The sequence below is a fragment of the Chenopodium quinoa genome, unplaced genomic scaffold (assembly GCF_001683475.1).
Source record: "Chenopodium quinoa cultivar QQ74 unplaced genomic scaffold, ASM168347v1, whole genome shotgun sequence".
In the NCBI taxonomy this organism is placed as follows: domain Eukaryota; kingdom Viridiplantae; phylum Streptophyta; class Magnoliopsida; order Caryophyllales; family Amaranthaceae; genus Chenopodium; species Chenopodium quinoa.
The window spans coordinates 3,292,562-3,364,650 of NW_018743197.1; the positions used below are offsets into that span (position 1 = coordinate 3,292,562).

Consider the following 72,089-nt stretch of genomic DNA (forward strand, 5'->3'; position numbering starts at 1 on the left):
TCTTGACTACTTCCTGCATGTTGGGATTTAATCTTCGTTGGGGTTGAATGCAGGGCTTGTAATTTTGCTCTAGATGAATCCTGTGCATGCAAAAATCAGGGCTAATACCCTTGAGATCATCAATACTGTACCCTATAGCCTTCTTATGGGTTTTGAGGACCCCTAGAAGTTGGGAAGATTGTAAGTCAGTGAGTGCAGTACTGATGATCACGGGGTGTAGTTCCTGTTCATCGAGAAAAACATATTTTAAATGAGAAGGGAGAGGTTTAAGCTCAGGTTTCTTGACCTCTGCAGGTTTTGATTCCTGAACTAAATTTACTACCTTCATTGTCTCCTTGGGGCTTAACTCTTCTAAGGAAAGAGCCTTTTCAATATCCTGTACCTCATTACCCCAAACGCTTGCATTGTCGCTAGATAAATTCCCGCAGAGAACTTCCTCTAAGGGGTCCTTCGCAAGAACCTGTGGCAAGCTATCATCACAAATATCGTCCATTATATCAATTGTATCAATGTAGCAACAATTTTCCTCTAACATAGGCCCTTTCAAAACCTTCCCTAAATTAAAGGTAACATTATCGTCACCTACAGAAAGGGTTAGTTTACCATTTTTCACATCAATAATCGCTCCTGCAGTGTGGAGGAAAGGCCTACCTAATATAATGGGTATTTGTGTGTCCTCTGCCATATCTAAAACAACAAAATCAACAGGTATGAAAAATTTACCAACTCTGACAGGTACGTCCTCTAAAATACCTAAGGGGTATATTACCGAACGATCTGCCATTTGCAAAGTTATATTAGTAATTTTTAATTCTCCCATATTTAATTTAGCGCAGATAGATGATGGCATGACACTGACACTAGCACCCAAATCACACAGAGCTTTATCAATAAAAACATTCCCAATGTGACAAGGGATAGAAAAACTACCGGAATCCTTTAATTTAGGAGGGGATTTATTTTGCATTTAAGCGCTACACTCCTCTGTGAAAGCTACAGTTTCTACTTCATTAAAGGCCCTTTTCCTAGTCAGAATGTCTTTCATAAATTTAGCATAAGCAGGTACTTGAGTGATTAAATCAGTGAAAGGAACTGTTACCTGCAGGTTTTTCACAACCTCTAAAAACTTACCGAATTGTTTATCAAGCTTACTCTTCAGTTGTCTATTAGGGAATGGAAGCTTGATAACTAGGCTCTACACATCTCCTCCCTTATCCTGCGATTTACCCTGCACAGAAACATTAGTAGGGTTAGTATCTATTTGTAGCCCTGTAGGGCTAGCAGGATTACCGTTTGGTATAGAGGAATCTGGATCAGGAACTGGTCTATCTTCCTTTGGCATAGGAGGTCCATCATAATGTGAACCACTCCTTAGAGTGATTGCATTAGCATGATCTGTAGGATGGATAGGTTGTGATGGTAGAGCTCCCTGCTGACGGGATTGTAGGGTAGATGAAAGTTGTGCAATTTGATTGTCCATGATTTTATTATGGGCTAGGATAGAATCAATTTGCGCATCCCTACTCTCCATATGCTTTTGCATGTTGGCAAGCATTGCTCTAATTTCTGTCATGGCAGGGTCGGAAGATGATGAGGGTGATGCTTGGCTTTTCTGGCCAGAATTAGGATGATAATATTTTTGTTGTGGTGGTGTTTGCTGTTGTGGTTGTTGTGGAGGTGGAGGATTTTGTACATTGGTACTCCGGTATGAAAGATAAGGATGATTTTTATAACCGGCATTGTAGAAATTAGAATAGGGGTTATTTTTCCAATAGGTTTGAAAGGCATTAACTTGTTCCATAGAGCTCCTACAATCTTGCTCCCAATGACCTACAATTCCACAATTTTCACAAAAAGCTTCATGGTTAGCAACAGCAGAAACATTAGCTACAGAGTTAGGAGCAACAATAAGATTATCTAATTTTTGACAAATAGATGTTAATTGAGCTTGCAAAAAGGATACGGAATCGACATTATGTTTTCCTTTATTTGCACACCCCCTCGGATTCCCATATTGGGAATTGTGTATTGCCATGTCTTCGATAACCTGTCCTGCATCATCCACATTTAAATTCATAAACCTCCCACTAGCTGCCGAATCTAGTACTGATCTAGAGGAATTTCCAAGTCCATTATAAAATGCTTGGATCAATTGCCACTGTGCTAGATTGTGATGGGGGAACTCTCTCTGTAGATCCTTGAACCTCTCCCAAGCCTCATATAGTGTTTCGTCGGCCTCTTGAGCGAAGTTCTGAATAGCACTCCTTAGCACCGCTGTTCTCTCTGTAGGATAATATTTATTATAGAAATTCAAAGAAAGAGTTTCCCAGTTAGTAATACCAAGTGCAGTTCTATTCAAACCATTAAACCATAATTTTTCTTTGCCACATAATGAAAAGGGAAAAAGAATCTCCCTGATTTGGTCTTGCGTGACCCCGGCTTGTCTAATGGTGTTGCAATATTGGCAGAAATCTGCGATGTGAATATTGGGATCTTCACCCTTAGCTCCGCTGAACTGCTTCCTCTCTATCATAGTGATAAATTGGGGCTTGATCTCAAATTGAACTCCATCTAGAGCCGGAGTGGGAGTAAGGTGCGGGAAATCTGTGAGCTTCGGTTGCGAATAATCACTGAGTTTCTTCTGGGCCGTCATCTCTGATTCTGAATCTGAAGGAATATCTGTGTCACTAGAATCAGGGGGAGGATCTCTTCGATCGTTGTCCTCCTCAGAACCCGCCAGAATTTGTCTATAGAGTCTCCTTTGCCTATGAAAAGAACGCTCGATCTCAGGATCAAAAGGGATGTCACCTAATCTGGAACACCTGGGCATAAACAAAGAACTAAAGACAAATATGAGATTTGCCTCAAAGAACTAATGTTCTCTGAGGCAAAAAGGGGGGATAATCTAGACTACAAAAACATAATCAAAAAATAAAAATAAAACTGTTTCCCCGGCAACGGCGCCAAATTTTGACAGGGTAAAGTCGTATCCCCTAATCAAAAATAATTACCTAAATCACTAACTACAGTAGATAGGGAAGTAGGGTCGAACTCCACAGGGAAACAAGTCTTTTTAATTCTAATTAATTATTATAATCTAAATTATCTAAGTAACCAATATTTTTAGGTATGAATTCTATACCACGAAGAATAAGTTTAGGGAGAAAAGAATCAATAATAAGGAAACCTAGGGTCACAGGTTCACCAATAATTAATATTCCGAGATAGAACGAAGTAATTAATAATTAACAATGCACAGATAACATGATTAACAGGCTCTCGCAATTTATTAATCAACATAGATCTAACAGACTCTCGCAATTTACTAGACCTAAGTTCCTATTAAAATTAGCCTTTAATATTAAATCAACATCTGCTCGATTCATCAATTCAATATTGCTAAACATTCACAATCAAATTACATCTGCTCGATTCATAATCTAATTGCAAAGAATTAAAACAATTCAATAGGAAATTATCATGCAATATCAATAATCAACAATAACAACTATCCCTTCGTATTAATTATGGATCCCCATAAACCCTAGAATGGAACTACTCACTAATCATCATAACTAAGCTAATCAAGTAAATAATTAAAAGCATAATCAAGAAAACAATTAAAATAGCTGAAATTAAAAAGGGAAGAAATTGTACCAAAAATAAATCTGGAATTAAAGGAAGTATTAAGAACAAAAGTTTAGAGAGAATTTAAGAGAGAGAAAAATACTAAGTAGAGAGAGAAAGTCTAAGAAAAAAAAGTAACTATTAATTCCGTACAAATCGTATTTAAACCTCTCCTAAAAGCAAGAATTAGAACTAAACTAACCAGCTTCTAAGAAAACACACGCCCGATCGGGCCAAGGGCTGCCCGATCGGGCCCGCCTTTTTACAACGCCCACTGCTGGCATGCCGCGCCCGATCGAGCCTACGCTCACCCGATCGGGCGCGCTTCTTCCTTAAGGGTGCCTTTGCGCGCAACCGCCCGATCGGGCCCGGTCTTCTTCTTCGAGGCTTGGACTTCGATTGGGCTAGATTTCTCGGCCAATCCGGATTTCCTCTCGGGTCTCGAATACTTGGTCCAAATGCCTCGTGATCCCAATTACCGAGCCCTTAATCACCGGCTCTCACCGATCCTGGGCTCCAAAAGTGGTCGTGTCCTTCTAGCTTCCGTAGTCGATCCATAAAGCCCGGGAAAATGCTCCAAGAGTGCAATTTCCTGTAAAATACAACTAAAACTACAAAAACACTAGAACACACAAATTAGTAATAAAAGTGGCCCGAAAGAGCCAAAAACACTACTAATAACGACCAAGGGACAGGGATAAAACACTATATAAAATAGACATATCAGGAGACCTTCAATTCCCATGAACCACCAACTCCCCAATCAGAAAATCACCTCCTCTCTCCCTCAAAAACCCTTCCCCCCCCACCCGCACCGCCGGCGTTCAAACTGTCATCCCCGCACCGGCGAATCCAAACCGTCCCTAGCCCTGCCATCTCCACCCTCCGAAACACCACATCGAACCCCAAAATTAAAAGCCCCAAATCGATTTTTAGGGTTTTGATTTTGGGGTTTAAGGGTTTCAGGGTGATATTTTTGGCTATGGTGGGCTTCCGACGTGGGGGTGGGAACCTGGGCTTCCGACGAAGGGCTTCCGGCTAAGGTGGAAGGACGGGGAGAGGTTTTAAGATTTCGGGGTGGCTGTTGGGCTAAGGTGGCTGACTATTGGAGGGTTAGAGGTGGTGGTTTGGGCGATGTTGGGATGGGGGGAAAGAGAGAAGGTAGGGTCGTCAGTCACCGGCAGCTGGATAGGGTCGCCGGCACTGGGGGTTGGGTAGGGGCGCCGGCCGCAGGCACCGGGGGAGAGGGAGCTGGCAGTGGGTGGGAGGAAGGGGTGGTTGATTTTTTATTTTTTAAAAATTTTAGTATAATTATTAAATTATTAAAAAAATAATTAAAAACCTAACTATAGTTAAATGTTATTGTTAAAAAAATAAATAAAAAAACCTAACTACAGTTAAATTTTTAATAAAATATAATAATTAATGACACCATTGATAATTATAAAAAGTTTATGAGTACCAAAGATAATTTTATAAAACTTTGTTCACCACTTAGAATTTTATAAAAGTGAAGTTTACCAAAGAGAATTTCCCAAATTTATTATATAAACCATTTTGATTTAGAATTTTTGTTAATAAAATTTGATAGAATCTAAACTATTTGGAAATAAGTTCATTTATGGCAACTTATATTTAATGAATTTTGCTAATATATTACTAACAATTTTTTGAAATGATAGATTCAAATATAACCTATATATATATAATTTTATTATAACTATAATACGGAGTATCTTTTTTCATAGTATATATAATTAATTTTGGAATAATAATATTTGTCATCAACTTTGCCACTATATGTAATATTTTTCTTAATTAAACTACACTTATTCACGTTCAACAATATGTTGATAATTACTCTATTTCATTATCTTCGTATTTTTAGTTTATTTTAGGGTTACTTCTGGGCTAATGCATAATAGGTATTATCCGGAGTCAAAAAATGATTATTTTTTTTTGAATAAATAGACATGATAAGTACAATGTACTAGGGTTGTACTTGACTGAACCTATTCTAAAATTTATATGAACATACTAATTAATGTTCAACATTTTTTTTAAAAAAAAAAATACTATCCCTGCTTCGTATTACTTGCAACAAAGAGGTATAATATATGGGATATAAAAATATTTTTTAGTTGCAACTAATAAAAAAGGGAGTTAGTAATAGTTTTTAAAAGTCAAACTTAAATTTTTGTGTACAGTAAAACCTATATAAAACCTTTATAATAGGAAAAAATATTTTATTATGGTGTTTATCATTATTTTATTTGACTCTTTTACTAGACTAAAACCTACAATTAGGAAAAAATAAAAGTAAATTAGAAATAAGAATAACGTAAAATTTTATTTTATAATTGACGAGAATATAAAATATTATTTGCATTGTCATTTCTTAATCCCTTGGTCATTATGTGAGTCTATATTTGTGTGTATGTTCATTGTCATTTTCGAGGTAATGCAAAACGGGTATTATGCGGGGTTTAAAAATAGAAATTTAATTGAAAAAAACATGATGAGTAGTATGTACTAGGGTTGGCTAGGTATTTGAGTGAACATATTCTAAAATTTATATGAATCATACTAATGTTCAACATATTTGGTTTTTAATATTACCCATGTTTCTTTTGCTTGCAAGTTGTAACAAGGGTGCATTATTTATGGGATATAAAAAATTTCTTATTAGTTGCAACTAATAAAAAAAATAGAGTTAGTTTCAAACTTAAATTTTTTGTTGTAAGGAAAACCTACATAAAGTCTTTATTCATAGAAAAAAAAATATTTTATCATGAATTTTATTATTAGTTTGCATTTTTCACTGGATTGAAACCCACAATTTAGAAAAATTAAAAATAAATTAGAAATGAGAATAACTTAAAAATTTATTTTATTTTTTAAGGGATCGTAAAGTATTACTACAATGATGAATGTTTGTTTGTATATACAATATTTACATTGTCATTTCCTAATTTATCCATTGATCATTATTGCGAGTCTTTATTTGTGTGTATATACAACGATGAATGTTTAATTTGTTAATTTTAGTGATTCCGTTATTAATCATTAAGTTAAATTATAAATTAATATGTTGATTTGTAAACCGTGCATCGCACGGGAACTATGCTAGTTTTGTTATTAAAAAGAGATATATGGCATCCAAGTAAGTGATTTAATTATTTAATTGATATTATGATATAGAAATCATGTTTAGATTGTTATTTTGATTCCTAGTATCATGTTAGGATGCTTTTCGTAGTATCATGTTTAGGGTGACAACAATAAGTTCCTTATATCAATTATGATTTATGTGATGCTTCCTATTTTCTTTCTTAATAGCATGTTAGTATCATGTTAGGGCTAAATCTTTGATTTTTATTGTTTAGTGACATGTTAGGGTTTGTTATTAATCTTGTTAATATCATGCCTAGGATCTTGCTATTATATATTATGCTTTAACATGATTATTTTGATTATGATTATCATGATTATTATTTTGTTGCTTGTTTATATTTATTGTTATTGCTTGATCACGCCTTTTATGCATGTTTAAAGGGAATTGGTACTTGTAATCACACTTAATAAGATAATTAATAATCTTGTTTAGGGTTAATTTGATTATAACTCAAGTGATCACCAATAATAGATTTATTTGTGCATTAAAATTCAACAAACATAGATTAAACGGGTTTAGGGTAAACCTATTGATTGCATGTTAGTCAGAAAGCGCACATGAATACGAGAAAAATAAAGTAGAGGCTTATTTTATAGGGCAAGTTCTTTCTCTTTTAGATTGGATTCGTACCTTCATCCCCGAACTTCCAATCATGGTTCCAGACCTATTGGAGTCAATGATCTCCTGGATCGTTAAGGGGTGTAACCTTCACCCTGTGAACGGTTTACAAGTTCCTAAAACTTGTTGGCGACTCTTTTGCTCTAGCTTTCTTCCCTTTGGACGCCACCATGCTTAAGTGTATGATCACAATGGGGTTCAAGTTTGGGGTAATGCTTGAAATATTCCCTACACTTCCCATACTGCCTAAAGTATTTATCAGCCTCAACCTAGCTTGAGAATACCATACCTGCTTTCGGACTGTTCACAACCTCCTCCTGCTTCCTTTCTTCCATTATCAACACTCCAACCTTTCCTTACAGGTGTACCAAAGACGTCCAAACAATTCTGAAACCTGTCATTCCTATGTATCACATGATGGCCGTATGTATATTCCACATGGAAGTAGGTGCTCCTTCGTACATAACTTCTTCAGTCCTTCCCTTACCTCCACTTCACATTCAACCTATACGATCCATAACTTACAAGCTACAATTTAAGAATAGAAAAGAAAATATAAATATTAACTATCAAAAAGCAAATGGTCATTGTAAAAAATGACACTTGTCATACTAAATTATTAAAACAATATCTAATGCAAGAAAATGAGGGCCTCTAGAGTTTAGGCAAGACAACCCAGATTACGTTTAAAATGTGCAATCAAATCTAGAGTTTAGGCAAGACAAGCTAGATTACATGTATACTATGCATTTGAATATAGAGTTTAAGCAAGACAACCAGATTTTGTAACACATTCCAACATATTATAATCAATTTGCAAGTCTCAACATCAACAACTAATTAGAGATTTAGAACCATTACAGGTGCATTTTCCATTCACTATGTGAACATTTATACAATTTATTAACCAAATCAAATTACCCCACCAACATATAACCAAGATCTTTATTATTTAACCAATTATAATTCAGCATTATTCTCCAAATTATAATGACATGTAACTACACCAACTAGGCCACTACATGACCTTATGTTGGGAACAAATCAAGTGGTCATTGACCATCTGCTGCAATGTTGCATCGTATTCTAGTAGTCATATTCTTCATATTCAAGTATCATACTAGACTATAGCATTGTATGTTATTGTAGACACCCATTTTTGTCTCCACGAAACCAAACCCAGTGATGAGTACCTTTCACGTCGAATCATAATCGAATGAAGTGAAAGTGTGGAAAGTCTAGTGTTACGGTTAGTTTTTATTTCTTCTCTTTCTCTCTGTTTTTGAAAACCTATTTTATAAAAACAGCCAATCCAGTTTAGTTTAGTCCATGGCAAGGGTCCAATAATGGTGTAGTTGGGTCGATTCGAAAAGAGCATTCCAACGATATATTATAAGCCCAATTCCGATGAATAATGAGGAAGTTATGACCAAATTACTAAACTGGGCCCGGTTTGATTCTTATATGCGGCCCAATGATCTAGAGGAGGGCCTATTATTGATTTATCATTCCTAATGCAATTAGGATTGATTATAGTCTTCTAGAATCTTCTAGAAGGTTCTTTTGAATCCTAATTTAATTAGCATTGATAAATTGACTTTTAAGAGTTTTAATTAGAATAAAAGAAGTATTTTAAGGAAATTACAGTTTTACCCTCTCGTACGCTTAAATTTTATCAAAATATAAAAACGCGTGGAAAGATTGATTGCAGCGCCGTACGACACGTTTGTTGCCTGGCGACAAACCTGGCGTTTGGCGACACGTCTGGCGTCTGGCGACAGGCGCGTGTTGGCGACAGCGTCGTGTTTAATTCTTTTCGAAACACTGATTCGTTTTTTATTATATCCGGCTGATTTTTTTAAAAAATAGCCTCCTAAAACCTCCGTTTTCAATCATTAATTCTTCTCATCAATTCTCCATCTAATTTTCACCAACTCTCATCAAGAAATTCTTGATACTCTCTCTCTCTCTCTTTTCTAAACTAGCCTTTTCTCAAACAAAATTCCGCATTCACAAGATCTAGACACATGTAGCATAATTCGAAGTTGCCTTCGCCCTAGACGTGAAAGGTTTGATTTCTGAGGGTTTGGTCCCAAATCTCTATTTCAATTATTTAATTTAATTGTTTGATTTAATATTTTCCTTGAAGTTACTAACATGTGTATTTTGTTATTAGAAAGAGATATGAGGCATCCAAGTAAGTGCTTTAATTGTTTACATTGTTATCATGATATAGAAATCATGTCTAGGTTGTTATTTTGATTCCTAGTATCATGTTAGGATGCTGGTCAACGACTTAAGCTATATCATGAAGGGGCTACGATTGGTGCGGTTGAACTACTTCACCTAATCGGTTCCGGTTCATCTTGAGATACAATGTGGTAAGAGGGTCGTGCGAGACCTAGATAAACCAGCGCTTTGCGGGAGGCAACCCGTATTTCTTGCTTTCTAGACTAGTTTTTCCTTTCCTTTATTTTTATTTTTGGGAAATTCTCTTTGGTAGACCTGTATTATTCAAAATTCTCAGTGGTAAAATTAAAAAAACGTAAATATCCTTGGTAGACTATGTTTTAAAAAGTTAAGTCAATGGTAACCTTAATCCATGTAATAAGCCATTTTAAGCTTAACTGTGGTTAACTAAGCATCTAATGACTAACTTAACCCTAATGGCAGACCTGATTTCCCTCCAAATCGATTTCCCCCTTTTTATATGAATGAAAATCGATTTCCCCCTTTTTGTAAGAACCCTAGAAATCGATTTCCCCAAATTCTGTCTAAGAGGCAATGAAGAACAGTCATTCTTCTTCTTCCTTGAAGCCAATCACCATGGACGATAGGATTTCTTGGGTTAAGCATATGCGCTGCGACTGTTCTCCCCCTCAAGTGGCTGCTGTGAAGATTTCAGGAACCGCAAAGAACCCTAGAAGACTTTTTTTCAAGTGCAGAGGGTGCGATTATTTTGCGTGGTTGAAGGAGGAGGATATAATAAGGGTTGGTGATGAATTGGAAGTTGAACAAGGTGGTGTTGCTGGTGTTACTTCAAAGCTGGATGATTTGATGAATTTCATCAAACTAATCGTGAAGATTGCTTTGATAATGTGTTTTATTATGTTATTTGTTGTTTGTAAGTGATGACTTTGGTGTATTAGTATGAAGTAGAATTTTGATGTTGGATGTTATGTATTAGGTATGGAACTGATGTAATTTGGTTTGTTAAATGCATGATGATGAATGAAATTGGTACTACTTTTGTCAATTTTTGCAAGCATTTTTTACACATTTTTTACACAATTTTTGCAAGCATTTTTGACACATGAAACTGGTACTGCATTAAGAGTCAATAATGCTGATATTACATCAACCCATAATCTAAATGTCTTGTCCAAAAAAAAACAGAATTTGACATCATGAACAGTTCATCTTCAAGTTTGACACATACAGTCAACTAAGAAGCAAAAAAAAAAAGCACTTTTCTGCATCTATCTACTCCTAAGACAAACATCATGCAGGCTGTGAAGCTGAGACCCCTCCTTTAGCTCTCTTAGACCTAGGTGAGACTCTTAATGGCTGTGATGCTGAGATAGGACCCTTTGCTCTCTGTTTCCTTGGTGAAACTCTCAATGGTTCTGATGCCACTGTTGTTGGTTCAGGTTGGCTCATAGATGCCCCTTTTCCCTTCCTTGTTGTTTGTTTTTTGTTGGTCTGACTTGCAGAGCTTTCACCTAGGGCCACCTTTTGTTTACCAGTCAAGCCACCTTGGCAAGTTTGTGCATTATGGCCAAACTGTTGGCATTTGCTGCACTTGACAGTTCTGGACCTCTTCCCTTTGGCTTGCTCGCCCTCTTCCCTCCTCCTATTCCTTGCAGGTCTCCCTATTCCTCTTTTCATAGTTGGTGGGCCAATCTCTGGATAAGGACTGTTAGGCCACTGATCCACATCTGGTATGGCCTTGATAGAGTTGGCATAAGCCAATTTATACCTTGTGACAGAATACCACTCACTTATGTAGAACCTAGGGTCTTCATTTGAGTGCAAAATGGCTCTCATGGCATGTTTACAAGGCAATCTAATAAGTTTCCAAGCATTACATACACATGTCTTCTCTCTTAGGTTCACTGGAAGCATAGATCTTCCATCAAGTATTTCAAATTCACCATCTCCAAACTTCAAACTCTTGCATGTCCTTAATTCATGGCTAATAACATGCATCCTTTTCATGATATTAGGACACACATCATCCCTCCAGTTCTCACATGCCTCCCTTCTGGTGGCCATTCTCACCTTTGTCACTCTTCTAATACCTGAAACAGCAACAAGGATGAATAGATAAGCAATTACTGATATTGAATTCACTAAACATCAAATAAGTAAGGTAAGGTGAGAATACCTTCTAACAGAGTCAGGACTGGTCTGCATCTATCAATGCCTAGGGTAGAATTAAAGCTTTCTACAAAGTTTGACTTATTTGTATCACACTTGACTTCTGGATTGAAAGCATGCTTTGACCATCTTGATTGTGGTCCAAGCTCTGCCAGCCAAACAAGTGCTAATGGATTTGCCTTCTGCAATGCTTTCATTGCCTTCTTAAAGGTGAATGGATTGAATGCTCCAGCAGCCTTCCAAAATAATTGGAACATCAGCAAACCAGGAAATTTCTTCTTGAAGTTCTTGACCAAGTGCTTGCAGCAGTATCTTCTGCCTACTTTGGGCCATATGTCACTAATGGCAGGATCAATACCCTTTAAAGACAAACAAAGTAATTAGTGTTCACATTATATACCAAGTATAGAGAAATTAAAGCCAAACTAGGGGATTAGGATGAATACCTTTTGTCTGTCACTAATTATGCACCAATTATCACCTCTGCCACTTGGTTCTAGAGCACTCTTCAAGTGATATAGAAAGAACTTCCAGCTGTCAGCATCTTCAGCTCCCACTATTGCCCATGCTACAGGAAATAACTCATTATTTCCATCAATGGCAATTGCAGACAATAACACCCCACCATAATTGCCCTTGAGATGAGCTCCATCCACTCCAATTAAGCTTCTGCAGCCAGCATTTAACCCATCTATTGAAGCCTTAAAGGCAATGAATATACTACTGAACACCATTGGTCTATCAGGACCTACACTCTTTCATGCACAGTTTGCTAAAGAACCTTGATTAAGCTTCTTGATTACATCACAGTACATAGGCGGTGCCTTGTAAGAGACATCATGCCCACCATGAATTTCAAGTAAGGCCTTTGTCCTTACCCTATACAGTGTGCTTTGTGCCATTGTCACTCCATACCTTTTCCACAGCAACTCATTCAAAGCCTTGGCAGGAACATCATTGTTTGCCCTTATATCTTCAAGTAAAACTCTCATAGCCCACTTGTTATTCACCATACTGTTCCTTGTCTCCAGTCCTGCACATGTATGTTCTGGGTTTTGTATACTCTTGATTGCCCAAGTGCACCCATCTGGAAGGACAGAAGCAGCTAATCTCCGGCCACAGTTCACATCAGAGCATCTACAACAATATCTCTTGTTGCTAGCCCACTCAAAAACAACTGCAAATCCACACTGGATGCAGTAATCCCTCACAACATCCCTTAGGTGTTGCTTGTCCATGAACAACTGCCATTCCTTGAGAACTATTTTCCCAAATCCCTCATCCTTATACACCTCTCCATTATTATATAGCTTTGTTAAATAGTTGTCCTGTTCATTCTCACACTCAAATTCTTCATCCTCAAAGGGATCATAACTATCTTCAATCATTGGCCCATATTCATCCCTAGGCAAGTCATCTTCATCGTCTAGGCTCACATTCTCTGAGTCATCACTCATGTCTTCACCAAAATCCCCTCTACTAGGATTGTACCCATCATCTTCACTGTCACCCTCCTCACCAACTAAAGCCAGACTAGCAGTATCATTTTCTTCACCTAAGCTAACAGTAACCTCCCTACTCCTATTATGATCCCCATTTTGTTGTTCACTATCCCCCCCACTTGTACTTATGCTAATCACAATCCCTTTTCTCTTAGCAGTTGTTCTAGGCACTCTCTTTTGAAAAAAGGCAGACACTCTAGATGAATTTGATGATTGATTCTCACCTAAGTTACCCCTAGGTCCAAACTCACCAATGTTTTGCAAAGGAGCTATCAGGGACTGTGTAGATGGTTGGGCTTGGGTATTTTGTGTGATGATATCATGAGGCAGTTGGTATTGATTTTCATTTGGTTCATCAGTTTGGTCATTTTGTTGGGGTTGAATTTCTTGCTCAGTTGGCCATGGTGTAGGGGAAATATTGAACCAATCCTCCATGGCATTACCTTTCCCTCTCCCTCTCCCTCTGCCTCTCCCTCTACTCCTCCCTTTGCCTCTCCCTCTCTCAGATGCTCTCCTTCTCACTCTGTCATTCCCTTTCCCCCTCCCTCTCCCCTTAGGTATAGGGTTTGCTTCCAATTCAGCTTCTAACTCAGGCCAAGTTTGATCTGGGTCATAATTTAAAGTCACAGGTTCACTCACAGGTTCACTCACCTTCTTTGACTGTCCTAGACTCTTTACATGTCTATCAAAGTCAGCCTTGCTTACTACTACAGCTTCCACATTCTCAGGTTGCTTATTCTTACTAGGTTTGAGTTTTTTCCTAGGATCAGCTACTACTTTAGCTACTGGATCAACTACTAGGTTATCTTTAGGTTCAACTACTGGATTAGCAACAGGTTCACTCACTTTTTGCTTTCCACTCATTAAAGCTCTTGCAGCTGCAACAACTTTACTGTCTTTAGCACCACACCCAACCCATATGTATATCTCAGTTTTTTCAGGTAAATTACTAAACATCTTCATCAAATCAGCATCACTAAGTAGAGATACATGCTTCATTTTGAACACATACTGAAAGGTGGGGTGGTCTGGTGTTTCTATATTTTTCTCCTTAGCAATTTCCTAGTACTCTACAATGAGGTCTATCAAATTAACCTTATCAACATCATCAACCACAACAGACACATCAATACCTCTGTACTGAAATTGTAGTACAATTTTATCAACCATTCTGCATCATCAAACCAAACAACATCCAAAAAACAATTGTATAAGAATCTGACCAAAATCACATACCAATACAACATATTACCACATAATTTAACCCTAAACAAACAAAAAAGTTCACTTTAACCCTAGGCAAACAAATTAAACCAATACCATCAACCACATTTCATATATATAACCCCATTAACCAAAAAAACAGAGCATGAATAAACCTTATATGCAAAAAAAAAAACACATACCTTGCTTCAATTAAGGATAAATGGTGAGATTCTCTGAAAAAATTCGAACTTTGATGTAGATCGTCTTGCACAAACCAAATTCCACTCCACGTAATTCACGAACAAAAACCCTCAAACCTTCCTCAATTTCCCATCAAAATGTGTTTAATCCCAACTACTAATTACATAAAATACCCAGAACAATTGTTTTATAAAGCCCAAACTTTTAAAGCTCAAAAAATTGAGACTCAACCTTCGATTTTCTTCAGAACGTTCATCAATGTCGCGCAAGTAATGAAGAATGAAGGCTGATCGTTTGAAGTCAAGGAAACAAAATGATTTGACATTTGTGGTTGGGGGTAATTAAATGGGGGTATTTTAGGAACTTCCAGGTTTTTTTTTATTATAATGATTAACCATGGTTAACCAATGGCTTATTACATGGATTAAGGTTACCATTGACTTAACTTTTTAAAACATAGTCTACCAAGAATTTTTACTTTTTTTTAATTTTACCACTGAGAATTTTAAATAATATAGGTCTACCAAAGAGAATTTCCCTTTATTTTTTTAGAGAGGTGAGGAGAGTGCAATTTTACCTTTCCAAAGTGTTTTTGTACAGGTATTGAATCAACAAGTAAAGAGATTTAAAGAGAAAAAAGTAGAAAAATTATGTACTCTAAGCTGGGCAAGGGCCCGATCGGGCGAAGCTTGCCCGATCAGGCGCATAAGTAAAGGCCAAAATTGAGTAAAAATTCGCCCGATCGGGCGCGCAAGTGAAGAAATTTCGGAGTTTTCGCCTGATCGGGCGCATTTTTTGAGAAATCGAGTTAAGGAAAAAGATATGTCGGGCGAACCTTGCCCGGATCGGGCGAATTGGATGGCGAAAGTTACTTCAAGTTCGCGCCCAATCGGGCGCGCAATTGCAACTTCCAGAATCACGTAATTCGCCCGATCGGGCGCGCCTAATTTAGGCCGTCCTACTTAACTTTTTTTCTCCTCCCTTACCTTCTTTTCCTCCTTTTTTTATCTTCTTCATTCACTCTTTCTCTCTCTAAACTCCATTTTCATACCTTCAAACTCACTTTCTCTTCAAGATCCCCTCAAATTCTCCCATTAAAACCCATAAATTTTCACATAATCTTCATCTTCTCACCTTCCTCTACATTCTCCATACAATTTTTCCCACTTTCTCTCAATATTTGTGAAAACCCTAAGAGAGAGAAAGCTTCAAATTCATCAAATTCCTACTCCAATGGCTTCCAAGAGATCTAGGCAACAAAGGGGTGAAAGTTCGAGGCAACAACAACAACCAATGGTTGACCCAGAACTCCAAATTTCGGGGTGGATCGAGGTGGTGATCACCTCAACCGAATAACGGGCTAGGATGCTTAACCTCATTCAGAGGCAGGTAATTTCTACTCGCTTTGTACATCATCCTACATTTGTCTAGATTGGGAATTGATAAACCGGTAGAAAAATTGTTCAAAGGTATTGGAATGAGTGGCTTTTTTCAAATGCATTATGACACTTATGAGTATTTGACTTTGAAATTCATTTCTAGTTTTAATGTGATTAAATCTAATGCTTTGATTACTCATGTTTTATTCCGATCGCTTAACAATGATGTGCGAATGACTTTGAAAGAATTTGGTAAATTGTTTGAGCTAAAATCAGATAAATCCATTGAACCTTGCCAAGACCATATTACCGTGGTCTATAAATAAGTCACAGGGGAGGGTTTAACTAACCTCCAACATGCCAAGGGAACTTGGATTCAACATCCCGTGCCAAAATTTTGGCAACAGTTTGTTGGCCTCACCATCTTTGGGAGGCATGAACCGGCTAATGTTAGGAGGGATGAGCTAAAATTTGTTGGCCTCCTAATATGATTCCTAGCACCAAAAAATTGAACATATCGCATAGGATAGCCCAACACTTCAAAAGGGCGGATAATGCGGCCGAGGGGGGTAGGTCTAGGGCACCTATCTATTTTGGTGGGTTGGTTACCCACATTGCAGTCAAACATCTAGGTTTCACCCCGACCGGCCATAGGAAAGTAGAGGGTTCTACCCTTATGGATCTTGCTTACCTAGGAGGCCTTAACTGGATCCTACCCATGGGTGGTGAGACATGGTGGACAATCCACCGAGAGTCGGATAGGAGAGACCAAGCCTTTAAGCTACCTAACCCCACCTTGACTAAATTTGAGAAGGTTAAGCCTTCCTACACATTCGACTTAGATGGTCAAGTGGAGGCTCAAGCGGCTCACCATACACCACCCCACCCACAACCTCAATTCCAACCATCACCCCAACCTTACACACATGACATCATACCTCTTCCGTTGATTATAACATTGACCCTCATGCCCCATATGACTTTTTGGCTTTTAGGAGCCAACTTGATAGGATTGAGAGGGGACAGGGAAGAGTAGAGGGTTTGGTGCATAATCTGGACACTAGAGTAGGTTTTCTAGATAGAAGGGTTGGGTATGTGGAGAGAAACCTAGGGAGGGGTTTATACCCCATGTACAATGACTATGCATGCCGAGGGGCTATCCCCCCCCCAGAGGCTCTTGTTCCCGACTGGTTTCAATACCCCCAAGGAGGGTATTCGACCCCCGGTGCCTATGGTAGTTATGTGGACTATTCTTCGGTCCATGGTTATAGGGCCGATGCTCCTTTTGGTGGGATTGGGGGGAATGTGGATCCTAACTACTTTGCAGGGGGTTCGGGTTATGGTGGCGTTGGTACGAGCCATGGAGGTGTTGGCTCTAGCCATGGAGGTGGCTACTCGAGGATGGACGAGGATGATGATGAGGAGTAGCTACTCCTAGCTACACCCCCAAGTCGATGAGGGCATTGCTTGATTTGGCTTGGGGGGAGATGATCTTGTACATATGATAACTCTCTCACTCTTTTCTTTATTTATTGCTTTCTAGTATAGATTTAATTGCTTTCTAGTGTAGTTTTTATTGCTTTCCTATATGAAAAATACAAAAAAAATTGAAAAATAAAAAAAATCCAAAAATACGTTCCAATGAACTGTAAATCATGTTTCCTTGTGCCCCATACTTGAAAAATATTGTTTTGATTCTTGGTATATGATAATGAGCATTGTGAATTTTTTGATCATGATTTGAAGTTTGATTGTTCGGATGCCTAAACATGCGTCAATATTGCCAACTATTTGTGAATATAGTGCTTGACTAGTTGATTTGATTAGGAATTGTGTGATAGTTCCTGGTATGTCAAGGAATTTGAGTATTGGTTTGCAACTATGAGTAATGTTTGTATGGCTCAATATTATGCACATTGAGGAGGACGAAGACATTTATTCTTTTAGGTAGCCTTCAGACGATATTAGATACATTTGTTCCCTTCTTACTACCCATGTTGTTGTTTGTGCCCTTTTATTGATTATTTAGCCACATTACAAGCCTATATGAGCCCCATTGGTTACTAGTCCCAAGCTTAGCTTGGGGGAGCTATTAGTTGGTGAGGTGAGGGAGTTGTGGTGTGCATATTATTTGCACAATGTGGGAATAAAAGAAGAGTGTTTGTTCTTTTGATTTTGTGGTTGGAAAAATTGTTGATGGTTTGTTGTTCAAGAATGAAAAAAATTTCCAATGTGAGATAAAAAGAAAAAAAAGAGCAAAAGGAAAAAAAATTATTTCAAATATTCAAATGTTCTATGTGAAAGTTGCTCAAGAAAAAAAAAAAGAGAAAATAATTCATGAAATAAAAAAAAAAGAAGTTCAAGTTTGATAAAAAAGAAAAAAAGAATGAGTTCAAAGTTTGTTTTATTTCACTCAAATTCTTTATTATCATATTTTTGTGAGTAAATGTGTAAGTGTTGGGATTGTTGTTATGTATGGGATTGTTTGGTGAACTTTTGTGGAGTTCAGTTATGATTGGAGATGATTTGGTCATTGTTTATTTTGACCTAGGGTTTTGTTAGTATATGGCTCCCTTAAGCATGGCTTTTCTCCCACATTTTCCTAAATGTTTCCTACCCTTTACCCTATCCTTACATTACAAGCTTTAAAGACCTTCCGACCGTTGTGCATAGAGTTGTAAGAATGTGAAAGTGTTGTTTATCAATGCAAATTATGATTTGACATATTTCGAGTCGACTAGTAGATTGAGTGTATATCTTTTTAAACACACGAGAGTGTGAGTTGGGAGGGCATTGTTCACATTAAAGGGGTTGAGATGGAGAGCGATCGAGTACATCTTTTACTCGCCACATAAATGAGAGTTGAGTGTGTGAGCACTAGTCTTGAATTCTATATGCTCATGTGGTTTGCTCAACTAGACAATTGTTGGTCGGGGAGGAAGATTGATTAGATGAATGAGATTGATTGACATTGAAGCATGTTTATTAGATTTTCCTTGAATCGTTTGTGCTTGATTTTGATTACTTGGGGTGAGGCATGTTTTATATGTTCATTGATGAGCTCTTTGCTTAGGGACAAGCAAAGGTTTGGCTTGGGGGAGTTTGATGTGTCTAATTTATATAGTATTTTATCCCCGTCCCTTATTCATAATTAGTAGTGTTTTTGGCTCTTTAGAGCCACTTTTATTACTAATTGGTGTTTTCTAGTGTTTTCGTAGTTTTGGTTAAGTTTTGTAGGAAATTGCACTTTAGGAGCATTTTCCCGGGTTTTAATGTAGCAACTATGGACATTGGAGGAGCACGACCGTTTTTGAAGCCCAAGACCGGTTAGAGTCATCAAGCCGGTGATAAAGGACTCGACTTGTGGAATACGAGCGTTGGACCGAGTATTCAAGATCCTAGGTGAATATCCGGATTGGGCTAAGAAGAAAGCTCAATCGAAGTTCCAAGCCTCAAGAAAAAGCCGGGCCCGATCGGGTGAGCATTGGCTCGATCGGGCGCGGCTGTTCAGAAGGGTGTGTGAAGAAAAAGGCGGGCTTGATCGGGCGGCCCTTCGCCCGATCGAGCGCGTGTTTTTGGGGAGACTTCTTCGGCAATTTCTTAGTTTCTAATTAGGAGTAATTTGAGATTGTTGTTTTAAGTACGATATTAATGCTTTTGCTTAGTACCTCTTTTCTTAGACTTTCTCTCTACTTAGATTATTTTCTCTTTCTAGATTTCTTTCAACTTTACTATTGTTCTTGACTCCACTTTGTAGTTCCGTCGATTTTGGTAACGATTTCTTCTTTATTAATTTCAGCAATTTTATTCTTTCATTCCTTTGTGACTTGCTTACTTTAGTTTAGAATTAATAATGTCTGAGTAATTTCCCTTCTAGGGTTTGTGGGGATCCAATAAATGAAGGGGTAATTTATGATTATTGATTGTCAATGCTTAATTAATTTCCTATCGATTGATTTAATGCTATGCAATTAGATTAGGCCTGGTTTAATTGTATGAGTTTAGCAATATTGATTCGAGATTCGAGAGATGAGAATTGATGTTTAAACTTAGTTTCAGTAGGCAGACTAATTTATAAATGGTTAAGTCGAGATTCAAGAGATGAGATTTAATACCGGTAAATTAACTTTGTGATTGTAATACGTAGCAAAAACCCTTTATGATCTGATTAATTGATGCATTGATGATTGACTGTTATGTTTTACCTTGCAATATTGTTTATTGGTGGACCTATGCCCTAGGCTTTTATTTCATTTATTTCCCTCCTACTTTTATTCTTTCTCACTTTTACTCTTAGTAGTTTAGTTCCCTTTTATAATAACAATTTGGTTACTTGATAATTTAGATTATTTTGATTAATTAGGAATAAATTAACTCATTTCCCGTGGTTCGACCCTTTTTCCAAATCTACATAATTAGTGGATTTAGATATTATTTTTAATTGGATGATTACGACTTTAACCTGTCACAGAGATGAGCAGAGCCGAGCAGAGCAGAGCAGAGTAGAGCCGAGCCGAGCCGAGCAGAGCAGATTTCAACATTACTACTACTGCTACTGCTACTGCTACTGCTGCTGCTGCTGCTGCTGCTGCTGCTGCTGCTGCTGCTGCTGCTGCTGCTGCTGCTGCTACTGCTACTGCTACTACTGCTACTACTGCTACTACTACTACTACTACTACTACTACTACTACTACTACTACTACTACTACTACTACTGCTGCTACTACTACTACTACTACTGCTGCTGCTGCTGCTGCTGCTACTACTACTACTACTACTGCTGCTGCTGCTGCTGCTGCTGCTGCTGCTGCTGCTGCTGCTGCTGCTGCTGCTGCTGCTGCTGCTCCTGCTCCTGCTCCTGCTCCTACTGCTCCTACTGCTCCTACTGCTGCTACTACTACTGCTGCTGCTGCTGCTCCTGCTGCTGCTACTCCTACTGCTGCTGCTGCTCCTACTACTACTACTACTGCTGCTGCTGCTACTCCTACTACTACTACTACTGCTCCTACTCCTACTGCTACTACTCCTGCTGCTCCTGCTGCTCCTGCTGCTCCTGCTGCTCCTGCTGCTCCTGCTGCTCCTGCTGCTTCCTACTACTACTACTACTACTACTAACTACTACTACTACTACTACTACTACTACTACTACTACTACTACTTACTACTACTACTACTACTACTACTACTACTACTACTACTACTACTACTACTACTACTACTACTACTACTACTACTACTACTACTACTACTACTACTACTACTACTACTACTACTACTACTACTACTACTACTACTACTACTACTACTACTACTACTACTACTACTACTACTACTACTACTACTACTACTACTACTACTACTACTTACTACTACTACTACTACTTACTACTACTACTACTACTACTACTACTACTACTACTACTACTACTACTACTACTACTACTACTACTACTACTACTACTACTACTACTACTACTACTACTACTACTACTACTTACTACTACTACTACTACTACTACTACTACTACTACTACTACTACTACTACTAACTACTACTACTACTACTACTACTACTACTACTACTACTACTACTACTACTACTACTACTACTACTACTACTACTACTACTACTACTACTACTACTACTACTACTACTACTACTACTACTACTACTACTACTACTACTACTACTACTACTACTACTACTACTACTACTACTTACTACTACTACTACTACTACTACTACTATACTATCATTATTTGTTATTATTATTATTATTATTATTATTACTATAACTATTACTATTACTATTACTATTATTAAGTGCATATACCATTGATTTAGGTGAGTGAAAACATAAATATATGTATACCATATTTAACATATGTTAATAGTAGAAACATATGTCAATGAATTTGTGATTATAATATCAAATGTTTATAAAAGAAATTGTTATTAATTGTTATTATTATTATTTATTTTTTTTTGAAATAATTGTTATAATTATTAGAAATTATTAAATAATAATATTATTAAATATTAATTCTTAATAGTTTGAATTATTAAATATTAATATGATAACTATTATTATTAATTATTATTATGATTAATAAATATTAAAATTATTTTTAATATTTATAATTATTATAATTATTTTTAATATTAATAATTATTATAATTATTCAAAATAATAAATTATTTATCATCAATACAATATTAATTATTATTATTGAACATAAATTATTATTATTGTTATTATTAATTATTATTTGAAAAAAGAGCAGAGCAATGAGTGCAGAGCGGAGTAGAGCATATTTGATTTGAGCAGAGCAGATTTGATTTGAGCAGAGCAGAACAGGGCTCATCAGAGCGGAGCAAAGCAAAGCTGAGCAGAGCAGCTCTAAAGAACGGGGCATTAAAAGGCCATGTTTGGTAATTGGCTTTTTAATGGCTTTTTGGTTAGCTTTTGGCTTTTGGCTTTTTAAGGTGGTCAAATAGCCAAAAAATGTGTTTGGTAATTGGCTTTTTAGTCAGCGAAAAAGCTGGTTTTTAAGCCAAAATGAAAAAGCTGCTTTGAGTAGCTTTTTTGTTGACTTTTGGCATGTTGGCCCACAAATTATCTAATAAACAGCCAACAACCACCAATTAATTTACCAAACACTTTTGTAAACAGCCAACTTAGACAACCAATTTCAAAAGCCATTATAAACAGCCAAATATTCCAGCTGGTCAAACAAGCCAAGTGAACCAGCCAACAGCCAACCGCCAACAACCATTTGCCAAACAAGGCCTTTCAAAAAACCATAAAAACATACAAATTATAATCTAGTGAGAGAGGGTAACTGATCGTTACTTTTCGTATTAAAATTCATTTCGATCAAGTTGTGATTGAGAAAAACAGACCCCAAAAAATTTATTTTTTAAAAAAGGCAATCATAACAACAACGAAAACCAAAGTTCATATTTTGCAAGGCGCTCTTGAGTTCGAGATCGGCGCTTAGCAACCCTTCTCTCGTTCTCTCTCTCTCCTTTCCTGCAATTCTCTGATTCTTTTCTATGTTGTTTCCCTCAATTTCTTCCCCAAAATCATAGTTGATTGTATTCGATTTTACTGCCAATTCCAGGTAATCTGATTTCGCAGGTTTGATACGTATCTGTTGCTCTTTTTGGCTTTAATTTTAGTTAGGAGAAGGAGTTTCATTGATTTTAGGGTTCCATTACAATGGTATGAATTCATTTCTTATTTTTACTTGTTATTTGGGAATTTAATTAGGGTTTTTAGTTGTTTTAGATCTGAATTTGGGAACCGCGTTTTTAAAGGCGAATTCAAGATGTTTTGGCGTATGGCGGGTTTGTCCACTGCATCTCCGGTGAGTTATTGAGATCCAATTTTTAAATTTTGTATTTTTTAATATTTTTTTGTACTTGATTCTTGTGAATTGCTAGTAGCTAATAAACTTGTTGAATCTGTTAATCAGACGACCTATTGTATTTCTGATCACCTTATTCTTGTGGTTGAATTTCTAATGTGAATTACTTTTGCTTGCCGAAGCAACGTGTCGCTATCCCGAAATAATTTTATTGTGTGTGGTTATGTGGTATAATTTTGCTAAAATTTGTCAGAAGTTTGGTACTCGACTACTCGATTTGTATTTATCAATTGCTCGCAGTACTCAGTTGAATAGTAGGCTTGTAGCCAGTAGCCCTGCCCAGCTGGCTCTTTTTCATTTTGTTGACTTAGGAAATATGTTTTCGGTTCTCCCAATTTTTATGAGAATGCATTAGTAATTTAAGATCGTTCTGCTATGGTTTCCTTTCAATCAAAAGCTTAACATATTTCCATTGTAATCAGCCTGCTCCACAATGCAGTTTATATCTGCATAATGTGATCGGTTAATCAGGACCGATGTGCTATGGAACAATCAAATAAGGAATATGTAGGTAGTATATTTATAAAGTATGGTTAACCTCTAATTCTTATTATCTTCATGCACTTCAGAAACCTCTTATTATATCTTTTCTACAGAAAATTTAATTTATATCTCAGTTGAGTTGGATGGAGAGTGCAGTTAATGATTTACCTACTTTTTACCTTGGGATCTTGTGACTCATGGCAAGAGATTATCTTCTGCTGTCCTAAAACTGCTTTGCAAACTTCAACCCTAGCTGCTACACAGTTCTGAGGCGCTACCTTTTCTTTTCTTCTCTTATTTACTTTGAAAAAAAATTATTTCAATGCTGAACTTTCCTTTTGTTCGTTGTTGCTATTGTGTTTTGAATGCCTAAATTATGGCTTATATTTTTTTGTAGAAACTATACTGTAGTAGTGACACTAAAGATTACCTTAGGAATACGTAGGTAGTATATTTGTAAAGTATGGTTACCAAGGGTACCTATGAAACTCCTATTTATAGAGCAATAGAGGGTTTAGGCATGGTGTGACCCCAAAATAACTCAGAGTGTTGTATATGTAAGTACTTCTTTGCGCCAAATTATTCAGTTTTATGAATTCTCCTAGTGATTTAGTCTGCAATCAGGTGAGGATTTGGCTTCCTATGTTAGTCTGTACATCCAATATATTGCATGTGCGGAAAACCTTTTTTTCAAGGAAGTTTGTCTAGAAGTTGGGAGTGTAAATTTAACTGTTTATGTGTGAACTCAAATTTGATATTTGAAAGCAATAGGAAGCAATTTAGACTGATGCTATTATCACAGTTGTATTAGCGTGTCAAGAGGAATGTTCTTTAGGTGCAAGCATTTATTTGTAGAGCCTTCTTAAGATTTTGATAGTTTTTTTTTTTTTTTTTGAAATTATAACCTTTTGCAGTCTGCAATTGATTATGTTGATTGAAAAAGACAAACTGGAAATTTTTTGCGCTTTTTTTTTTATTTTATTTTTTTTATATATTATAAAAACTAAAATAATTCCTTTCGTTTTCATATATCAAGATTTTACGCCCCACCCTTGTGATTATCTTCCTTGAAAGGGGGAAGGACAAGTTGTGTGTGAGTTCTTTTGTGCATTTTATTATATATCTTATACTAGGCTTTCTGCTTTCTTTTCGGTTTCATCAGCATAGAAATGTAATTGGTTGAGCTAAAAGGAAGAGCTTTTTATCATGCATGTGGTTCCAGGTGGAGACCATTTTGGACAAGGATAACTTTACACTGGATGAGCTTCTTGATGAGGATGAAATAATACAAGAATGCAAAGCTCTGAATGCTCGGCTTATTAATTTGTAAAGCTTCTACTCCTTTTAGGTTTTCCTAGTGCTCATGGCTTGGTTGCTTTAATTTTCATGTTCTGTCAGCCATCTCCTCTTTGATGTTTAATAAATTACCTTTTATTTGCTATATTAGCATTGTCGTATTTCTATATGCTTGACAGCAATGGTTTATTTATGGTTCTCGTGTGCTTATGTTGCCTAGACTCGTAGATTCCCCAGGCTTACCCATGTGAACTTAAAATTAGAGTCCTGGCCTATCCGAGTTTGATCCTCTAAATTTCCAGTTGGATATGGCAGTCAGAGAGGCAAAGGAAGAGGCTGGAGGAGAATGGGGTAGAAAGGCATGAAATCTCTGTAGCCAGCTCCTGGGATCAATCTCCAGACTCCAGTGAATTTTGGCAGTTAGAGTCTAATTTTTGTTGCTGGGAATGACATTGGGATAGCCTGTGTACTAGCTGGCTGTGTACTCTCTCTACTGCTGGTCTGTTGGTGTTTGATTTCAGTATCACTGAGATGGAGGAAAGACATAATATGTCTGTAGCCAACTTGTGAAGTAAATCTCCAGTGAACTTTTTGCTGTTAGAGTCTGATTTCTGATGCTGGTAGTCACATTTGGAAAGCATGTGATGCCAATGTTGCTAGCAGGCTGTGTAACTTTGCTAGTGTTGGTTTAAACTTTGCAGAGGTGGAGGAAAGTAAATTGAAGCTGCAACCATTGATTTCATACCTTTTCGAGTGTTTTGAGTTGTGTTTGTTAATTGAGGGTCAAAGAGAGAGACATAGGAGATGCTAAAGGTTTAAGGGAGAATAAATATATTTAGGTTATAAGCAAGTATTTTTTTTTTTCCATTTTCATTGAACACATTTGTATTTGGTTAACAAAAGGTTTGGAAGTGCACTTCGAAATTGAAAGAATAAAGGGCTTCATTGTAGTACTTTTCTTATATTTATTGGTATGAGAAAGGTTGAATAGAGTAAATACTATGAGGCGACTTGTTCTCTTTGCCTAAAATGAGGTGATCTGGTTTGATTCTAGTAAGATTTGTTTTGCTGACTCTGCCTGATCTGAAATGTCCTGGCTGATTTGATGGTTTAACTTGACTGAACTTTGACTGCATATTTACACTACTCTATAAGATAAAAAATCTTATCAAATTGGATCTTGTTAGATTGGTCTTATCGTGTACTTTACAACATGTAATCTCCATAAATTTATTTAACACGCAATTAAAGATTTTAGTAATAAGTAAACGAGAATTAAAAGTTCTATTTCTGGTATGACTTGAATTTTTCTTTATCTGATGTGATCTGATTTGATTTTGTCCAGAATAAGTAAAAAGTATCGAGAAAAAGTCCTTAATATATGATGTGTTTTATTTTTAGCTTTATTACATAACCGAAAGAAATTCAATATCACCTCATTTTATCATTAAAGTTAGTGTGATTCCTAACCTTATAAAAAGTTTAAGAAAGCTCTTGTGAATAGTGCATGGACATTATATCCCTTAAATTGTTCTTTTACATATTTGACCCCATTTGATTTCAAAAACCTTTAAATTGTCTCTTGAATTTTCTAGATTGATTTAAAAAGTTATGTTTATTTCATTATTTAAATGCGTCTATTATTCTCTCTATTACTTTTTGTTTTAATTTTCCTATTTAGAATTTATTAGACATTTATATTTGTACATCGAACTTAATATTTTTTCACGATCACTAAACCAAAGTAGCTTAACTAAAGTTTAGAACATTGCACAAATACACTATATCCAACACATTTATCTTCTATATGCAAATAATTTTAATACAATATTACACAAACATGCATAGGAAATAAAGAACATTGGTAATAATTCTTTTCAAAGGGCTAGCTTGAAATCCCTAGTTTGATAAATTTGGAAGTTCTTGAAATTAATGTTGTGTCCTTGCAACAACTTCAAATATGTATAAACCTAGTCAAGATGGGTCTTGGGAAGTTTAGATGTATGCAGCCTTATTCCTTAGTAGTCTTAGTAGTGTTCCCTGTGCCCCTGTCCAAATTAGGACGTCGTTGCCGGACAGATTATTTGGCCATGGTCTATGTTACCGGGACATGGCATTTTTGCCGTTATACCCGATACGACCTGACACGGATCTGGGTATGAAATCCGGTCCGGACACGCCACTTGGCTCTCGGGTACGGCAAGGTTGTCTTGTAAAGGTTTTCCAGGGAGGAAGTCAAGAAGATACAGCAGCCATTGAAGAAGGGAAGCTTATAGAGAGAGAAGTAGAAAACACTGGTTGAAGCCCTTGGAAGACGATGAAGGATTTTCTTTTTATTTTCTTACCTTTATTTGAAAAACCTCTTGGTTTCCCAAGAGTATACAAATTATTTTTTATATATATATAAAAAAAAACTTTGTGGTTTCTCAAGAGTGTACTGTACATTTAATTTTTTAAAAAAACTTTGTGGTTTCCCAAGGTAACTTTTTTTGTACTGTACAGAGATAGTAAAAATGTTTATTTATTTATTTATTTATTTATTTATTTATTTATTTATTTATTTATTTATGTTTTAAGGATAAAAAGGCTTTGTGTACTCATTCCTATTTGTTTTACTCCATAATTATTAACAAGCTTCCCCAAGATTTTAAACTTAGTTAAACAATAAGGTGTATGCTGTATGTATTAGTTTATGTAATCAATTTTAATGATTATGTTTAACTTTGTTATACTAATTATCCGACTTTTTTTTTTCTTAAAATAATTATTGCCGTATTCGTACCTGAGTCCAAAGTTAAGATGGTGTCTCCGTGTCCTAAATTTTTGAAAATGACGTATCGGACACTCATATACCCGTACCCGTGTCAATGTAACATAGGCCATGGCACGGTAAATGCTTTGGTATGCCTCTACTTAGCACCTGTGCTTGGATCTGTTGCTTTGTGCTGTGTTTCCCACAGTTTCTAGCGCCTGTTTCCATTTTATTTTAGTGTTCCCTGGTAGGATATCTTGCTGAAATAATTTTGTTTATCCCTTAACCTGGTATATGTTAGTCAGCTGGGTCATTCTGTTTTTCACTTATTGGATCGTCCTCTTTGCTTATTAATTTTTCCGTATGAGTTTAGTGATTAGGGGATTTTGCTCCCACCAATCGGAATGCGCCACGTGGGCCAATCAGGTCCTGCCAAGTGCCAAGTGTCCCCAGTTGGACCTCTCAGGGCTTGCCACGTGGCACACGCTTATTCGTCTACCCTGGACTTATTATGTCATGACACGTGGCATACTCCATGCCTAATGGAGAAGCCGGTCACCTAGGCCCAACTTCCGAGGGAAGCCCAATCAGCCCAAGGTTAACCTAAACCTAGATTGGCACGTTTCCCGAGGTTATAAATACCTCCCTTAAACCTCATTAAGAGAGGGGACGCGAACAACGCAGATTACACACATTAAACACTCTCACCTAGAGAGACCCAATCACTTTAATTTTCGCATTAATTACTCCTTAATCAAGTACTAACTTGACCGTCGGAGGCGGATCTCCAACCATCCGGAGCATCCGTTTGTTTTGCAGGTACAGGCGTCCGGTTCCAGTCTCGCAATTGTAACTCTCCCGCAGGACATCAGAAAACCCCGAAACATTTTGGCGCCGTCTGTGGGGAGAGTACTTCTGAGATGGCACCCACGTTTGTACCGGCTCCTGAAGAGAGACGTCCCCTAGACGATCCTCTAGTTCAGTCGGACCGCGATACTGAGAATGAATTTGAAGTTGAAGCTCACACAGTTTCAGACGGGACCCTAAGGGCCCGACGTACCCGTCATACCGAAAGGAGGGAACGGGAACATCTTCAAACTGGAAGCGAGCCAGCAGGAGCACCGCCTGTTCGGCAGCAGCCGATTGATGGGTCTGCTCCCATCACAAGGGACGAACTCATGACCTTCATGAGGGACTTCAAGGGAGAAATTCAAGAGTTGATCAACAAGAAGCCGCCTGGACAAGGAGCAGTCGGCTAAGAAACCCTCCACTTCACGGAAGAGGAAGCCAGTTCAAGGGCGAGAGGCGACCCCTCATCCTAAATCTAGGAAGTGGGAGCCACCTGCCCTTGATTTCACAAAATACCGTTTTCCTACTCCAGGAAATAGGAAACCTGTTCGTCATATTCAGGCAGACGGGTCGAGGAAAACATACACAGACGCTCGGCTATTGCTAGAGCAGAAGAAGAGTGACCGATTGTCAGAGTCGGCCTCTACTTCATACTTCTAAGACAGTCTGCGAAATACCTCGATGAGGCATACTCAGTCGTATCATGAGAGTCAGTCAGGCGGCACCTCCCGTCAGTCCGGCGTTCATAGCGACCAGGCGGTATCAAACTTACCGTTTGTACCGCAACAACAGTATTTTTTACAGCCACCTCCGTTTGGTGGACATGCAGCAAAAAATGTCCAACCTATGGACTGGCAGCTACGGTTGCTTAGACTTGGTGAACAGCCGTCGTTCTTCTCCAAGGAAATTACTGAAGCCGCTCAGCCGGCCAAAGTGAAAAATGTATTAGTAGGCGCCTATGACGGCACTACTAACCCAGAAGACCATCTGATGGCATTCACCAACCTGATGTACCTTCAAGGGTTGGATGATCCCACTTGGTGCAAGTGTTTCCCAGCGACTCTCAAAGGAATCGCACAACAATGGTTCGGCAACCTGCCGACTGGTTGTGTAAATAACTTCAAAATGCTTGCTTACTTATTCACCTCCAACTTCGCCATGAACATCCCTGCGAAGAAGACGACCCTTGATTTAGGAACAATTCAGCAGGGCGAGAAGGAGGGGCTTCGTTCTTACATCAGGCGGTTTAACCTGATGAGAATACAGATTCAAGGGTTACCGGATGAAGTAGCCTATACTGACTTTTTCAGAGGTCTCAAAGACGGGTCGACCTTCAAATTTGATTTGGTCCGAAAGAGGGTGGCGACTCTTCAAGAGGCCTTGATTGAAGCGGAAGCCTATATACAGGCGACTGATCTTTGTAGTACGGTAAAACAGTCAGACGGGAGAAGGTCCGACAAAAGAGAAGGACGACAAAAACAGTTGTCAAACAAAGATGAGAAGAGAAAAGAGGTCTGGGCGGCTGATTCCTCTAAACAGCCGGCCCAGAAGAAGAAAAAAGAATTCAAACCATACTCCCCAAAGTATGCGTTTAACAAGGATAGCCAATTTATCCTAAAGGAAATCAAGGGACGGATCTCAATTGAGAAGCCTGTCCCCATGAAGGGTTCTGCAAACAACCGGAACCAAGAAAAGTTCTGTGAGTATCATGAAGATGTTGGTCATCACACGAATGAATGCATCAGTCTCATGCGGTATCTGGACCGCCTGGCTGAGCAAGGTGATCTTGACACTTATGTCAAGAAATCTACGGGGAACACTTCCTCGAAAAAGCAGTCGGCCAAAAAGAATCAACAGGCCGACAGCTCCGATACAGATGATGCAGTCGTCTACACCATTGCAGGCGGCTTCTCAGGAGGCGGCCCCACTATTAGGGGCAACAAAGACAATATCAGACAGTTAGATGTAAATTCCGTTCCCCAAGAACGGCCCTCCAAATATTCATTTCCTGAGATTGTCATCACTGAAGAAGATCTAGGAGGGGTAAGAGGGCCGCATGACGACCCTATCGTTATTGAATGTAAAGTGGCCAACCAGAGAGTTGGCCGAATCCTCATAGATACCGGAAGCTCCTCAGATCTCATCAGTAGCAAATGTCTGTCGAAACTAAAATATCAGACTGATTGCATACATCCGGCATCCCACCCTTTAGTAGGGTTTGGAGGAGGAGTCGTCCACCCAGTGGGGCGAGTGGATTTACCCATCCGCCTGGGCGAAAAAGGGGAAGGACGACACATGGTAGTCCGGTTTCTGGTAGTAAAAGAACTCTCGGCCTACAACATGATTCTGGGACGACCAACCCTGAATAATTCCAAGGCTGTTATAATCCCATCTCTTATGTTTCTCAAGTTTGAGAGGGATAATGGAACAGTCGGGTCCCTAAGGGGAGATCAGAGGATGGCCCGAGAGTGCTATCTCTCGGATGTCAAACCCACTGTTATGGCCACTGGGTCGAGTGGTGGAAAAATAGACCCTGACAATGTCAAGGAGAGTGCGCCTGTTCAAGAAGCAGGCGGCAAAAAGAGAAAGGCATCCCAGACTCGGGCCGCAAGAAAAGACCGAAAATAGCAATCATTGGCAGAGGAGCGGTCGGATGAATTCCGCCCTCAGCATACGGACCTGATCTTAGACGACTCGCGTCTTGACCGAACAGTCAAAGTTGGGACGACTGCTCTGAGAGTCCTGGGTGACGACTTTCACACACTATTGAAAGAATACAAGGACATCTTTGCATTCGAAGTCCATGAAATGCCAGACATTAGTCCTGATCTGGCGGTACATAAACTGGCCGTGGATCCGAAAAAGAAGCCGGTACGGCAGAAGAAGCGGAACCATGGCGAAGAAAGAAGTCAGGCGGCAGCCGCCGAAGTTAAAAAATTTACTTGATGCAGGGTTCATTCGGCAATGTTACTTCCCAGACTGGGTTGCAAATGTGGTGCTTGTTAAAAAGCCGAATGGCACCTAGCGAATCTGTGTAGACTACACAGACTTAAACAAGGCGTGCCCCAAAGACAGTTACCCTCTGCCTAAAATTGATAACCTGGTCGACTCAACAGCCGGCCATGCTTTGATGAGCTTTATGGACGCCTACTCTGGTTTCCATCAAATTCCTTTATGGAAGAAAGATCAGGAGAAGACGGCCTTCCTGCCGTTTGGTCTTAAGAATGACCCGGCCACTTTCCAGCGAATGATAAACACTGTGTTCTTTGATCAGATTGGGAGAAATGTCGAGGCATATATTGATGATATGATTGTCAAGTCTAAACTTCAGAAAGATCATCTGTCGGACCTCCGAGAAACTTTCGCCACACTCAGGCAGCACCATGTCATGCTCAATCCCAGGAAATGTTTCTTTGGAGTTGAGTCTGGGAAATTTCTCGGATTCCTTATCAATCAGAGAGGAATAAAGGCGAACCCTGAGAAGGTGCAGGCGGTCATCGACATGTAGTCGCCTCGTACCATCTGAGAGGTTCAGAAGTTAACAGGTTGTCTAGCGGCCTTGGGAAGATTTCTAAGCCGATCAAGCGACAAATGCCTATACTTTTTCCAGGCAATTAAGAAAAAGGCAAGGTTTGAATGGGGGCCGGATGCTGAGGCGGCCTTCCAGAAATTGAAAGTTCACTTGCATTCCTTGCCGAGGCTGGTCAGCCCTTTGCCCAAAGAAGTACTCTACATGTACCTGGCCGTCTCTGATCATGCGTTATGCGCTGTTCTCCTTGCTGAAAGAGACGGCTGTCAGCTCCCGGTCTACTTTGTCAGTCACGTACTGAAAAATGCCGAGTTGAGGTATCCCTTAGTGGAGAAATTTGGTCTTGCACTCTTCATGGCTGTTAAAAAATTGAAGCCCTACTTTTTGGCACATGCAGTCGTCGTGTATACAGACTAACCTATCAAGCGGCCACTGACCATCATGGAGTCGTCAGGCCGAATGATCAAATGGGCCATAGAAATACAGAGCCTCGAAGTTACCTTCGAGCCTAGAAAAGCAGTGAAGGGGCAAGCCTTTGCTGACTTTATTGTTGAGATGACTCGTCCTCCTGACTCTCAAGTTCCAGACCAAGTCTGGAAGGTATATGTGGATGGAAGCTCTACTTCAAATGATTGTGGAGCAGGCGTCATATGTCAGTCGCCAGAGGGCGACAAGTACGAGTATGCTCTACGCTTCAGTTTTCAGGCCTCAAACAATGAGGCAGAATATGAAGCTTTACTAGCCGGAATCCGCATGTGCAAGGCGGCAGGGGCAAGAAAAATAGACGCCTGTTCCGATTCATAATTGATAGTGAGTCAGTACAATGGCGAATACGAAGCAACCCATCCGGCCATGATCAAGTATTTACAGGCGGTCCGACAAGCAGTCGGCTCCCTTGAGGATTTCCATCTGACCCGAGTGCCGAGATCAGAAAACAACCAAGCGGATGCACTTTCAAAATTAGCATCATCCGCCTCCTGTGATACTCCTCGAACTGTTTTTTGGGAAGTAATGGAGAAGAGAAGCATCGAGGAAGACCCTATTGGAATCCTAGACAGAAGCTCAACCTTGGATGGATCCAATCAGGGCATATCTGACAAACGGTACCCTGCCGGATGATCATCAACAGGCGGCAGCACTGAAAAAACGAGCAACCAGTTTTGAAATAATAAAGGGAGAACTTCACAAAAGGGGGTACCTTCAACCCTTCTTAAAGTGTGTTACTCCAGAAAAGGGACGAGAGATACTAGACGATCTTCACTCTGGTTACTGTGCTTCCCATATAGGCGGTAAGACGCTTGCTCAACGGGCAAGGCGGCAGGGCTACTTTTGGCCTACTTTAGAAGCAGATGCAATGGAGATAGTGATAAAATGTGACAAGTGCCAAAGGTTTGGCAAGCTAATTCACCGTCCGGCTACTGACCTCACTACCATTCATAGCCCACTACCGTTTGCTAAGTGGGGCATGGATATTCTGGGTCCATATACGCCTGCTACAGGCGGAAGGAGGTACATACTTGTTGCCGTCGACTACTTCACTAAATGGGTAGAGGCGGAGGCTGTAAAGGGAATCAAGACGAAGGATGTAATTTCATTCATTTGGAAAAATGTCATCACTCGGTTCGGGGTTCCCATGTCTATGGTTTTTGATAATGGTCCCCAATTTGAGACGCCTGTTCTCAAAAGCTGGTTGGGTGACCAAGGAATTGCACACTACTTTGCATCTGTCGGCCGTCCACAAGCAAACGGCCAGGTAGAAGCCTTTAATAAAATCATCTCAGACGGTCTCAAGAAAAAGATTGAACGAGCAGGCGGCCTATGGGCGGATGAATTACCACATGTTCTCTGGGCCATCAGGACGACTGAAAAAGGGGCGACTGGAGAAACTCCATTCCTCCTAACTTATGGTGCGGAAGCTGTTCTTCCAATAGAACACTACGAGCCGACTCTTCGAGTAATGCTATATGACGAAGAGGCAAACTGGGAAGCCATGCGCCTGGCATTAGACTCACTTCCTGAAAGGAGGGGCAATGCTGTCTTGCGCCATGAAATTTACCGCCTGAGAATGACTAGATCATACAACAAAAAAGTACACAGGCGTCCACTCAAAGTGGGGGACTTTGTACTTAGAAAAGTGGAAGCAGTTGGTAGGGCTAATGAGTCTGGCAAACTAACTCCCAACTGGGAAGGACCCTACCGAATCTATGAAGAAGTCAGGGACGGTACCTACTGTCTGAAAACACCAGACGGCCAACCGTTGCCTCGAACTTGGAATGTAGACAATCTTAAGAAATATTTCTTTTGAATGATGTAAATAGTCAAGGGCTACTTAATAAAAGTTTGCGTACTTAATATTCAATTTTGTACTAAGAGGGGCACGCCTACTAACAAACAGTCGGCTACTCTCCATACTCAGTTTTCATTTTTACTTAAGAGGGGCATGCCTACTGACAAACAGTCGGCTACTCTCCATGTTAATTTTTATTCTTACTTAAGAGGGGCAGGCCGCCTATACATTTACAGTCGCCTACTCTCCATTGAGTATTTCACTTTATCATCAGAGGGGCATGCCGTCTGTACCTTTACAGTCGGCTACTCTCCATTGAGTATTTTACTCTATCTTCAGAGGGGCATGCCGCCTGTACCTTTACAGTCGGCTACTCTCCATTGAATATTTTACTCTATCACCATAGGGGCATGCCGTCTGGATATATAGTCGACTACTCTCCATAGAAGAGGGCCGACTGGTTCCAAAGCACACAGCCACCCCCCTTATACTTAGCTAAAAATGATCGGGCCTGGCCGACCCTCCTCTTACTTAGCACCTACGTTCACCAAGAACTAACCAAGGCCACAAGCCGAATGATCAGACCAGGCGCCAAGCCAACTGATCCAATCTTCAAAACTAATACGACCTGTCCCAACATTATAGCAGGCGTCCGGCGGCATCCCTCCGGATGAAATTCGTCGCAGAGAGCAGCTCCCTTTTGGGTGGAACATTGCTCTATAAACTAATTACACGGCACCTATACGACTGTCCCCAAGGGAAACCACGTAGCCGTTTTTGAGACAAGGATAACTCTATCACTAACCAAACCAGTGGTAGCAGTTGACATCTGAGTCAGATGACCGCCTGTATTACTTGGGATAAATGCAGGGGGTACCTCTTGAGTTAATAGCCAACAAACATTGGCGAATCAAAAGGTTCAGCCGGCCTTCGCCGCCTGGTACCTTTACTACTCAAGCAGGAGTGACGGCGACTGAGTAACACCAAAGTTAACTCATAGTCACTCTCTCAAACTTAGTATGGAGCCTAAAAGGTATGAGTCGTCCGCCTGTTTTTAGCAAACAAGGGCTCTCAACCACTACTCCTGCTAGGTTAACAACCTATGAGTTAAAAGCCAACAAACATTGGCGAATAAAGGGGAACAACCGGTACCCACCGCTTGATACCTCTACTACTCAGTTACTTGACGACTAGATAACAATCATGTTTACTTGGTCACTCCTTAAAAATTTAGTATGAAACTAAAAAGGTGTTCATACAGCACCTGTTCACACTAGATTAAATATAGCGGGGAACAGTCGGCCTAGAAGGCCTAAAGTCTCTAGCCTAAAAACATGACAAGTGGAAAACCACTTTCCTACTTGGTTAATTTTACAAATGACAGGACCTGGAAACAGACAACCAGTCGTCCAGGGGCATAGGCGGCGTGACTAACTATCCGTACCTGTCTGCAACTATCGGCCATGTAAAACAGTCGGTATAGTGTACAATTGGATATCAGAATATTCAATACTTAAACAAATTTGAAGCAAAACAAAAATATTCATTAAATGGAAGCCGGTCATTAAAGACCGACAAAATATTCAGAGCCCCGGCCCCCTGCCGGGTAAATACAAACAAACGGCACGCAGGCTGGGGAAAGAAGACATAAAGCTTATGAAGGGGGCATATCTTCAATATTAGCAGCTGCCGCCTGGTCAACACTCTTTTTGCTGGACTCGGCTTCAGCTGCATCCTTCTTCGATGCATTACCCCCAAGCGGCACAAGCGCCACTACCGGCTGCTCCTCCTCCTCTAACGCCTCTTCCTCAGCAGCCGCCAGGATCTCTTGATTATATCTATATGAACACTGGCGGTACGTTTTTTCCCAGGAAGCAAAGTCGGCATTGGGGAAGAGGCGGCCCCAAATCATGCGCTGGATTTGAGCAGAGTCTTCCATCATCTCCCGGACCAGCTCTTTCTTTTCTTGCTCGGCCTTTTCCGAGAGCTCCTGAGTAAGACTCTTCTCCTGAGTCACCAGGCGTTCCTTTACGCTCGCCAAGGATTTCTCCAAGGTTTCGTATGAGGACATCTTTTGGCGAAGAGGTCTCAGCTCGGTCTTGAGGTTGTTGATGGTCGCCTCCAGCTCGCTATTCCTCTTCTGGGCCGCCTCTAACTGAGCCCGGATAGCGGCGGTAGCCTGCGCCTGATAATAAAGAATATCAATGGTCAGAACTTCATTTTGGGCAATTTGAAACATTGCCTTATCACAGTCAGAGGCGGCCATAGCTTTTGCAGCCTTTACCTCTTTGTTCTTCCGGTCAAGCGGCTTGCGAAGGCCGTTCACTCGGAGCAGGGCCTAAGTAAAAAGGGGAACAAGCGTCAGTTTCCAAACAAAAAGAAAACAGGCGTCCTGGAATTCAAATACTCAAAAATATGCTAAGTATACCTCAGCAAGGACCCCTGCAATCCCATCTAGGTCAAGGGTGCCGACACCCCTGACCGCCTCCCTTTCAGCTGGAGGAACGGCCTTGATCATAGACTTGGCCACCTCGACCAAGTCAGGCTCCTGAGGGCCGGCTGCATCAAGCATAAACAAACGGATTAGACCTAGTAAAAAAGGGAGCAAGTCTAAAATTTACAAGGACAACTTCATACTTCTAGGCGGCCCAGCTGGAGTTTTAGAAGAAGTGGCCGGCTGTTTCTCAGCAGCCGCCGCATGTTTCCTGGCAGAACCAGGAGAGCTCGCAACAGTCGTCCTCCGGGCCTTGGGGTCCGGCTGTTGGGAAGAAGATGCTCTTGGAGCGCCCGTCTAAAAAAGAAGAAGTCAGTATATGCATAAACACAACTCCAAAAAGAGGGTGAAAGGTTCGAAGCCCACCAAGGGTGCCCCCTTGTTGGGGGAGTCGGTTGAAGCTTGTTGCATGATGGAGGCCCGCAACATGGCCGCCGCAGTCTTGGAGGCGGTAATTTTGCTCATGGCGTCCGCTGCAAAAACAAATAGCAAAGTTAATAAAAGTCATAACAAGAAATGCATGTAACAAAAGAGTATTCGACAGGCCGGCTACCTCTTGAGCACCGACTGCTGAGGCCACAGGCGGCCAAAAAGTACTCGTCGTAGAGCCATTTGAAGCTCGGGACGCAGTGCAGGGGTACTTGCTCTCGTACCCCTGAAGTAGAGTTCACCTTCGACTCTACTTTGAAGAGTCCTTTATCTAGGATCTCTTTCTTAGCCTTGGGGGGAACAGGCGGCATGCTGCGGCCGCCTGCAAGAAGGGGCGGATTCCTGTTCCACCTGTTGAAGCGCTTGTTCAGCTCTGTGTCTGAACTCTCAATGATGAGGAAGGTGCTCCGCCAGTCCTTCCATTTGTTTGCTTTACCTCTCGTCATGAGGTAGCCCCTGTGGCTCGTCAATTGATACCAGCCGGTACCGCCTGCCTTAGGGGTCCGGCTGAGGTAGTTCATGTGGGCGAAAGCCTCGAAGCTCGGCTCCACCCCGTGCAGTTCGCACCCGGCCACATAGCCGAGTACGTTGACCCAGGAGTTCGGGGCTAACTGCCATAACCCCAACTCATACCCATCCAAGATCCGCTGAACAGCCGGATGTAGTGGGAAGCGCAGCCCAGCCTTGATGGCCGCCTCGTAGCAGCCAAAGCAGGCGCCATCATAACTGGTACCAACCGGCCAGACGACTGTGTCTTCTGGATCCGGCACGAACACTAAAAAGCCGGGGCCCATTGTGTGGTTTGCGATAAAGCTCTCCACTTTCTCTTGCATGGCCGTGATCCGGCCCCGAGGTACCGTGCAGTAATAGAGGGTATTTTGCTCTCGGTGAGAGGCGGATGGCTCCGCCCAATCGTCCCCCTTCTCAACTGCGTGAGAAAGCCTCGCCTCTTGTAGGCGACTGTTTTTCTCTTCTGTGTCCAAGAGAAGCATGACCAGAAGAGCTAGACTCGGAATCGTCCTCTGACGAGTCCGAAGAGGACGACTTCTCCCCTCTCCCGGAGGGGCCCGCCTCCTCTCCTTTAAAAGGAGCAGGAGAGAATGTAGAATTGTCTACTGTAAAATGGGAAGGGGTCACTTTGACTCCTCCTTCAGAACTGCCGGCTTTCAAGCCGCTTTGTTTCACTTCCACATCTGGCGCCTGGTCAGATGTTTCACTAATCGGCACCCTGTGGGAGGAGCCGTCTGAGTTTGAGATCTTGGCAGTCTTTTTTGTTCTGGCCATCATGCTCTGCATAGACACAGATACAGTCGGACTTTGTATAAAGAGCAAAGATGGGTCCAGAAAAGGGCAGGCGGCACTCCTAGTCCTAGATTCAGCCGTCCCCGGTGACCGGCTGATCACTAACCTAGGTCGTGTCGTGTGCTTCCGTGGTGCCATTTCAAAAAAGAATAAAGTAAAGAGAAAATTAAGAGTAAGAGAACCGACGGTTACCTGAACGAGTGACGATTGATGAAGTTCTGAAAATCCTTTGCAGTCGGCTTGTCAGAGCAGGCGGTAGGCAGAAAGGGTCCAAAATGTCAGAGCAAGTTCAGGGGTCCGAATGTTCTCTCACAAAGTTTTCAAGTGTGAAAATGACCGAAGTCAACACTCCTTTATATAGGCGAAGTGAGAAGGCGAAGGGTCACTTCCAGAATTCAAAATTTTGGCGGGAGAATCTCTCGGCCTCTCGCCGAGTGACACCTGTAGCAGGCCGTCGCCTGTGACAGGGCGATACTGTCACAGGTAACACGTGACCAGTCACGTGCCACCTGTGAGGGGCAAATGATTAGGGGATTTTGCTCCCACCAATCGGAATGCGCCACGTGGGCCAATCAGGTCCTGCCAAGTGCCAAGTGTCCCCAGTTGGACCTCTCAGGGCTTGCCACGTGGCACACGCTTATTCGTCTACCCTGGACTTATTATGTCATGACACGTGGCATACTCCATGCCTAATGGAGAAGCCGGTCACCTAGGCCCAACTTCCGAGGGAAGCCCAATCAGCCCAAGGTTAACCTAAACCTAGATTGGCACGTTTCCCGAGGTTATAAATACCTCCCTTAAACCTCATTAAGAGAGGGGACGCGAACAACGCAGATTACACACATTAAACACTCTCACCTAGAGAGACCCAATCACTTTAATTTCCGCATTAATTACTCCTTAATCAAGTACTAACTTGACCGTCGGAGGCGGATCTCCAACCATCCGGAGCATCCGTTTGTTTTGCAGGTACAGGCGTCCGGTTCCAGTCTCGGAATTGTAACTCTCCCGCAGGACATCAGAAAACCCCGAAACATTTAGTATTTAAAATGATCTTTCTACTTGTTATTTCTATTTTTTGAAGTGGAAGCAATAGACTATAAGCTAAGGTAGTGATCAAGTGGTTGTAGGAGCTAGGATAAGAAAATTCTGGCTTAGTAAATATGGTTATATGAAAGTGTAGATTTAAATACCTTTTCTATCTTTTTTTCAAATGATATAGATTTTTTGAATACACATGACCAAAAGGGAAAAATGCTTTCAGTACTTGCTTCACGACTCACTTATTTTTGGAACTTTTTGTTATGTAATGACAACTTGATTGTAAGTTCATATGACTTGTTGTTCTTTAAATGTTGGGTTTCCCATAAAGGAATAAACGGTTGAGATACTTAGTTGCTATTTGAGCTGGAGATGTGCATGTATATTAGTCATACAGATGTATCTGCTTATATACTAATGCTATTCCTATTTACAGCTTGCGTGAGAGACCACAGGTTGAGCAACTTATTCGTTATATCGTAGAGGAAGCTCCAGAGGATGCTGAAAGACAGAGAAATTTTAAGTGCGATTTCACAATTTTTTTTTAGAATACTTTTTTCTGCAGAATTTTTACAATCTTTTTTTTTTTTTGATCCATTAATATTCTGTTCTGTCTGTGTTAGGTTTCCTTTCATTTCTTGTGAGATTTTCACATGTGAAGTTGACATTATTCTTAAAACTTTGGTAGAAGATGAGGAGGTATTATTAATTTTCTGAAGTTAAAGTTTTTCCTTTCATTTCTATTTGCCTTTAATCCTTTATTTTTGCTTGTTTTATCCTTTTGGCAGCTGATGAATCTGTTATTCTCATTCTTGGATCCTGAACACTCACATAGCACCTTATTGGCGGGATACTTTAGCAAGGTAGATGGTTATTTTTATGTGTAATGCTTTATCCATATTTTTTTTTAAAAAAAAAACTTCAGTTTATATTTGTTTTGTTTTGTTTTTGTTTTTGTTTTTGTTTTTTTTTTTTCCTTTTTTCTTTTCCCTCTGTTATCCTTTGCTTACGAACTTTTTAATTGAGCCTTTCATTTTCTTTTTTCCAGGTTGTGATTTGCCTTTTGATGCGAAAGACTGTTTCACTTATGGAATATATTCAGGTGAGTATGCAAGATGCCAATGACTTTTTTTTTGGTTGAGAAGTCTTGTTTAAAAATTGTTACTTTCCTATGAAAATTTCCTAGGCTCATCAAGAAATCATCAGACAGCTGGTTGATCTTATTGGAATTACGTCTATTATGGAGGTTGGTGTTGTTATCTGCACTATTAGCCAATATGGTCTTGTTGCTTGCATTGCTCAGTCTTCTAAGTCATCTTTGAGGTTATATACTTGATTGTCTAAATCACAGCATGTACTGAATAGTTTATTTTCACTCTTTTCTGCATTCTTTAATATCATTGTGGGGGATTTTGTGCATTGTTTTTACAAGCTTTCTCACTCCCATCTATTTCAGTTATCAGTGCCTTCATATAAGCAATAATGTTAATTTTCAAGTACATTGTTATTTCTGTTTCATCATTGTTTTTGGGACACAACTTATTGATCTCATTTCTTTAAACTATTTGATAGTTTATTTTTACCCTTAATCAATTTCCTTTGATATATATATATATATATATATATATATATATATATATATATATATATATATATATATATATTGTGGAATCATGCATGTTATTACAAAATCTTATGCTCCCTTGTTTTCCTTGATTAAAATGGTAGGATCTATCTTCAAGTTATTGTTTACAAATACTTCCTTCGTGTTTTAACAAGTGTTACACTTACCAAATGCAGCCTTGTTTTAATAATTGTTACACTTTCTTTTTTTGGCAAAAAAAACAACATTTTAATATTATATATATATCTCCTTTCATGGTCCCCAGTCAAACTCACTAATTTTTTAAAAAAAAAAAAATTAATTTTATTATTTCTTTCCTCTCACATTCATTACTTATATATAAACTATTGACCTACTATATTTCTTGTACAATTACTCCCTCCGTCCCCTTTTGATAGTCCCTTATGGGCAATTTTCACGGGAATTAATAAACACAAATAAGAATAGTTAAAGTACATTGAAAAAGTAAATTGACATTGGGTATGCGAAAAAGTAAAGAGAGAAAGTAATAAAAGTACATGGGAAAACAAAATTTACATGGAAAATTTAAATTTGCACAAGTATTGTTGCAAATTAGAGGGAATTTTGATAAAAAATTAATATTAATGGTTGTTGGAAAAAACAAAAGGGGTGAACATTTTGGGACTAAAATTTGCCCACAAGGGACTATTAAAAGGGGACGGAGGGAGTAGTAGGCTTGTCAATTATCCCTAACCCAATATTTTTTTTGCATGTTTGGATAGATTTTTCCCTGTGTGAATGGTGACAAGGAAAAGTACTAGGAAATGATTTTACTTGCACATTACTTATTGGCATAATGATATATGATTAGGCTAGCTGAATTCATTTTGTCTTCTGTCTGTACAGGTGTTGGTTCGCCTTATTGGTGCTGATGAACATATTTATGCGAACTATGCAGAAGCTATGCGCTGGTTGGAAGATACAGATGTCTTGGAGATGATTGTGGATAAATTTAGTTCTTCTGTGAGTGATTTCTTCTCATGCCTGTAGATGTGGAAAGTTTTCTGTTTGTTCAACTGATGTGTGATTAATTAATGCTGTGGTTTTACAGGATTCTCCTGAAGTCCATGCTAATGCTGCAGAGACACTTTGTGCCATTACTAGATATGCTCCCCCTGGCATATCAGCTAAAATTGCTAGTTCAAGGTAGCTTCAAGCTTTCTCTTACTGTTTTGGCTCTTTTGAGTATTATTAATGTGGCTGTTTCTGTTATGGAGAAAAAATATCTTAGGAAAATGTCAATAATTACTTTTGCTTCTAGGATACAGGTGAAGAGAATAATTAGGGACAGATTTAACATATGCTGGACTATGTTAATTTACCTATTTGAGGCTCATTTGAATTTCCGTTGGGGCACATACCTGATGTTAGATAAACTTATTCCAGACATAAATGTTGTCTGCTTTTTGTTACAAAGATCTTTTTATTTGTGCAGGCTGATAGAAAGACTGTTCCACAATGCTCTGGAAGAGTCTCGGCCAAAATCAGTTTTGTTTAATTCCCTTTCTGTATGCATCTCCTTGTTAGATCCAAAGAGGCTAACTTTTGGTACATACCATACATACAATCGCCAATTTTCTCAAGGACCCTCAATAACTGCTAATCATGAAACAGTTGATGGCATGCTTGGGAGTTTGGGTAAGATGATTTAGTTTTATGTTAAGCTCCTATTACTTATTGGTGATTCATTCTTTGTTGGATTAAGTAGGCTTGATCTTCTGTTTCGATTGGATTGTGTTTTTACAGTAGTTTAAAGCAATGTAATTTTTTGCCTAAATCTTTGTTGTAAGTATATTGTTGGATCATTGTGTTTCTTAATAACAGATGCAAGAAAGCTAATAAAAAAAATTAACAGCCATCACGAAATTTACGTGGTTCTCTAACAATGAGTTAGCTACGTCTGTAGGCGAGAGAAGAGTTATATTGATCTCGTCCTCGATGATAGTGCAGATGCTAGGTTGAACCCTAGGGAGTTTGTATAGTATTCTCAATTCAGAAAGCGTAATAAACTGAAAATAGGCCGAATAAATGAGAACTGTAGACTACGTAATAGATACCATAATAGGTCAAAGGAGGTTTCCTGATTTAAGGATACCGTAATAAGCTAATAGGTCAAAAGGGGCTACCTGATAGGTTTATTGTTACATTAGTTATCAGAAAAAAAGATGAGAGGGGGGGGGGGGGGTAAGTCTAAGAGAACAGAGATTGTTAGCTGAAAATCTATTTTAGAGCTGTTAATATATCTATTGTTCCAGTGAAATACCTTTTGGGGCTGGGGGGTGGGGGAAGGTGTTGGTAGTCTTAAAGAGAACAAAAATGGTTAGCTTAGACTCCGTATTTAGCTGTTAAATATCTTGGAATAATCATTCTACACTGAAATAATTTCACATCTGTGTCACAGTAATTTTCTGTGAGTGCTTTAGGTCTTTATTTTGTTCATTTTCTTTCCTTTTTATTTTTTTTTTTTTTTTTTTTGGTTTATTTTTTGGGTATCAGAAAGGGTGATTAAAGATCTAGCAATTACTGATGTAGTACCTGTTCATTAGAAATTAATGATACAAAATATAATGATGTAGTACATTACCAGTTCATTATAGTTTTATGTTAAGCTCATATAGTTTTCTGTATCAGTAATTTTCTTAATTTCAAAAACTTATACCATTATCTGATTTAAAGAATGAACATGTAATACATCCATATATTTTAATAATGGTCTAATTTTCTGAACTTAAGCCCCAGAAAAGAGTGATAGATTTTTTTTTTATTATTTTAATATGTTTATTTTATATACATATATCTTTTTAATATAGATGAACAAAGGTATCCTTCCAGCATGATACTCTTTTCATATTCCTTCTCTTTTTCATTGTGAATTTTTGTGTATACTTCGTTGCCATTTGAAAGTAATTATTTTTACTTTTATCATTTAAAAAATCTCAGTATTTATTTTTCTATTTTTACAATTAATTTTTTTTTGATGATAAACAAATGTTCGCCTACTGTTTATGGTGCATGATTAATTGACTGCGGTATTTCATTAATGATGTTGGATTCATCGCAACTCGCAAATGTGTGATGCCCCAATGAGATTTCTTTTGTTGTGCAGGTAGTTTACTTAAGTTGTTGGATGTTTCATCAGACGATAGTATCTTGCTTACTACGTATGGTAAATTGCAGCCACCACTAGGAAAACAGCGTTTGAAGGTATATTATGCTGTGTATTTTCCTTTTTAATATCCATTGTGTTATGAAAGCATCACATCCTTAGTTTGCAAATTTATTTATTTATTTATTAATTTTTTTTTTGGTGTGTGTGTATGTTATCTTTAATTTACAGTTTTTTTTTTTTTTTTTTTTTTTTTTTTTTTTTTTTTTTTTTTTTCTTTTTTTTTTAACTAGATTGTTGATTTAAAAAATGAAAATTAAAAACAAGTTTAATGTGCGCTTATGCTGTATTTGCTAGTTTTGATTTCTATTGTAGATGTTATTTGACTCTTTTATCAATTAATTTTACTTCAAAACAAAATTGAAACTTTTTAAAAATTCAGAAGAGGTAGAGGGGCTAATGTGACTCCAGAATAAGAGGAGGAGGGGGGGAGGGGTACCACTTTAAATGTTTGTAGTAGAGGTTGAACAGGAGAGAGAGAATGAAGAGCGGAAGAAAGTAGAATAGTAGATGGAAGTGAGAGAATGACAGAAGAAGAAAAAGAGACTGAACAGAGTAACCTGAAAGCCTTGAATGGTGAAAATTGGTGCGAGACCTGGTGCTGATAACCACCGGGATTTATTGCAGGCAACCTCTGTCATAGCAGTAATCACCAGTTTCTCAATTGCACCACAATCTGCAAATTAGGGTTTTAAAAAAATTAGGGCAAACTAATTGGGAGTTTGGGACAAAATTGAAGTTAAATTATTCAATTAAATGAAGGTTTTGGATCGAATTTGCACATTTTAGATTGGTATGGTGTAATTTGAAGAATTTTTGGTCTTTTAAAAAATATTTTACTCAGATCTCATCTTCTCTCACGTCTAAACAGGTGCTGCGCCTCACGACTTGTAGGCCCTCTTCGCTTTTTAAAACTAATATCACATCGGCACAATGCCCGACAAGGCCAAGACGTTCTGGCCTATGCCTTGGCTCTTCGTTTTTTAAAACTAATATCAAATCAGCACGATTTTTAACGTGGATGCATTTTGATACAAATCAGATACATAAGAAAGCTGGAAAAAGGGGTAGATTTGAAGTGCATGTTTCATAAAATGATCTTGAAAAAGAGAGGGGGGGGGTGGTTGCGGTGTCATGTGTGTAGGAATCAACTAGTGGTGGATTGGTGGGTTTCTTTGATTTAAAATTTTTGTTCTTTATAAATTAGTTTGGATAAAAATTAGTGTACTCTCCCTTTTTATAAAAAAATATAGTTTCTTATTCTAAGTTGGGGGGGGGGGGTGTTGTGGAGATGGGGGCTACAACACATCTAAATTAATGCTACATTTTGATGATGAATGCTTGTTTGAGTGTGTTTTTCATTGTTATATCTATTAACTATTACTAAAACAGAAGTTGCTAACGTCACCATTGTCCACGTGTCGCTTTCTCAATAAAAAATTTTCCGCCTAAATGCAATGATGATTAGGGATGTCAACGAGGCAGGGTGGGGTGGGGCGGGTTTTGGCATTCCCATCCCCATCCCCGACCCATCCTCACGGCGGGTCCGGAGATTTTCCCCATCCTCGGCCCCGACGGGTCTAACTTTAAAACCACCCCCGCCTCATGTGGATATCCATCCCCGTCTCAGCCCCACCTAATCCCCGCCCCATCCCCACCTGAAATCCACCACAAATAAAATATTTAAATCTATTAAAAAAAGTACATACTTAACATATTGGAGAAAAAAAAATAGTAACTCCAAATTGTCCAAAGTCCAAATATTAAAAATACTATAAGTATAGAAATATTAAAATACATATAAGAAATCCATTAGGCCTTGAATTATTCGGTGCAAACTCCACTTGTTCCGGAATCGATATCCCATGTTTCAAATTCTTCCTCTAATTCTCCCACTAATTTAGCATATACATCATCCTTGAATTCTCCACAATCTGCAAATACAATGAGAATTAAAAATAACAATAATAATATTATTATAATAATAATAATAATAATAATAATAATAATAATAATAATAATAATAATAATTAAATAAAATGTTATTTTAGCTATCTACCTTTAAGAGTAGCCCATATCCAATTTTGAGTACACATCAAAGCTTCGACTAATTTCGGTAAAAGCCGACTACGATAAGGATTAAGAACCCGACCACTTGTGCTAAATGCGGACTCCAATGCAACAGTAGATACAGGAATGCTCAAAATATCTCGTGTTATTTGCTGAAGAATGGGATATGTGTCTCCATTTGTCTTCAACCAATTAAGAATATCAAAATCTTGGACTAGAGGCACATTACCAGCGTCTAAATACTTATCCAATTCAGAAAATTCATGACTTGGATCCTTATCTTGTTGCAAAAATCATGCAAATTCTTGCATAAAGGCCTCTTCATGGGCTTTGCTACTACTACCCAAATCAAAAGATTGTTGGCTACTACTACCTTGAGTTTTACAAATCTTAGACCCATATTCTTCAACCAATCTTTGTAAAAGATCACTAATTCTACCAACCTCAATTTCTAAGTAATGCTCATCAAAATTTTTTGCAAAACCAAATAAGAGCCATTTTGTATCTAGGATCTAGTATTGTTGCCACTCCCATTAAACCATTTACATTAGCCCAATATTTGTTATATTTTTGTAACATAATGTCAGCCATTTCCCTTACATAATCATGTGGAGATAAAAGCCTTTAGAAATAGCGATGCACAAAGCATAAATTTTAGGAAAATAAAGATTAGCCGTAGGGTAACTTGTTCCTGAAAAGTTAAGGGTAGTTTTACTAAACACTTCTAAATGTTCACATATTTTCTCAACTTTTTCCCAATCTCAGGGTGGATTCTTATTTAAATTATTTCGAGCACTTAAAACAACATATACTTCCATATAACAAATAGCTATAGAAAGCATTTCATAAGTAGAATTCCACCGAGTTTTGCAATGAAGTGCTAACTGTCTAGTACACTCAGGAGCTATTTGCTTAGCAACTTGTTCAAACTTTTGTACTCTCTTATTCTTTGAACACCATGTGATACCACAACACTTAAACCATCTTGAACAATCAAATTTAATATGTGAGCACAACAACGCATGTGAAAAACATCACCTCGCAATAAAAGTGAGCTATATGGAAACACTCCTTTCAAAATTTCCATCATTGCATCATTAGTCGAACAATTATCCACAATTATAGAAGACAACCTAAGATCAAGATTCCATGAATGAATGCTTTCTTTCAATGCATCAGCAAGAACCTCGGCAGTATGAGGGGCAGGGACATATAAAAACCTATCAAAACCAATGAAATTGACATATAAAAACCTATCATTATCACTTATAATTACTATGATAAGGGAACGACAATATAAAGGTATTTTTCATTTTAAATCTCACACAAAAAACTACAACAATAATAAGGCAACCAAATAATTAAACAAGTTTTAAGTAACTAGAAAACAATACCTTATGATTCGACTTTGCAACTTCCACGTATTATCAATAAAATGTGAGGTGATTGCCATATAACCTTTTCTCTGGTTGTCAGCCGTTCACATGTCAGTAGTTAAGGCAATTTTACCCTTTGCTTTCCTCAACAAGGTTGCAACATTCTCCTTCTCAAGCTCATATCTTTTCATAATATCTTTTCTAGTCGTGTTGCGTGATGGCACTTTAAATCCAGGTTGGAGTGTCTTGCTATATTTTCTAAAACCCATATGCTCAACCATGCTAATTGGATACTCATGCAAAATAATCATCTCCGCCAAGTCTCTTCTTCCATCTCGGTGGAATTCATAAGGAGCCAATGTCATTGTGTCATTCTTATCATTCAAGGTTTTTTTGTACCAAACAATCGATTGTTGAATATCTTGACATACTCTCTTTGGACATATTTTTAAATGATCTTTCAAATGAGTAGTTCCTGCTTTCGACCCACCAGCAAAGAGCTTGGAGCAATTGTGCACTCAGCTTTTACTGCATCACCAACCCTCTTTCTCTTAAAGTCAGACTACACTACTGAAGTATGTCTACTAGTTATTGGTAGGACAGAAGGATCGAAATTAGTCTCCACAGGACTTTCATCATCATCCAATGTAATTGGAGTATTACTAGCTGAAGTGGGAACACTAGCATTATTGTCATTCTTTGATGCCATTCTTCCCTAAAAAAATTATAGTAATGTATTGGTCAATTCATGAACAAACTACTACTTTCAAGTTTCAACAACTCAACACATAATCCTTTAGTGTACTTAAAAAAAGATAACCTATCATTTATTGATGCACCATAAGTCCATAATAAGATTAATAAACTACCCAAAACCAAAGAGACCATGGGTAATAAAAAAAGTGTCTGACCCTTGACCCTTGAACCTTCCAAGTTAAACAGTAGACAATGAACAGAACGAATACATAAACAACAAGAATTGAATTATTTTGTTGGGATTTTCTTCACAAAATCAAACACAAATAGACATGAAATATATTTTTCTAAATGTTGCAGCTTATCTAGACTTCTAGAGCAAATAATTTATATCAATATCATCAACTAAAAAAAACAAGTAATCAAACATCATAGCATATTAGTCAGTTAAGTAGTGAAATTATTTTTCATAAAAAAAAATGGTTTTGTTACCTAAAACAGACGCAAATATTAACTATACAAACTCAAACTTGTAGTTTTAATCATCCAAAATCTATATGGCTTCTTAATTTCTTAGTTGATTAGTCAACTTATTTTTCATCCAAAAAATTGTAAGGGAAAAAATAATTTGGGTAAAAAAAACAGAAAGAGAGTTAGAGGGACTGAGAGAGTACCGAATAGGAAGTAGTGTAGATCGGATTGTTGGTCGGAGAGTTGACCGGCGCACAACTCAGCAGTCAGCAGCGAGATTCAGCGGTGGTGATTGATTTTGCGGCGAGAGGAAGTACGGTGAGAGGAGAGTGATAGTGTCGGCTAGGGTTGAGATTCTTGAAAATGAGAAGTAAGGTGAGTTTTTTTTTTTTTTTTCTCAGGAAGTCTAGAAACTTCATTAGTTAAGTCAGCTTTTTTTTTTTTTTTTTTTTTTTTTTTTTTTTTTTTTTTAAATGTTATTATTTACAAATGGGTTGGGTATGAAGTGGGGCAGGGCGGGTATGGAGCGGGTTGGGCGGGTATTACTTAAAATCCACCCCCGTCCCATTACCCATGGCAAGTATGGATTTTAGACCCATCCCCGCCCCGCGACCCGCCATAGCTAGACCCTATGGGGCGGGGATGTTGGGGGGGGGGAGGGTACTCACATCCCTAATGATGATGTCATTTTTTTTTTTGGGTTTTGTAGAGCTATCATATTGAACATTTTGGAAATTTAAATATTGGAAGCTTGTACATTACAACTAAAACCTATTAATTTATTGTAGGAAATTGAAACAATTTTAAATAGCACATTAATAAATGACCTCCTATATTGAACTATGTATTAGACAACGTTGAACAGATACTATATCATAATTTTGATGAAAATAAAAAATTTTAAAATTACAAAATATACCTAATTCTTATTTATATTCATGTATAACAGTGATTTATTTTTTAAAATATACAAATTAAAAATAGATTTTATATAAACCCTGCATCACACGGGTTATAGCCTAGTTTTGACTAATAATGGGGACTCTAGATGATCCAGTTTCTTATGGCTGGAATTGAGAATCTTGGTGATGTAAATTTTTATTTTATTTATTTTTTTTGGTAACAGAGTGATAGACAGACGAAAGAAAAAGTGATTGATATTGATTCGTAATGTGGTACTCCCTCCGTTTTTAAATAATTGCTCCATTTCTCCATGCGCGGAGTTTTAGGAGATTTTGGAGAAAGTAATAAAATATAGAGGTAGTGGGGTTGGTGGAAGGTAAATTAGAGGAGGGACAATCTAAAAGTAATAAAATTAGGTCTCACTAGTTGAGAGAAATTAATTAAATATTATAATAGGTTTCCAAATAAAGATTGGAGCAAGTATTTAAAAACGGCCGCAAAAGGAAAGTGGAGCAAATATTTAAAAACGAAGGGAGTAAATCATAAGAGACTAAAATTTGTAACTTAAAACAAAATTGTTGGAAACATTATCATTTTCTCGTACCTTAAAATTAAATCTTTGGGTTTCATGTCTTTAAATGGCTTGACTTGTTTTAACTCATTCTAAAAATAATACGGAAGCATTTTTTTAAGTGTCTTCCGATATGACGATGCATCTCCCTCTGTATTTATTTATTTATTTATTTTTGTAACTCATAAGTTCTGTGGATTTTTTATTTTTATTTTTTATTTTTGATATTTTTTATGAACTTAGAGGAACATTTAATGCTACCACAATTTCTGATGATGTTTAAACTTTCCATTTTGGTTTGTTTCTAAAATTTACTATACTTTCTCTTTAATTCCATTTTTGGTAAACAACTTTTTTTTTTTTCTTTCTATTTCATTACCCCTCTTTCCCCACCATCATTGTCTCACTCTTTCTTACTTCATATACCTTTTTCTTACACCAGTGGTTTTTTTCGTTCTCTATTTTACCATAGCCACCTTTTTATAACCCCCTACCCACCAACTCCCTATCTTCTTAAAATTTGTACAAATATTAAATGTTATGATCAATAATAAATAGAGTTAATACGTTTTATTTGAAATTTTTGTTGGGTGGGATTCTGAAGAATGTCAAAAAGAGTAATAGCTTGAAGGATTAGGCAGCTTATGTATTTTAAATGTCCATATAAAGAAGTTAATTAAGTTGACCTACGGATAAGGGTCTGATAGAAGCAAAGTATCACGTAAAGGTTCAAATACTCTTTTAACTCTATAGAGTATATATGGTCCTGTGTTTTGAGTTTAAGCTAATGATGATACTGAGCCCAACACTGATATTTTTTTCATTGAATCATTAAATCAATTTTTAAGTAACAATGTATGCTTATGCATGATGTTGCCTTTTATTTTATTTTGATGTTTATCATCTATATCTTTTACTTATGTATTTTTTGTTGTTTCTAGATCATTGAATTCATTTTAGTCTTACTCTCAAGTGGAAATGAAGCTGCTGAAAAGGAAGTCATTCGACTTGGTGCAGTGAAAAGAATCTTAGATATGTTTTCCGAGTAAGTTGGATTTGATATGCTAATATATGGAATTAATTTGCTTCAGAAAATCATATATTTGCATGCGCTGCAGGTACCCTTACAATAACTTTTTGCATCATCATGTGGAAAACATTATTCTGTCTTGCTTTGAGAGCAAAAGTTCTATCCTTGTCGAGCATCTACTGAATGATTGTGATCTTGTTGGAAAGATAATGGAAGCTGAAAAAAGTCCTTTGTTATCAAGTGATTTAAGCAAGGTGATTGACAATTGATAAGTTGCATTTGGATCCCTTTATGAGTAATTTACTAAAGCACTGACATTTGTCTTGTGAATTTTCTTGCAGCCCACAGTGTGTATTGATGGAAGAGACCCTCCCAGAGTGGGAAATATTGGTCACCTGACTCGCATATCTAACAAACTTGTCCATCTTAGTAACACGAACTCTGACATTCAGGCCTTTTTTCAGGTCTGTATTTTAGCTGCTGATTTCCTTGACCTACGTAAAGGACTACTTTTGTGCTCTTATATGATTTTTTTAGAAATTATTTTATATATTTATTTTTTTGCTTGCACATCAATCATAAGTTCCATTTTGCTGAATTATCTCTTAATATTATTTCCAGAAGTTCAATTAAGCAGCCAAAGGTCCTAGGATTCAAGGGAAACATACTTTTATAAATCTGTATGCTTTTTCACTTATGGAGACTAGGATATATATAACTTAGAGAATATTTTCTGTACACAACAACTTCTGTCTGAGATTTCAGATTATTGATGGTTAAACAACCTTCTCTGGTCCATGTGAAATATTTTCTTTGTTCTCAACTTCTTTTTGATTCTTGCTTGTCATTTTACATTTGCTTACATATGCATGTGTGATCTGAATGTACATATGTGGAAAGATGTGTTCAAGAAAACATTGTATTGGTTTGGCCTGTTTACAATGGATATTGTGTGATTTATAAGCTAGCCTTCTGGCTTTGAATACTTTATTTAGCATATTGGTTATATAACCATCTATCCTTTATGTTTATAGTGAGTAACGTGCTGACATGATTTGAATTATTTGCTATAGTTATGTGGTAGAATTTAGCACATTTACAAAGCCTTATCATAGGTTTTGATTTACTTGGGTCTCTAGTGATTTTGATCTTGAGTGATCTACTTGGGTTTTGATTTTCTGATACATGTTTTCTTGTAACAATGCAGGATAATACTGAATGGCTCGACTGGTGTTCAAATATCTTATCTAAGCGCAATGCTGTGGAAAATGTTTATCAATGGGTCTGCGGGTAGGCCTGTCTTGATTTTTCTTTGCTTATGAAAAAGTTAATCTTTGTAGTTACAACCCTGATTGCTGGATGATGTCAGAAAGAGTTTGTGATTACTGACTTTGTTCATTGACTTTTTTAAAAAAAAAATTAGTGCAGGTAGCTTGTTTATTGTACCAGATCCTTTCTATGTTTCATTTTGTTGGTACTTTAGTGTATTTAACTCCACCTATACACACACACACACACACAATGGAAATTTACCATCTGTACTACCTCCAATTAAACATGCCTTTGTATATGTCTTAAGAAGTATTAGATATCCCTTGCATTATAATGTATGTGGCTGTTCTGGTTGAGATATTAGTAGGGCTGCTCCTATTAACAAGTGACCTTGATTAACAGAACTGTAGTCAATTATCCAACCTAAACCAGAAATGTACCCAAAATTTTATCCCCCATTTTAGGCCTGAACTAAACTTGACCCAAAAATGTTGTGACTAATATTAAATGGATTATAATAAAATTATTGACAATGGACCTTATATGGCCTGATTTGAGAAATCAATTTGATCTGAACAACCCTAGCCTATTCTAAGTGCTTAGGGAGTCTTTCATGTCACTCCTTGTCCCCTAAACAATACTTTTGTTACGACTGCTTTCTTTTCCATGTAACAGGAGACCAACTGCTCTACAAGATCGCACCAGGGATAGTGATGATGATGATTACCAGGATAGAGACTATGATGTTGCAGCTCTTGCTAACAATTTAAGCCAGGCCTTCCACTATGGCATATATAGTAATGAATTAGAAGAGGTGTGATGCTAAATTATAATGCTGAATGGTCTTTTGTTCTCTTCTAATTGCTTTCAGTTTTTGCTTTTTTTCCTATATTTTTTTTTGGCTAAATTATACCAACTGTGCTTGTATATTTCGGCTTATACAGAGAGCTTGTCATTTCCTGCACTTCCTCTGGTTTTTTTTTTTTTTTTTTTTTTTTTTTGGAAGTGTTACACTTCCCAAATGAAACATTTTTTTTAAGTATTACACATCCATTTGGGCAAACAACTACATTTGAATATTATATATCTCCTCGTATGATCCCCACTCACACCCATTACTATTTTTTACTCCCTCTGTTTTTTAATACTTGTTCCATTTCTATATTTTGCACTATTCATTTGTCCTACTTTGACTAATGTTTGTGATATATACATAATAAAAAATACAGTCTTGTGGGTACTTATTGGAATCATCTCAATGAATAGATTATTAATTTTCAATTGTTAGAATTTATACTTATCTATAATTAAAGATATTAGTGATCAAAGATTAGCATCGGCATACGTGTCCAAGAGAAATGGAGCAGGTATTTAAAAACGGAGGGAGTATTATTATTTCTTTCCCACATTCCTTACTTTTTCAATTATTAACCCACTATCTTTTCTATAATTTTTAATACCCCAAATAGCTCTTATCTTATTATATATATAAGTCAATTTAAATTGTCTAAAACTTTGTGCTGGTCAAAGTAACACTTAAAAGAAAGGACGGAGTATCTTGTATTCTTTTAACCTTTCTTGTAAGGCGCGCGCCCCGTTCCCTTTCGAACCTCATGTCCTGCTTAATTTTAGAAGTGCGAGCATTTGAAGTCTTTTGGTATTGGATTGAGGGCCCGTGAATGTAATGTCATCTTAATCGTCCTTTAGCAGCTATATGGAATCAATAATCTTCTAAATTAATTTGTTTTTTTTTTTTTTTTTTATTATGCTTTTCATTCTAGCTATGTTTTCTCACATAGTGTATGATTTTCAACGAGAACCACTTGATTCTTGTGGGGACTCCCAAATCGCTACCCTAACCTAGAGCTGGTTATTGGGCGGGTCGGTATGGGTCATTAGTGGGGCTGGTTAGCTGAGAGCAGCTTGGATTTTAATGCGATACAATAAAGATAAAGGCGACTTGGGTCAGGATGTGTACCATCTAAACTAAGGGTCGCTTACGGGCTAGAAAAAGACAAGACTGAACTTTGTTAAGATCCTATTACAGTACTCCCACCTAGCGTATTGCAAATTCGTATTCGTTCCACATATTGGATCGTTTTACGTTTTAGGTAACACTAATTTGGATATAACTAGTATTTAGTATTCCCTTTGTTCCTTTGTTTTGTGTTGTGTTTTTTCTTTTTTTTTTTTAAAAAAATTTATTTCTATTATTATTGCAACAATTTGACTCTCCCAAAGTTTAGTGTTATCAAATTGAATTAATATTATGTTTTTTGGGTTTGTGGGGAAATTAAAATTTGTGAAACAGAGATTTATTGATTAACAAGGGTCTCTTACGGGCTAGAAAAATATAGCAATTTGTTAAGATTGTATTATAAAATTCTGCGTAACAATTTGGATATTGTTTATACTCCATCCTTTGTTTTTATTTAAACAATCAGGTTAATAATTTTCGTAAAAAGAGATGTGAGTATATAACCACATATAAGCAGAGATAAGAATGGAAAAACCCACTACATTAATTTTAGAAGATAACCATCTAGTAATTAGTTTGATCTTTTGAGAAGTAAGCAAATAAGGGCGAGGATGTTTATCTTAGAAATCTTATTAAGTCAGGAGCAACGAGCTATGGGGTGGGGAGGCCTGAAAAGGGATGGAGGAGTGTAGAGGAGACCCTTCTATCACAAAGCCCTTTATCCCTCCACTCCTCTAAGATAATTGTGATGCCAAATAAAAACCCTATAATGACCCTTTTATTTCAAAGCCCTTTATCCAGTCATGTAAGAACTAAAAATGTCAAAACCTTTTAAATATTTCCCAAATTGGGCAACCCTATCCAATAACCACCTTTCCCCCACCACCCAGTTGCCAAAGAAAAGAAGAAAAGGGAACTAGAAACTTTATTCTCCTAGATAATTTTGTAATTTTCTTTATATGAAATTATTTCTTGCCTGAGTTTGATGTTATTCCATTTAATTTTTTTTTTTTTTTTTTTTTTTCAAATCTGTGAACTGTAGTTGAATCTTTTCTCTTGATTTGTGCAGGTTCAAGCATCACTTGAACGAGATGAGGAGGTATGCTTTTCTATTGGCTTCTGATGCTTTAATTTGTGTCAATGTACATCTTACTTTGTGAAAGAGCTTTAGTAGTAGCACTAGGTTAAATCCTGTGCCATGCACGGTCATAATTAAACTTTACAACAAAATTTATAAAGAATGGTGTTAATTCAACAAACTTATCCAAAAAAAAATATTTGTAACAAAATAATAGTCTCTAATTAAAGATATTGATGGTCAAAGTTGTGTCTCAACAAATGTGCAAATCCAACCATTACTTATAAAAAAACGGAGGAGTATATTATAATAAAATGATTTTGTTAAGTTGTTCTTATAAACGTTATGTATATTTGTAAGATTTATACAAATTATCCTACCAAAATTATTATTCCTATTTTTAATTAAAATAAATTTTAAGTCGGAGGAAAAAATTATAATAATATTATGATAATCTTGGATGATGATATATGTCAATACCTTAATTTTAAACTATGTTAGTATATTTGTAACTAAAAGATTTATAGTATATAAAATATATGTTGAAAAATAATAATAAAAAAAAAATAATTGAGTATGATTGGATAAAATGTGTTGTCAAAATGGAAATAAGTATTATGGTAGGTTATAAAATGGAAGTTATTAAAATTTGGCAAAAAAAAAAAAAAAGAAAAAAGGCAGGAAATTTTTTTATAACATCGTGACAAGTGTCACTTTAGATTCGCTTTTAGTATAGGTTAATTGATACTTTGTGCCCTTGGCATTTTCTATTGATTTATTCCTGCGAATGCTACTCTGAAATTGGGTTTGCTTGATAATTCATATTTTAGATTGATGGTTAATTTAAAAGCATATTCTTTTATGTCATTTAGCGATTATTACAGTCTAGTCAGAGAATCTACAAAGGTTAATGTTTTTCTTCGGCTGTCGAGTTACTGTTTTCTTAGCTATTATAATATTGGAAACTTTTTGTATATATATCCGCACCCCAAACTGTTTGATGGTTATTGTGTAACTTGTAATGTTTTGGTTTGTGTCTTGGATCCAATGAAATTAAAGAAGTTAGAATAGAAGCAGAATATACAAAGAATCATGCTTATCGAATAACAATTCTCCCAGCGGTATCAACAGTTTTACTTAATGGAGTATCAATTTGTAGTGTAAAGTAGTTATAAATCTTATAATAGTTGAATTTGTTGGCTGAATATCTTCAGTGAAATGGAAGCTTAAAAACATGTTTTCTGCATGTTTTATTTGTAGATCTGATTGGTAATTTCCTTGTTTGATTATTTTGCAATTTTGATATTTGCTGATGAATGAATTGACGATTTTCACTGCTGCGTTTGCTAGGATGTTTACTTTGATGATGAATCCGCTGAAGTGGTTATATCCTCATTGCGTCTTGGAGATGACCAAGAGAGGTTTGTTATCTAACATTTTTTTTCCAATTGAATTTATAGCCATTTTGATGCGGTCTTCTGTGGAAGAAATACATATTGCTTTGTATCTGTAATGTATTGATGGCTGTAGTTACAGCATTTTTGCATGTTGCTTGCGGTTCCAAATTTTAGTAGCTTTTGCACAATATGCTGTTTGTGCCAACGCTTTTTGCTGGAATGGTTTGCACATTTTTTAAGAGCTTTTGTCACTGATTGGCATTGTATTGTCTTTGATTTTGTGTTGGGGCTCTTAGGTGTGGATGATTGATATATGGTAGTCATATATCATGTCAAGTTATCATTTGATTGACTGCTTGTAATTATTTTCTTGTGAGCAGTGGATCGCTGTTCACTAATTCTGATTGGTTTGCTTTTGAGGATGACCGTGCTAACAATGAGCGTTTGCCTGATACACTTGCCTCTCCATCACCTGCTGATGAGGAACCTGGTGCTGTTAGTAGTAGAAGTGATGACTTGGACTCCAATGATGACATGGATACTGCAACTTTACAAGTGCCTGAAGTAGAATCCATAACTAATGAGCCTATTGCTCTTCCTGCTAAGGAGGAAGTGGGACGGGGTGTTACAAGTGAGCAAAATGATTGGGTTGAATGGAGGGAAACATCTAATTCAAGTGATTTATCTGATGAAGCAGATAAACAAGAAGAAATACCAAAAAAGTTTGAGGAATTAGGGAACAAGGTTGAGGAGGATTGCCCAAGTGCACCTGAGCTGTCTTCCTCGACAGTTGATGGTTTAGAGAGTAATGGTGTTACCCAGAATGTAGGTGTGCAACAATTTTCGGGCGAAACTGATGTGGCTGAAAATATAGGTGAACCATTATCCAGCTCAAGCTCAAGCTCAAGCTCAAGCTCTAATACTTCCCAGGATGAAGTTAAGCTGCCTGATGCAGAACAGATTTCAAACCCTGACGGGCATGAGGAACCTGGGTTGGCTCAAGCAGGAAACTAGCTGTACATTAGAAAAACTACAGAATCAGCAGGATAAACTCTTCCTTCCTGTCCACTAGTCAAATTTTCCTTTCGATAAATGTCTCTTTGTAATTCTTAGCTTATTTTCTGTACATCGTAGTTGGTTTAAAATTCTCAAGTAATTCTTAAGTAGAGAAAGTAATGATTCTTTTTGAGAAAACTCAGGAGACTCGTCTTCTTCTCACTGTAACGTAGAAAATGGAAGGGCTAATTTTTCATATTTTGTTTTTGTTCCGTAGCTAATGATAAAGAAGTCATTCTTTCCAGAACATTTGTACTAAACTTTAAGGTTCTGACGGTGCTGGTCGTGTACTAGATTATACTTATAGTAGTAGCGCACCTTATTTGGGCCCATATATATAAACATATAGTATTTCAAAAATGAACATACAATTTTTTCTCAGATCTTTAATCTCTCTTTTCTTTTTTACCTCTATTAGTTTTCTTTCTCCTTTGTTTTCTTCTCAATTCGAAATTCTCACTTTTTCACCTTTCTAATAAGTTTAATTTCCTTTCTTACCTTACTCCTATCTTTAAACATCTTTGTTCTACTACTTCGTATATTTATTAATTCGTCATCATTGTAGCATTTTCTATTATAATCATCTTTGTCACAATTGTAAAATTTGAATTAATTTTGAGTTTTTTTATTTCAATATGTGAATGTTATAACATTGTTGATTTTCAAATTTTGCATTGCACGAATTCTCCAAAAAGGCGGTTGTATGTTAATTCATTGTAAAACGAGGAAAAGGTATCCTAAAAGTTTTTAGGGGGCGTTTGGTTCACATAATGAAAATGAAATGAAAAGGAAACTAATAAGAGGGAGAAAAGAAATCATTTAATTATGATTTTTTATTTGTTTGGTTAAACCAGGAAAGGAATTAGTTAAACTTTACTCCATTTGTTTATGTTTGAAGAGGGTAAGGGTATTTGTTTTCCTAAGTTTTTGAGAGGTAACAAACCCTTAGGTAATGGTAATGGTTACCCAACCTTCTATAATAGTTATTATGTGCACCATGGTGCACCTAGAAATTGGTGCATCACATCTATATTTTTGAACATTTAGTAAAAAAATTTGAACACTTTACAAAAATGAACATTTAGTTAAAAAAATATGAACACGTCCCAAAAATTGAAGATAAACTTGTAATTTTTTATGTTCATATTTTATAAAGACATGTTCATTTTATATGTAGTAAATGTTTACAAGTCTGATAAACTTCTTTTAAAAAATTGATGTTTATTACTTCCTCCGTTACGAATTACTCGCAACAAAGGGATATTATTTGTGTGACATAAAATTTTCCTTTGTTACGAGTAATATATAACGGAGGGAGTATATAGTGTTATATACTTGTATTTAGTATACAATATGTTTAAATTTGAAATTTTTCATATATTTTTTTTCTTACTAAATGTTCAAAAGTATAGGCGTGGTATGTTGTGTTTGTTCGGATTTTTGTTACTAAATGTTCGAAATTTGCAATGTTCATATTTTTTTTTACTAAATGTTCTAAATTTTCAATTGTTCATATTTTTTTTACTAAACGTTCAAAAGAATAGGCGTGGTGCACCTAACTCTAGGCTTAAAGAACTTTGCAAGACTCTAAAACTCTTTACCAAACTCATCAATCAAAGCGTGAAAGGTACTCATCACTGATTAGTTTTGCTTTTGGGAGACAAAATCAGGTGTCTATAGATGGGTTTCCATGGCTTTTTAGGGAAAAGGAGCAGTAGGTTATTGTAGGCTAGGTGTAGAGATGTCAAAAATTGACCCGACTCGAGAACTCGACCTGAACCGGTAATGATCTGAACCTGACCTGTACTCGAACAATGGGGTGAAACCAATGACCCCGTAACCCGACCTGAACCAACCTGATGCTAACCGACAACTGATTTGATCCAATACTTTAGGACCTGAATCCGAACCCGCACCCCACCTGATAGTAACCGTCAGCCGATTTTATCCGACCCGACAACAATCCGAACTAGTACTCGACCATATTAGAACCTGAAAACATTTATAACCCAACACAACCTCTAATTGAAGCAAGTCATGGATGGTTTGATAAAATTTTATATACCTTTTGTTCTTTATTACTTCGTATATAGGTGTAATAAAATCTTGATAATGCTTGAACAAATTATGTAGAGCGTAATTAAATAAATTAATTTGACCACATCGAATTTATTCAAATTGAACTTGAACCATAACCAAGAATGATCCAACTTTAAGATTATCCGACCAAATAATTATCTGACCAAACCTTAAACCAAACCCAAATGTACCATCTATTAACCCTACCAAACCCGATTTAATACAACCTGAACCTGAAATTGAACCCGTTATAAATTTAACTCGAATTGGACTTGACGTACACCCGAAAGGATGAACGACCGAAATAACCTGAACCGAAATTGACCCGACCGGAACCTGAACCTGATCTGAGGCTAGATTGACCCGACACAACCTAATCCTAATTTGACCCGAGACGTGATTTGACCCGACCCCGAACCTGACTTGAATACTTGAATTGACAGCTCTAGCTAGGTGTGGTGGGATTGTTTGTGTGCAACTTTATTTTTACGAAAAGAAATTACAAGAAATGGTACTGGGAATTCTATACTTGTAATACCCCGTATTTTAATTTAAATAAGTATTTTGTGAAGTATTTAAATAATTCAAAATGAATTATTTATAGCATTTTAGATATTTATTTTAATAAGTTTGAAAATATTTATATAAAAGGAAGGTTTTATAAAAGGATTTTTTTAATAAAAGTCAAAGTAAAAAACAAGTTTGAATAAGAAAAAGATTAGTAAGGATAGAAAAGGAATTTAATTCTAGGAGAGTTTAGAGCAAAGGGGGTATAAATATTCAACACATGAACAATTAAACTTCGCCCAAATTGGAGAATACCCAAGGTAATTTCTCTCCCTTCTCTCTTGTTTTTCTTTTCTTTCTTAATTCCCCTTCCCATGTTTTTACACGGCCAACACCACCACCACGCACTCCCAGCCGACCATCGCAGCCACCAGCGCAAGCGTTAGCAGCCGCGACAACACCGGCAGGCGCGGTGGCAGCTCACCTGTGTGTCGTGGTGGATGTTGCTGCTTGCAGTTTTTGAAAAAAAATTATTTTTTAAAATTATTTTCATTTAATTCCTTAATATAATAATTAATTATGGGTTTTGTAATGATTTTGATGATGTTTGATTATAGGTAGTATGTAAATAAATTTTAAGATTTGATTTTTTATTAAAAAGTCCCAAATTAAAATTCCTAGGTTTCTAAATTATTGTATATTAAAGGAATTTGATTGAGGGTGGTTTAAATATTTGATATGAGGGTCTTAAAACATATTTACAGCAAATTTTAATAGTTTGATAAAGCTGTAAATTTTGTTAGTAAGCTATAATTAAGTTTCTTAGAGGATTTTTTTTACTACCCAGTAATTGGGATTAAAGTAAGGGGTTTTAAATTAATTTTAAGCTTGTTTTTAAATAAATTATGAATGATTTAATGCTCGTATATATTGCTGGAAATTTGTGTGGTGTATATTTTAATGTCTCTTTGTAATTTTGGATTGTAAGAGACTTCCAAGTGAGTGATTTCATATAGTTGTAGCGAGTTTAAGATCGTATTCGAGGTACGTTCGTGTACTTGGTATTTAATTATTTGGTGATGTAGGAACATGCTAGGCTTTATTATTCCAAATATACAATAATTTATTATTTGGTTGATGTTGGTGATTGAATTATGAAGCATGGACTATTTGTGATGGATTAATGGATGAAAATAATTAATTTAGCATGTTGTATATGAACCACACTTTTATTATGACATGATAGAGAGCATGTTTAATTAAACTAAATGTTTAATTTGGTTTGGAATATTAAAAAGGAATTTTATTATGGTTCATGATTAGGGGATTTTGCTCCCACCAATCGGAATGCGCCACGTGGGCCAATCAGGTCCTGCCAAGTGTCCCCCAGTTGGAACTGTCAGGGCTTGCCACGTGGCACACACTTATTCGTCCACCTTGGACCTATTATGTCATGACACGTGGCATACTCCATGCCTAATGGAGAAACCGGCCACCCAGGCCCAACTTCCGAGGGAAGCCCAATCAACCCTAGGTTAACCTAAACCTAGGATTGACACGTTTCCCAAGGTTATAAATACCTCCCTTAATCCTCATTAAGGGAGATTACATGAATAACAGGCTGATCATGCTAAAAAAGCAGATTACATACATTAAACACTCTCACCTAGAGAGACCCAATCACTTTAATTTCCGCATTAATTACTCCTTAATCAAGTACTAACTTGACCGTTGGAGGCGGAGCTCCCACCACCAGGAGTCTCCGTTGTTTTGCAGGTACAGGCGTCCGGTTCCAGTCTCGGAATTGTAACTCTCCCGCAGGACATCAGAAAACCCCGAAACATTTGGCGCCGTCTGTGGGGAGACTACTTCTGGGATGGCATCCACGTTTGTACCGACTCCTGAAGAGAGGCGTCCCCTGGACGACCCACTAGTTCAGTCGGACCACGATACTGAGAATGAATTTGAAGTTGAAGCTCACACAGCTTCAGACGGGACCCTAAGGGCCCGACGTACCCGTCATACCGAAAGGAGGGAACGGGAACATCTTCATACAGGAAGCGAGCCAGCAGGCGCACCGCCTGTTCGGCAACAGCCGACTGATGGGTCTGCTCCCATCACAAGGAGTGAACTCATGACCTTCATGAGGGACTTCAAGGGAGAAATTCAAGAGTTGATCAACAAGAAGCCGCCTGCTCTGGACAAGGAGCAGTCGGCTAAGAAACCCTCCACTTCACAGAAGAGGAAGCCAGTTCAAGGGCGAGAGGCGACTCCTCATCCTAAATCTAGGAAGCGGGAGTCACATGCCCTTGATTTCACAAAATACCGTTTTCCTACTCCAGGAAATAGGAAACTTGTTCGTCATATTCAGGCGGACGGGTCGAGGAAATCATACACAGACGCTCGGCTACTGCTTGAGCAGAAGAAGAGTGACCGATTGTCAGAGTCGGCCTCTACTTCAAACTTCCAAGACAGTCTGCGAAATACCTCGATGAGGCATACTCAGTCGTATCATGAGAGTCAGTCAGGCGGCACCTCCCGTCAGTCCGGCTTTCATAGTGACCAGGCGGTACCAAACTTACCGTTTGTACCGCAACAACAGTATTTTTTACAGCCACCTCCGTTTGGTGGACATGCAGCAAAAAATGTCCAACCTATGGACTGTCAGCTACGGTTGCTTAGACTTGGTGAACAGCCGTCGGCCTTCTCCAAGGAAATTACTGAAGCCGCTCAGCCGGCCAAAGTGAAAAATGTATTAGTAGGCGCATATGACGGCACTACTAACCCAGAAGACCATCTGATGGCATTCACCAACCTGATGTACCTTCAAGGGTTGGATGATCCCACTTGGTGCAAGTGTTTCCCAGCGACTCTCAAAGGAATCGCACAACAATGGTTCGGCAACCTGCCGACTGGTTGTGTAAATAACTTCAGGACGCTTGCTTACTTATTCACCTCCAACTTCGCCATGAACATCCCTGCGAAGAAGACGACCCTTGATTTAGGAACAATTCAGCAGGGCGAGAAGGAGGGGCTTCGTTCTTACATCAGGCGGTTTAACCTGATGAGAATACAGATTCAAGGGTTACCGGATGAAGTAGCCTATACTGACTTTTTCAGAGGTCTCAAAGACGGGTCGACCTTCAAATTTGATTTGGTCCGAAAGAGGGTGGCGACTCTTCAAGAGGCCTTGATTGAAGCGGAAGCCTATATATAGGCGACTGATCTTTGTAGTACGGGAAAACAGTCGGACGGGAAAAGGTTTGACAAAAGAGAAGGACGACAGAAACAGTCGTCAAACAAAGACGAGAAAAGAAAAGAGGTCTGGGCGGCTGATTCCTCTAAACAGCCGGCCCAGAAAAAGAAAAAAGAATTCAAACCATACTCCCCAAAGTATGCGTTTAACAAGGATAGCCAGTTTATCCTAAAGGAAATCAAGGGACGGATCTCAATTGAGAAGCCAGTCCCCATGAAGGGTTCTGCAAACAACCGGAACCAAGATAAATTATGTGCTTATCATGAAGATGTTGGTCATCACACCAATGAATGCATCAGTCTCATGCGGTATCTGGACCGCCTGGCTGAACAAGGTGATCTTGACACTTATGTCAAGAAATCTACGAGGAACACTTCCTCAAAAAAGCAGTCGACCAAAAAGAATCAACAGGCCGACAGCTAAGATACAGATGATGCAGTCGTCTACACCATTGCAGGCGGCTTCTCAGGAGGCGGTCCCACTATTAGGGGCAACAAAGACAATATCAGGCGGTTAGATGTAAATTCCGTTCACCAAGAACGGCCGTCCAAATATTCATTTCCTGAGATTGTCATCACTGAAGAAGATCTAGGAGGGGTAAGAGGGCCGCATGACGACCCTATCGTGAATGTAAAGTGGCCAACCAGAGAGTTGGCCGAATCCTCATAGATACCGGAAGCTCCTCAGATCTCATCAGTAGCAAATGTCTGTCGAAACTAAAATATCAGACTGATTGCATACATCCGGCATCCCACCCTTTAGTAGGGTTTGGAGGAGGAGTCGTCCACCCAGTGGGACGAGTGGATTTACCCATCTGCCTGGGCGAAAAAGGGGAAGGACGACACATGGTAGTCCGGTTCCTGGTAGTAAAAGAACTCTCGGCCTACAACATGATTCTGGGAAGACCAACCCTGAATAATTCCAAGGCTGTTATAATCCCATCTCTTATGTTGCTCAAGTTTGAGAGGGATAATGGAACAGTCGGGTCCCTAAGGGGAGATCAGAGGATGGCCCGAGAGTGCTATCTCTCGGATGTCAAACCCACTGTTATGGCCACTGGGTCGAGTGGTGGAAAAATAGACCCTGACAATGTCAAGGAGAGTGCGCCTGTTCAAGAAGCAGGCGGCAAGAAGAGAAAGGCATCCCAGACAGGGGCCGCAAGAAAAGACCGAAAATAGCAATCATTGGCAGAGGAGCGGTCGGATGAATTCCGCCCTCAGCCGGCTGGTGAGCATACGGACCTGATCTTAGACGACTCGCGTCCTGACCGAACAGTCAAAGTTGGGACGACTTCTCTGAGAGTCCTGGGTGACGACTTTCACACACTATTGAAAGAATACAAGGACATCTTTGCATTCGAAGTCCATGAAATGCCAGGCATTAGTCCTGATCTGGCGGTACATAAACTGGCCGTGGATCCGAAAAAGAAGCCGGTACGGCAGAAGAAGCGTAACCATGGCGAAGAAAGAAGTCAGGCGGCAGCCGCCGAAGTTAAAAAATTACTTGATGCAGGGTTGATTCGGCAATGTTACTTCCCAGACTGGGTTGCAAATTTGGTGCTTGTTAAAAAGCCGAATGGCACCTGGCGAATGTGTGTAGACTACACAGACTTAAACAAGGCGTGCCCCAAAGACAGTTACCCTCTGCCTAAAATTGATAACCTGGTCGACTCAACAGCCGGCCATGCTTTGATGAGCTTTATGGACGCCTACTCTGGTTTCCATCAAATTCCTTTATGGAAGAAAGATCAGGAGCAGACGGCCTTCGTCACTGATCAGGGGTTATACAGTTACACGGTCATGCCGTTTGGTCTTAAGAATGCCCCGGCTACCTTCCAGCGAATGATAAACACTGTGTTCTTTGATCAGATTGGGAGAAACGTCGAGGCATACATTGATGATATGATTGTCAAGACTAAGCTTCAGATAGATCATCTGTCGGACCTCCGAGAAACTTTCGCCACACTCAGGCGGCACCATGTCATGCTCAATCCCAAGAAATGTGTATTTGGAGTTGAGTCTGGGAAATTTCTCTGATTCCTTATCAATCAGAGAGGAATAGAGGCGAACCCTGAGAAGGTGCAGGCGGTCATTGACATGCAGTCGCCTCGTACCATCCGAGAGGTTCAGAAGTTAACAGGTTGTCTAGCGGCCTTGGGAAGATTTCTAAGCCGATCAGGCGACAAATGCCTATACTTTTTCCAGGCAATTAAGAAAAAGGAAAGGTTTGAATGGGGGCCGGATTCTGAGGCGGCCTTCCAGAAATTGAAAGTTCACTTGCATTCCTTGCCGAGGCTGGTCAGCCCTTTGCCCAAAGAAGTACTCTACATGTACCTGGCCGTCTCTGATCATGCGTTATGCGCTGTTCTCCTTGCTGAAAGAGACGGCTGTCAGCTCCCGGTCTACTTTGTCAGTCACGTACTGAAAAATGCCGAGTTGAGGTATCCCTTAGTGGAGAAATTTGGTCTTGCACTCTTCATGGCTGTTAAAAAATTGAAGCCCTACTTTTTGGCACATGCAGTCGTCGTGTATACAGACCAACCTATCAAGCGGCCACTGACCATCATGGAGTCGTCAGGCCGAATGATCAAATGGGCCATAGAAATTCAGAGCCTCGAAGTTACTTTCGAGCCTAGAAAAGCAGTGAAGGGGCAAGCCTTTGCTGACTTTATTGTTGAGATGACTCGTCCTCCAGACTCTCATGTTACAGACCAAGTCTGGAAGGTATATGTGGACGGAAGCTCTACTTCAAATGGTTGTGGAGCAGGCGTCATATGTCAGTCGCCAGAGGGCGACAGGTACGAGTATGCTCTACGCTTCAGTTTTCAGGCCTCAAACAATGAGGCAGAATATGAAGCTTTACTAGACGGAATCCGCATGTGCAAGGCGGCAGGGGCAAGAAAAATAGACGCCTGTTCCGATTCACAATTGATAGTGAGTCAGTACAATGGCGAATACGAAGCAACCCATCCGGCCATGATCAAGTATTTACAGGCGGTCCGACAAGCAGTCGGCTCCCTTGAGGATTTCCATTTGATCCAAGTGCCGAGATCAGAAAACAACCAGGCTGATGCACTTTCAAAATTAGCATCATCCGCCTCCTGTGATACTCCTCGAACTGTTTTTTGGGAAGTAATGGAGAGGAGAAGCATTGAGGAAGAACCTATTGGAATCTTAGACAGAAGCTCAACCTGGATGGATCCAATCAGAGCATATCTGACAAATGGTACCCTGCCGGATGATCATCAACAGGCGGCAGCACTGAAAAAACGAGCCACCAGTTTTGAAATAATAAAGGGAGAACTTCACAAAAGGGGGTACCTTCAACCCTTCTTAAAGTGTGTTACTCCAGAAAAGGGACGAGAGATACTAGACGATCTTCACTCTGGTTACTGTGCTTCCCATATAGGCGGTAGGACGCTTGCTCAACGGGCAAGGCGGCAGGGCTACTTTTGGCCTACTTTAGAAGCAGATGCAATGGAGATGGTGAAAAAATGTGACAAGCGCCAAAGGTTTGGCAAGCTAATTCACCGTCCGGCTACTGACCTCACTACCATTCATAGCCCACTACCGTTTGCTAAGTGGGGCATGGATATTCTGGGTCCATATACGCCTGCTACAGGCGGAAGGAGGTACATACTTGTTGCCGTCGACTACTTCACTAAATGGGTAGAGGCGGAGGCTGTAAAGGGAATCAAGACGAAGGATGTAATTTCATTCATTTGGAAAAATGTCATCACTCGGTTCGGGGTTCCCATGTCTATGGTTTTTGATAATGGTCCCCAATTTGAGACGCCTGTTCTCAAAAGCTGGTTGGGTGACCAAGGAATTGCACACTACTTTGCATCTGTCGGCCGTCCACAAGCAAACGGCCAGGTAGAAGCCTTTAATAAAATCATCTCAGACGGTCTCAAGAAAAAGATTGAACGAGCAGGCGGCCTATGGGCGGATGAATTACCACATGCTCTCTGGGCCATCAGGACGACTGAAAAAGGGGTGACTGGAGAAACTCCATTCCTCCTAACTTATGGTGCGGAAGCTGTTCTTCCAATAGAACACTACGAGCCGACTCTTCGAGTAATGCTATATGACGAAGAGGCAAACTGGGAAGCCATGCGCCTGGCATTAGACTCACTTCCTGAAAGGAGGGGCAATGCTGTCTTGCGCCATGAAATTTACCGCCTGAGAATGACTAGATCATACAACAAAAAAGTACACAGGCGTCCACTCAAAGTGGGGGACTTTGTACTTAGAAAAGTGGAAGCAGTTGGTAGGGCTAATGAGTCTGGCAAACTAACTCCCAACTGGGAAGGACCCTACCGAATCTATGAAGAAGTCAGGGACGGTACCTACTGTCTGGAAACACCAGACGGCCAACCGTTGCCTCGAACTTGGAATGTAGACAATCTTAAGAAATATTTCTTTTGAATGATGTAAATAGTCAAGGGCTACTTAATAAAAGTTTGCGTACTTAATATTCAATTTTGTACTAAGAGGGGCACGCCTACTAACAAACAGTCGGCTACTCTCCATGTTTAATTTTCTCTTCAGAGGGGCATGCCGTCTGTACCTTTACAGTCGGCTACTCTCCATTGAGTTATACTCTTTCAGAGGGGCATGCCGTCTGTACCTTTACAGTCGGCTACTCTCCATTGAGTATTTTATTCTTACTTCAGAGGGGCATGCCGTCTGTACCTTTACAGTCGGCTACTATCCATTGAGTATTTTACTCTATCTTCAGAGGGGCATGCCGTCTGTACCTTTACAGTCAGCTACTCTCCATTGAGTATTTTACTCTATCTTCAGAGGGGCATGTCGTCTGTACCTTTACAGTCGGCTACTCTCCATTGAGTATTTCACTCTATCTTCAGAGGGGCATGCCGTCTGTACCTTTACAGTCGGCTACTCTCCATTGAGTATTTCACTCTATCTTCAGAGGGGCATGCCGTCTGTACCTTTACAGTCGGCTACTCTCCATTGAGTATTTTACTCTATCTTCAGAGGGGCATGTCGTCTGTACCTTTACAGTCGGCTACTCTCCATTGAGTATTTCACTCTATCTTCAGAGGGGCACGCCGTCTGGACATATAGTCGGCTACTCTCCATAAAAGAGGGTCGACTGGTTCCAAAGTATACAGCCACCCTTACACTTAGCTAAAAAAGATTAGGGCCCTGTGCCTAACAGGCGGCTACCCTCCTTTTACTTGGCACCTACATTCACCAAGAACTAACCAAGGCCACAGGCCGAATGATCAGACCAGGCGCCAAGCCAACTGATCAAATCTTCAAAACTAATACGGCCTGTCCCAACATCATAGCAGGCGTCCGGCGGCATCCCTCCGGATGAAATTCGTCGCAGAGAGCAGCTCCCTTTTGGGTGGAACATTGCTCTATAAACTAATTACACGGCAACTATACGACTGTCCCCAAGGGCAACCACGTAGCCGTTTTTGAGACAAGGATAACTCTATCACTAACCAAACCAGTGGTAGCAGTTGACATCTGAGTCAGATGACCGCCTGTATTACTTGGGATAAATGCAGGGTGTACCTCTTGAGTTAATAGCCAACAAACATTGGCGAATCAAAAGGTTCAGCTGGCCTCCGCCGCCTGGTACCTTTACTACTCAAGCAGGAGTGACGGCGACTGAGTAACACCAAAGTTAACTCATAGTCACTCTCTCAAACTTAGTATGGAGCCTAAAAAGTATGAGTCGTCCGCCTGTTTTTAGCAAACAGGGGCTCTTAACCACTACTCCTGCTAGGTTAACAACCTATGAGTTAAAAGCCAACAAACATTGGCGAATAAAGGGGAACAACCGGTACCCACCGCTTGATACCTCTACTACTCAGTTACTTGGCGACTAGGTAACAATCATGTTTACTTGGTCAAACAACTTTCCTACTTGGTTAATTTTACAAATGACAGGACCGCCTGCCTAAAGGGGATCCAGTCTTTAAAATTGTTCGAATACCGATTGGATGAATGGCCGACTGATCGTCTAGCCTGGAAATAGGCAACCAGTCGTCCAGGGGCATAGGCGGCGTGACTAACTATCCGTACATGTCTGCAACTATCGGCCATGTAAAACAGTCGGTATAGTGTACAATTGGATATCAGAATATTCAATAATTGAACAAATTTGTAGCAAAACAAAAAATTCATTAAAAAGAAGCCGGTCATCAAAGACCGGCAAAATATTCAGAGCCCCGGCCCCCTGGCCGGGTAAATACAAAACAAACGGCACGCAGGTCGTGGAAAGAAGACATAAAGCTTAAGAAGGGGGCAGATCTTCAATATCAGCAGCTGCCGCCTGGTCAGCACTCTTCTTGCTGGACTCGGCTTTAGCTGCATCCTTCTTTGATGCATTACCCCCAAGCGGCACAAGCGCCACTACCGGCTGTTCCTCCTCCTCCAACGCGTCCTCCAACGCCTCTTCCTCAGCAGCCGCCAGGATCTCTTGATTATATCTATCAGAAGACTGGCGGTACGTTTTTTCCCATGAGGCAAAGTCGGCATTAGGGAAGAGGCGGCCCCAAGTCATGCGCTGGATTTGAGCAGAGTCTTCCATCATCTCCCGGACCAACTCTTTCTTTTCTTGCTCGGCCTTTTCCGAGAGCTCCTGAGTAAGACTCTTCTCCTGGGTCACCAGGCGTACCTTTACGCTCGCCAAGGATTTCTCCAAGGTTTCGTATGAGGACATCTTTTGGCGAAGAGGTCTCAGCTCGGCCTTGAGGCTGTTGATGGTCGCCTCCAGCTCGCTATTCCTCTTTTGGGCCGCCTCTAACTGAGCCCGGATAGCGGCGGTAGCCTGCGCCTGATAATAAAGAATATCAATGGTCATAACTTCATTTTGGGCAATTTGAAACATTGCCTTATCACAGTCAGAGGCGGCCATAGCTTTTGCAGCCTTTACCTCTTTGTTCTTCCGGTCAAGCGGCTTGCGAAGGCCGTTCACTCGGAGCAGGGCCTAAGTAAAAAGGGGAACAGGCGTCAGTTTCCAAACAAAAAGAAAACAGGCGTCCTGGAATTCAAATACTCAAAAATATGCTAAGTATACCTCAGCAAGGACCCCTGCAATCCCGTCTAGGTCAAGGGTGCCGACACCCCTGACCGCCTCCCTTTCAGCTGGAGGAACGACCTTGATCATAGACTTGGCCACCTCGACCAAGTCAGGCTCCTGAGGGCCGGCTGCATCAAGCATAAACAAACGGATTAGACCTAGTAAAAAAGGGAGCAAGTCTAAAATTTACAAGGACAACTTCATACTTCTAGGCGGCCCAGCTGGAGTTTTAGAAGAAGTGGCCGGCTGTTTCTCAGCAGCCGCCGCATGTTTCCTGGCAGAACCAGGAGAGCTCGCAACAGTCGTCCTCCGGGCCTTGGGGTCCGGCTGTTGGGAAGAAGATGCTCTTGGAGCGCCCGTCTAAAAAAGAAGAAGTCAGTATATGCATAAACACAACTCCAAAAAGAGGGTGAAAGGTTCGAAGCCCACCAAGGGTGCCCCCTTGTTGGGGGAGTCGGTTGAAGCTTGTTGCATGATGGAGGCCCGCAACATGGC

At 38.9% G+C, this 72,089-nt stretch overlaps 2 protein-coding genes across 4 annotated transcripts; one reads left to right on the plus strand and one right to left on the minus strand.

The window, feature by feature from the left end:
* Nucleotides 1-10,921: 10,921 nt before the first annotated feature.
* Nucleotides 10,922-12,534, minus strand: LOC110733245. The gene is made up of 3 exons (XM_021913261.1): nucleotides 12,247-12,534; nucleotides 11,808-12,159; nucleotides 10,922-11,721 (listed from the first exon to the last, which is right to left on the minus strand). Exons 1-3 carry the CDS (start codon nucleotides 12,532-12,534, stop codon nucleotides 10,922-10,924), a joined length of 1,440 nt encoding a protein of 479 aa, XP_021768953.1.
* A 10,424-nt stretch (nucleotides 12,535-22,958) lies between these two features.
* Nucleotides 22,959-59,071, plus strand: LOC110733210 (serine/threonine-protein phosphatase 6 regulatory subunit 3-like). 3 transcript variants are annotated; one of them, XM_021913222.1, is made up of 20 exons: nucleotides 22,959-23,230; nucleotides 23,381-23,459; nucleotides 25,225-25,328; nucleotides 40,418-40,504; nucleotides 40,605-40,680; nucleotides 40,770-40,844; nucleotides 41,030-41,083; nucleotides 41,168-41,227; nucleotides 42,473-42,589; nucleotides 42,678-42,772; nucleotides 43,062-43,264; nucleotides 44,733-44,830; nucleotides 51,821-51,924; nucleotides 51,998-52,163; nucleotides 52,251-52,373; nucleotides 53,117-53,199; nucleotides 53,857-53,995; nucleotides 56,229-56,258; nucleotides 57,588-57,658; nucleotides 58,015-59,071. In XM_021913222.1, the coding sequence occupies exons 2-20, from the start codon at nucleotides 23,421-23,423 to the stop codon at nucleotides 58,646-58,648; spliced, it is 2,358 nt and encodes a 785-aa protein (XP_021768914.1). In that variant the 5' UTR covers nucleotides 22,959-23,230; nucleotides 23,381-23,420; the 3' UTR covers nucleotides 58,649-59,071. The 3 variants fall into 3 exon arrangements, with proteins under 3 accessions (XP_021768914.1, XP_021768913.1, XP_021768912.1); XM_021913221.1 differs by having other exon boundaries at nucleotides 22,959-23,213; nucleotides 23,372-23,459; XM_021913220.1 differs by having other exon boundaries at nucleotides 22,959-23,213.
* Nucleotides 59,072-72,089: the final 13,018 nt, after the last annotated feature.

Excerpts from the sequence above, each read along its gene's own strand:
- LOC110733210 (XM_021913222.1), top strand. The coding sequence starts at position 23,421 with ATGTTTTGGCGTATGGCGGGTTTGTCCACTGCATCTCCG. Across the intron at positions 40,681-40,769 it reads CTTTGGTAGAAGATGAGGAG|CTGATGAATCTGTTATTCTC; the intron begins GTATTATTAATT and ends TCCTTTTGGCAG. Across the intron at positions 52,374-53,116 it reads ACATTCAGGCCTTTTTTCAG|GATAATACTGAATGGCTCGA; the intron begins GTCTGTATTTTA and ends GTAACAATGCAG.
- LOC110733245 (XM_021913261.1), bottom strand. The coding sequence starts at position 12,534 with ATGGTGTTCAGTAGTATATTCATTGCCTTTAAGGCTTCAATAGATGGG. Across the intron at positions 12,160-12,246 it reads TAATTAGTGACAGACAAAAG|GGTATTGATCCTGCCATTAG; the intron begins GTATTCATCCTA and ends TTGTCTTTAAAG. Across the intron at positions 11,722-11,807 it reads AGTCCTGACTCTGTTAGAAG|GTATTAGAAGAGTGACAAAG; the intron begins GTATTCTCACCT and ends TTGCTGTTTCAG.